This window comes from Carassius carassius, chromosome 5, assembly GCF_963082965.1.
Source record: "Carassius carassius chromosome 5, fCarCar2.1, whole genome shotgun sequence".
Lineage (NCBI taxonomy): Eukaryota > Metazoa > Chordata > Actinopteri > Cypriniformes > Cyprinidae > Carassius > Carassius carassius.
The window spans coordinates 9798843-9870931 of NC_081759.1; the positions used below are offsets into that span (position 1 = coordinate 9798843).

The 72089-nt window shown below is 36.2% G+C and overlaps 2 protein-coding genes across 3 annotated transcripts; one reads left to right on the forward strand and one right to left on the reverse strand.

Annotated features, from left to right (window-relative positions):
* The first annotated feature begins 9355 nt into the window (after positions 1 to 9355).
* Positions 9356 to 50137, forward strand: ephb4a (eph receptor B4a). Of its 2 annotated transcripts, none has more exons than XM_059549716.1 (17): positions 9356 to 10355; positions 31224 to 31294; positions 31416 to 31697; positions 32918 to 33308; positions 39143 to 39298; positions 40194 to 40529; positions 40615 to 40739; positions 41920 to 42088; positions 42289 to 42388; positions 44568 to 44632; positions 44732 to 44845; positions 45348 to 45595; positions 45698 to 45913; positions 46020 to 46169; positions 46907 to 47100; positions 47825 to 47983; positions 48908 to 50137. In XM_059549716.1, the coding sequence occupies exons 1-17, from the start codon at positions 10277 to 10279 to the stop codon at positions 49014 to 49016; spliced, it is 2964 nt and encodes a 987-aa protein (XP_059405699.1). In that variant the 5' UTR covers positions 9356 to 10276; the 3' UTR covers positions 49017 to 50137. The 2 variants fall into 2 exon arrangements, with proteins under 2 accessions (XP_059405699.1, XP_059405700.1); XM_059549717.1 differs by having other exon boundaries at positions 42292 to 42388.
* Positions 50138 to 58585: 8448 nt separating this feature from the next.
* On the reverse strand, positions 58586 to 60013 carry LOC132140265 (protein B4). The gene is made up of 5 exons (XM_059549071.1): positions 59859 to 60013; positions 59444 to 59734; positions 59245 to 59343; positions 59020 to 59063; positions 58586 to 58917 (listed from the first exon to the last, which is right to left on the reverse strand). The coding sequence occupies exons 1-5, from the start codon at positions 59938 to 59940 to the stop codon at positions 58666 to 58668; spliced, it is 768 nt and encodes a 255-aa protein (XP_059405054.1). The 5' UTR covers positions 59941 to 60013; the 3' UTR covers positions 58586 to 58665.
* Positions 60014 to 72089: the final 12076 nt, after the last annotated feature.

Below are 72089 nucleotides of genomic sequence, written 5' to 3' on the forward strand. Positions count from 1 at the left end.
CTAAAAACTTGATACTCATTTAAGTTACTCTTAACAAAGGCCTGAAAAAAGGACAAAAAAAAACAAAAACAAAGAGTCTATTCTGTGCTTGCTCAGCTATGTTCAACTTGAATGTGTATATAATCGGTCTGTCTCTCCATCAACTAAGGGGGTTGCACCCTCTTCCCGTGAGGAAGTCGAACAACAAAGATGCTTCCTTAATGCCCTGATATACAGTAACCTGTGTGAGAGTGTTTTTCATGGCTGCTGCTAACCTTCATGGCACGATGGATGAATTATCGGCCAAAATGAGGCTTTCAACCTATCGCTGCGGTCAAACCTAATTAGCTGCAAAACACACACACACAAACAGAAATTTTGTGGTTTATGCAAATCATCGCTACAATAATCAAGCAGATATCTCAAGGAGGGTGTGTGTGTGTGGGGGGGGGGGGTACAGTAGGTGAAATTAAATCAGATGGTGAGATTACAGTGTGAAGGACGGATTGGACGTGTGTGTGTGTGTGTGTGTGTGTGTGTGTGTGTGTGTTGAGTCTCACCTGAGGGAAGCATTCAGAATGTCAATTGCTTTATTTATCACCTATGGCTGTCAGAAAGCATGCAGTCATGCCTCTCAGTCAGACTGAATTTGCATGGAACAGAAAGAGAGAGAGAGAAAGAGATGACTGGAGTATAGACTGGAAAAGGGGTCAAGGAGAAACATAAAGAGTGAGGAACATGAAATGGTGTTTTCTAACAAACTTGTGCAGGAATATGAAAGAAAACAGATTGGGGACTGATCTTATACTAGTGATGTTAATATGTCTTTATCTTAAAAATTAATGAAATCTAATTATGCAAAGGGAGTAGTTTGCCTGGAAATGACAATTTTGTCATTCATTCACCCTCAAGTTATTCCAAACCTGCATTACTTCTCTTTCTTCAATAGAACATAAAACATGTTGGGCAGAACGTTATGTACTGACAGCCTCATTCTTCATTACCTTTCATAGCATCATTTTTTCCATACTAAGAGAGCGAGCAGTGAACGAGGCTGTCGTTCTTCCTAATATCTCCTTTTGTGTTCTACAGAAGAAAGACATATGGGTTTGGAAGAACATGACGGTGAGAATGATTCAACTAAATCAAATTTTCATCTTTGGGAGTAGGCCTACCGTTCCTTCGAGATACAAAGAACTGGAGAAATGAACATTTATAATGCACCTTATATGCCAAAGTATAAAAGTAGAACAGTAAAAAAAAATGAAAAATGGTAAGCAAAGGGTTTATCCTAAATATATATATATATATATATATATATATATATATATATATATATAAAGGTTTCTACAGTTTATCTTTCGTTTCATTATCGTTGTTGTTGTCAATGATTTAGACTATTGATTTATGGCCTATTAACACCACAGTACATATCTTTCTTGTTAAAAACTAAATGTTAAAGGAAGAGTGGAAAAATCCATCTTCCAAAACGTCTTCACTTAAATACACTTTGATAAAAGAATAATTATGATTTATACTTTAGAGCTGTAGGGACGGATATGGAGGGGATTTGCATACATACGTCACCCATCCATGCATATCCAAAAGTAGCACTGGTTGTGGGTAGCGTGAATCTGAAAGCATGTTGTTAAAACGAACAAGAAAAAATGGTCTCGGATCGGTCAAAACACCAGAACCCATTTGATTTATCAGTTGTATAACAAAGAAACCGTAGCTTTAACAAGGATTTTTAAAAGATCACTATCACATCCAAAAGACCTATTCAAGGTTAATGCAGTTTAATTGCAAATACAAGCTCCATTCATCTGGATGACATAGTTTTAACAGTTTTAATAAACTAGATAAAAGGGGTTTATAACACACATGGTTTAAACATTTTCACACATAAAAGCATAACAAAACTTATTTGTATTTATTTTGTATTTGTATTTGTATTTATTAGTTCACCCACACACATAATATCAGAACAAATGGCATAATTCAGATAGCACATATATTCATGTGTGAATCAGGTCTCCCAAAGAAGCTATCCAAGCTTATAATAGGGAGCCTGAGGACATATTGACATACCAGTTATACATTTAAAACAAATAAGTAAGCTGAACAAAAAGAAAAAACACAAAAAAATAAAAATAAAAAATAAAACAAATTTAACACCAATCACACAACAATGGAATCATAACAAAATACACAATACAACATAAGACACAAAAAAGGAAATCAGGACAATGCTTTTGCATAGAATCTACTATGATCTAGGTAGGCTACTGAATAGGGTGTAGATACAATCGTAAAAGTTCCTTTTTTAATAATTTCTTAAAGATGGATACAGAATTCAACACCTTAAGCTTGTCATCCAACTCATTCCAAATCTTTGGACCTCTACTTGTAATGCTCAAACTTGCACTTTTAAGTCTTCTATTTTTACCAGTGATCAGGTTTTTATTCCTAGTAGCATGAGCGTGAAGTGGACTACTAATTGGAATGAGCTGAGATAGCCTGCTATTTGTCACATTAACCACTTGGTGCATAATGCACGCATTGTGGTATATATTCAACTCAGTAAGCCGGAGTAGACCATAACAGTGAAAGAACGGTCTTGTGGGAGTATTGTACTTAGACCACGACATGGCTCGTATTATCTTCTTTTGTAGACTTATTAATTTATTTAAGTGACTCGGGTAAGTATTACACCAAATTACATTACAATAACTAATGTGAGGTTCAAACAGAGTTTTGTACAGGGTGAGAAGAGCAGGTAATGTAAGATAGTGCCGTATTCTAAAAAATAGACCAACATATTTTGAGAGCTTCTGCATCAAGTGATCAATGTGGCATTTAAAATTTAGACATTTATCAATGTAAACCCCCAAAAACTTTGTGGAGGTAACTGGTAGTATCTCCTCATCATTTACTTTGAGGCAAAGGTGTTTTGTGGCTGATGCCCTTATGTTTGATTGGAACACTATATAATTTGTTTTTTTAATATTAAGAGATAATTTGTTGCACTTGAACCAGACAGCAATTTTTTGTAGTTCTTCACTTAAAAGAATTTGTAAGTCACCTGAATTTTTATCATGAATTCGATCCAGTTTATGTTCAAGTTTTGCAAGCGTTTCTTTAAAATCCAAGGTTAGTACTTCTCGTTTTTTTTCGAGAAGTTTAGCGATGGACGCCAAAGTCAGATCTTCAACATGTGCTAGATCTGGGGATTCTGATTTGTTTTTGGAAGGTTTAGGCATGTTTAAGCATTTGGTATAATGATCTGGTAATTTAGATCGTAGATAATAATTATTCAGATCAAGTTATGTTCTTAGAAAAGGCTTAATTGCATAATTGTCGGTGGTATTGTCGGTGGTATTGAGACACCTATATCGTGCACCTACACGTCAGCCATGTTCAGCCATGTTATCTATTTGCAAGTTGCCATAACACTGCATAGAAAAAAGAAATTGTACACAAAAAAAAAAAAAAAACCTTTTGTTGATATTGCTGACCATTTATTTAACCATGTCAAAGGTACATTTCTAAGTCATTTTTTATCTCAGTTTTTAGTATTTATTTAAAATGAGACAAACATGCTATTATAATCATCTCTAATCTGTTTTAGGTAGCCTAGTTCTTCAGAGCTTTACTAACTAGCAGAAGGCACTAACCAGTTTTAAAGTCCAGCTGTGCAGATGGGAAGCATTGTGTAATATTCTATGACATTAGCGATGTAATTTACATTAATTACATTCATGAATTTCAATGAGTAGCCATGAGAAAGAGGTGAATAAAGACTGAGAATCAATGTTTATTGTTCAGAAATTATTTCAAGAAATGTAAAGCATTATGGCTCGTCTATTTGTCTGTGCGTGGAGGGAGGGGAGTGTTGTGTTCATCTCTGTGTTTTTCTGAATATATGAATGTGTTATTTCATCATTTTGCCCACATTGCTTTGAACTATGTTGTATAGCTGTGTGTTGCGATCAGGGCCGTCCCAAGCATGAGGCCCTGGTTACAATGTGTTCATTGTCAAACTCCAAAATTAGTTTATTTTCAGTTCTTAAAAAATGCCACTTTTTTATTTAAAAAAAAAAAAAAAATCTATTATAAAATATCTTAGCTTGTCAACACAACACATTTATGCACATGAATAAATACATATTAAAAATATTATTTAAATAAAAGCAAATAGATGCAAATATGTAACAATATATTGAACACAATGTCATAATTAATTTTTTTAGCGTATCTGGCAGACTTGGTATCGCCTCACCCTAACTTAAAAGTAATTCCTAATGAGTGTGTTTGAGGTGGAGGGGAACCTTTCCACACACACACATTCTCACAAACACAGTTTCCAGTGCCTTCTGATTGGGTCATCTGCCCATTGTTTGAAACAGGAAATAGATCATGCGGTGTGAACCGTAGGGGGTGGACGGTGGTAAACGCGTGTGTGGGAAGGAGCTGCTCTATTGCCCTTTCTCTAGATGGTGTCACCCTTCAGCTTGGAAAAATGGTCCTGCAGTGGTTCCTACCATTCCAGAACCATTATCTTTTATCAAGAACAAGTCTGAGTTGGCTTTTTGATTCTTTACAGACTGAAAGTTTTAAAATGTGTCATTTTTGAATACTTTAACTATTCTGTTCTCTGTTTCCTGCGGTGTTCAATTTTGGGGACTTAACCAGTTCAACTATTAATATTTCTCAGGTTTCAGGTTGTTCTTTCTGCTCTTGAGGTGTTTGTAGTCAGAATGGGGTCAGTCTAACAGAGCAGCAGTGTGTTCTGGGCAATCCTGCAGGGATAGTGAAACCTACACAGACTTTTCTTTCGGTATGCCATCAAACAGGTATGATATTGATACCTGTCACCAGATCAGGTTGAAACGAGGCTTTTAAGAACGGACATGTATGTGTGAGTGTGTGTATGTGTGTGTTTGTCCCACAGACACACAGAAAATTCCCCTCACTACACCTCTCCATCCTGGCTGGTCACCATGGCAACAGAGCATTTTCATGTGTCGTCTCCATTCTAACGTCCCTAATTAAAATGGGTCTGCTTGGGTGTAAGCCGGTGTGTACGTTTTGCACAGACATGTGTGCCTGTGTATGCAGATGTTTAATGGCCACTAAGGAAAAGTATATGTAGCAGGTTTGCTGCAGTAAAACTGGAGACAGAAACATTGACGTAACATTCTTGAGACACACTCCCTTTGGCACAGATCACCACCAACAACACCTAAGTGTGTGCAATCCATCAATTAAAAATAAAAAGATCGACTAATTGCCAAGATTTATTCAAGTAATCACATTTAATCATACCTAACATTAAAATTTGTAATCACAAATGTACTTTCACATTGACAGAACTACAAATTATCAGGTTGATTTTACTTATATTACTTAACATTTATTTTTAAATGAATATGAACATGAAGCTATGTGGGCTATAAAAAAACAATATCTATCGAAAAAAATAAAAGAATCTGTTTCAGCTTATGTATCCACAAGATTTTCAGATTAGTTTTTTTAGAAAAGATAAATTTGCGCCTTGCTTAAACCATTCCCAGCTAACAGGGAACATTCTTAGCACTACCATTCTGCCAAGGTTTGCTCACAGTTATGAACAAACTTTCTTCCAATATTGTTCATAGAACATGCATTCGGTGTCTTTTATAACATTTCCAGCATATTAGCACAAACACATTATCTATACGTTGTCTTTTGAAAATTTTTGTTGGATATGCATTACTACTTTACTAGTTACGTGTAAAAGTAATCTGATTACATTACCCGCGTTACTAGTAATGAGTTACCCCCAACACTGTTCAGAAATAATGTGAACTTTACACTTAATGGAAACTATTGGGAATACTTTTGTTAGTTAGGTTTATGTCATTTCCTATAAACTTTGTTGAAGGCGTTAACTTGAGCATATTCATCAAGGTGTAAGATTATGCAGAAAAAACACAATCAAGCTCATTTTGTAAGCAATTTCTAGCGTTCTCTATGGGTTGTAGTTTTGCTGATCCCAGTATTTACCCCCTAATATTTAATCAATCCTAAGAGAAAACTTAGTTACACTTTGGATAAAAGATAATATAAAAAAGTGAATAATAAGTCACTTAGTTCACTTATTATTGATAATTTTACCCAGAATAATCAAGGGCACACTGCTGATAGCTCATGGTTTGCGCAAAATGTTGTTGCTGCATATGTTGTCATTAATGTCAGTATGCTACATATGTTGTCACTGATGTCAAACCAGGCACAATGTGTCTTGACAGCACAATGTTGTGTCTAAAATGGTTTAAAATATTAGTGTTTAATATAAAAGATCCTTTTAAAATACAATTTTGCCATTTAGAAATGTTTTATCAAAAGTTTATTCAGTAGTTTCGTAGCTAGCTTTATTTTCACTGGTCTTTGTGTACTCTAAGTACTGATACCACAATGGTGTTAGATGCATGATTGTCTCATGACTGAGTTTTATGTAAATTACACTGAAACTAGCTTGTTTTAGAGAGAGGTCTACACAATAATTAACTTGCCTTCCAACAAAAAAGATGTAACTTGAGCATCACTTGGGCAAACTCCGGATTTTCCTGCTCATCAAATCTTGTCTTGTGTATCCTGTATTGATATTTATGCTTGTTTGTATCTTAGTAGCAAGTAAACATGACACCCATGACTGTAAATTCCAGAATTATCGGTTGTCACTCTATATCACAAAAGCCTGATGATCATATTTGATTTTTAAGGTGTGATCAGTGCAAACAGGTGTAACTGCTCATTTAATTTCATCCTATAGTATATGAGTAAGACAGTATATGTCACTCCTGGGCTTTGTGAAGAAAACTATAAAACAATGCAGCTTTCTATCTGTTTTGTCCCTTGCCTCTCACACACTGGCTGAACTCGTCCATTCACGCTTTCCTCTCGCACCTCTCTCCCTGTGACTCCCAGGTCTTCACACTGGGTTTCTCCTCAGACAGGTTTGTCATTATCCCACTCTTCACACTTACTGGAATACAGCACACACTCCAGACAGACAGAGAAACTTCCATTGAGAGTTCACCAGTAGCTGACCACAGACTGATACTACAATGATCATTATCATCAGTGGCGTTTGCATTGACAAAAGTAATTGTATGTTGCCAATAGAAAGAGATGTCAACCAAAATGGGATTTCAGTTTAGAGGCAGATTTGTTTGGGCAAATGTGTCACCAAATCATATGAATTTGTATGATCTCATTAGAATGTTTTCATACGATCTGTTCACGCCCCATTTACTGTTATGCTGAGGGTTGTGGTTAAGGTTATGCCCAATTTCTTCTAAAAATCTTACATTTTTCATATCACCAACTTTGAGATTGCATTGCTATTACTATTTAATGACTGACTGATTACAATTTTCCAAGGACAATAGTGTAGCAAAGAATGAAGCACTGCTCACACAGAAGTCACTTTTAAAACTAAGCAGCTTATGTTGGTCCACATAATTAATTCACATGACCATCTTGAACATGAGCAAAATCTTCATGGGGAAATTTTTCCTTGGATTCCTACTGAAAATAATGGAATTTGCTGCAAGATTTCCAGCACAATGGCAAATGTAACCACACCTTAAATTGTGACGTTAAAAATATAATAGGATCCATTTAGATTCTGCATTGACTGTAAAAGCAGAGCGCTATCAAACCCCATTTAATTTTGCCACAAATTTTCAGTCCTCATCCTCCTTGTATTCATTGCATGAACTACGCTAGTTTTATGTTGGTCACAGCACATAAAGTGGATGGAGGGAAGCGTTAACAAATGTTTGGCTATGTGCTCTATGTTGTCAGGATAATGTTAGCCAAAATGTTAAGTCACAGTAAGTTATTATATTTTCATTAAAGGTTATAAAGACAGGAATTTTCAATGGAATAACATACACTAATGAATAAATCATAAATATACACATTTTGTTTTCAAGCTGAAAACAGCGATTGGCAATGGCAAAAAAAGTTTGTTTAATATATGCATGTGTGTGTATGTGTGGAATTAGGTCCGGATTCACAGCACAATGGTGTCGACTCATTTACTCACCAAAATTGTGATTATAAATTGTTTTTGTCCCCCATAAGCAGCTTATACAGGAGATCTGTGACAGTAGCCACATTAAAGTGTGAAGACATGTCTGTGTGCATTCTGTGATTAAATGCAGTTACTGTGCTTTTACCAATTTATTTGAACCAGCAGAATGAAAAATGTCTTTTAAATTTACAGTAATGGTCATTTCTGTTTGTCATCACATATGAATAGCATTAGCTTAAAAGAAGGACCTCATACACATTACATGAGGTAGCCTCAGATTTCTCACACTTGATCGTATCGTCCTCATATGCATTTAACAACTTAAGCACAAAATAAAACATGTCACGGCATGATTTCCCTTCCTTTTCCAGTGGCTCTTCTCTCAAAGGCTTTTCAAGTCTCACACTTTTCCTTCATGGCCTTCCTGCATCAAGTAGTAGTTTACAGCGAGAAGACAAGTGCTCAAATTAGCATGACAAGAACCTGAGTGAATGTGCAATCCTTGAGCCAAATAACACGCCAATCCACATAGGTGTGATGAAGAGGGCTCCAGAGATGCATTAGCATCGGAATTAAAGGGGGAAAAAGCTCCCCATGTGTGGTTTCATCTTACTTTTTAAAGAAAAAAGGTTGTGACAGCTTATTTAAAGCAGTTTTGATCTAAAGTCAGTGGTTGCTGTGGTCTGGGTATTCAACAGAAAGAGCTGATCTAAGCGCTGATAAGACTTGTTTACAAAAAGTACTGTGGTGGTACCATAGATGGTATGACAGTCTGATATATATTCCCACCATGGAACTTAATGATTTACCATACAATAAATTTAAGGAACACAAGACATAAGACATTACTTTTCCATAATTTTGCCAGCCAATCATGAATAGAAGATAAGGACGTTTTAGAGATATTCAGTTGATTTCGTTGACTTTTCCAGGCCATGTGAATAGCTTACATGCCCAAAACAGCTGTTGCGATGAATTTCAATATGTGACTTTTTTTAAAGATATAAATAAGGGTTGCAGGTGTCAGGACTGACATTAGTCACAAGGAAAATGTTCAAAGGTTTGTGTAAAGACTAAAGAGTTCATTGGATGGCAAACAAGGATGGCATAACTTCAAGATGAACTGCAACTTTACACAACTTGCAAACGACGACGTAACTAACTGGATGGACAAAATATAATTGAAAACGCATCTATTTTTGGTTCAGATTGGCTTCTTTGACCGGCGTGGTGCCTTGGCCTATGGAGGGGGTGCTCGTGGAGGAGGTGCTTTGAGAGGAGGAGACTGCTCTCAGTCGCATTGACCACCTCACATCTACTGCGAGCGGCTGAAGGCTCAACACCTCGTATCAACTTCTAGGATTTGCCCAGATTTTTTTCCCATCTCGAACGCGCATGTTTTGTTAATATCTTGACGAACTACGCCGCGATTTGCCTGCATTCGCCGTTGGATAAACAGCACGATGTTCGCTCTTTGAGCTGGCGTATAATCGCATTCAAGCATCGCTTTTATTTCGCAGGATATTCATGTTTTTAAAGATACAAAGGACGCGGTGGATTCGCTGACGGAAATCAGAAATCTGGCGCTGGATGAGGACGTCGATGTGATCTAAACCCGAGCCAAATACGAACATTTCTTTTCACACTGTCAGTAAATGAAGTGGCCTGACGGATTTGTTTTATCGGGTGCATTTTAGAAAGCCGTCCCATTTCAGAGTGGAAAATTGGGACAAGTCGACCTACACCCCTCACAAAAGGGTTCCACGCACCCGAGCGTACGGCATGTTGTTGCTCTGTATGTTTTTGGCAAAACCGGCACATGTTTGCGTATAGATAGGTCGATTTTGTTTGGTTTTGCGCTCTTTAATGATATGGACAGTATTCTTCTCATTCGATGAGCGTAGAAAGTTATGAGTGATTTTTAAATCTCAAATTTTCTCTGTATCTGTAACCTGTATTTCTTTAACAAAAAATCTCAACTGAAACGGTAGGCTATTAGATTTTGTTTTTCCTCAATTTAATTAAACTGTTCTCGTCGGAAGTTTTTTTTCTCTCTCTCATGACTTGGTGGCTTTTCTATGTGCTGTGACGACTCCCACCGTGCGATTGTTCGTTCCTGATGGGTAAAAGACCCAGCTGACGATCCTTAAACCTTTGCACTGTTTGCCCATCTTTGTAAACATTCCCAAGTAGAACAGTCGTGATTCCAGGATGGAGCTCCTCTCCAGGAATGTGGCCGCGCTCTGGATTATCCTGCTGGAGTTCCTGCTCAGATCAGTGGCTGAAGAAGGTAACTATCATTTTATTAAACAGAACTACCTGTTGACTCCTTGTAGAGTAAGACGTGTTGTTACATATAAAGGTGCCATAACATTGGGTGTTAACCCATGATGTATACAAAACAGATGAAGTGTTATTTTATTTACAATGCAATGTTTTGACTGGGTATTATATCCGTTCTTTCTGCCCTTATTGAGAAGCATTCACAAATTCCATGTATTCGATGGCTAGTTAGCAGTAGGCTACTCTAGGTTAGTCTAGTAAAGACTAATTTTTTTCACTCTGGTCTATTAGGCTACAGAGGCACTGTGAGATTTAGGGTTTGTAAAACGCTTCTGTTTATTGTAGTTGGTGTAATTGTTTAGCTTTATTGATGCAAAGAACAGTTGAATAGTTGAATTGTTTTTTCCCTTATCAAAAAAAAAAAAAAAAACTTCAAACGGGAAGGGCGGGTGTGCTGCTTTGGAAGTAATAATTATCTCCCTGAAAGTGGGGATTTAAAGTAGAATTTTTTAAAAGTGCACTTATAACGGTTGCTACGCCCCTGCTTTCACATTAGTTGCTTTCAGAGTTTAAAGTGCCATTTAATAATCAATATAATTACTATGCTCTTGTAATCACCATAGTCTATGCACTTAATAACATTGATTTAACTCTTAAGCCATTCCTTTGTCTTCGTTCCTTTCTTAAAACCGCCGTTGGGTGGATCAAACAGAGGCACAATAAGTGCATCTCAAGTAACACGTAAATGTTAAATTACGAAGAGGATGAGCGATATATGGATGTCTTGGGTCGATAGAAATTTGAGTCCTGTATTGTCAGGGGACATTCCATCCAGTAACCTCAATAATTAGTCATTTTGATCAATGGAATGATGAATGGCTGTTCACTGAGGTTTCAGCCTGCAGTGGCAAATACAGAGAGGGGGTGTATGGTGCTAGATTTGGCTAAAAGTGACTACGTGTTGTAAATCTATCAGTTTACCGCAGGCTGCTTAATCGATGGCGGACGGACGGTTCGGATTAGTTCCGCGCATTACATGGCGCTGTGCACACACCTGCTCCCCGCTTGCCGAAATCCATTAACCGACCTGTGTGACAGACACGCAGGTGATGCTCCTCCAACAGCAACACTGGCTCCAATTAATGAGTTATTGACGCATTTCCTTCTCGGTAATTAGCCGATGAGTGTCAGAAATCCCGTAGTTTGTGCTCTCAAGTGAGAAGGCGATAAAGCGTTTAATCCGGAACGGTGAGACTGTCTCGAACTGTAGAAGAGATCTGTTTATGCTGTTTAATAAAAAAAAAAAAAACTTTAATGTATCTTACTGGCCACTAAAAGCAGTATGTTCAGCTATATACTAACTTAAATGTTCCTTCAATTTTGGTAAAAAAGTCGCACTTACATCAAGCCTGTTTCGAGGTCAAATAGATTTTAGTGCTTCAAATATTTGTCTCAATGTCTCTACAAGGAAAATATTGGTTTTCCAACGGAAAACGCAAATCAGAAAAACTTTTGTCCCTAGAACTAGAATTAGAATTAACTCATGCCTAGTTAACTCTATATTGGTGTGTTATAGTTCTCACCAATTTCCCGTTGGGTTTCTGTGCAATGGTGTGTTTTAAGACATTGAGCTTCTCTGGTGAATTCTCTCTTTTGATGAGTTCAAAAAATTGTAGTGTAATGGAAAGCTGCTGGATAAATTTAAAAAGTCTTAAAAATTTAAAGACAAGATAGTTTTGAAGTTACTCATGTTTTGATTGTTTAACATGGCATATCATATCATTTAGCATATCATTTTATTTCTAATTTTTACTCAATTGTTAATTTTGGCCCCTGTTTCATACCAGAATATTGCTAAAATCAATACGACCACATTGGGTAACTGTACCTGCTATTTGGCTGAGATGGGGGGCTGGGGGGAGTTGCTTCGGCAGTTGTAAAGACTAATATGGTGAAGTCAGTAACAGAAGCAGCAGGGGGGAGATTGGATTTGATTCTGTAGTAACTCAAACCCCTGCTTGAGATTAAACTAATGCCAGATCTGTGAGGATCACTGCACTGATCTCTAATTCCCTTTGTGAGGAAATATCAGCTAAAAAAGAGAGGAGTAAGAATGGCTTTCATGTGAGGTCAGAGCTCAGGAACTCTTCTGTCTTCCGTCTTCTGTTACCCTGGAGCAAAAAAGAGCTTATCTATTTCACCTTCTGTCACTTATTCACTTATGTCTCTGTCTCATTCTTCTCATCTTTGTCTCTTTTCTGTCTCTCCATCATATGCAAATGCAATCACTCATACAGTCATGGATTGGCTATGTTTGGAATGGAATTGGAAGCATACAATGCGGTGTATACTGTATGCTGGTTTGTTACACAGCATACAATGATATTTTCAACTGGTGTCACATGGCCACACTAAGCAATAGTTGTTTTTCTGTTTTAAACCAGTTTTGGCAATGCAGTCATGTTTCGCAATAGACAAAATCAGTAAATCATCCAAGAAATAAGTGCATTCAAGAAACTTGATTACTGTGCATAGTATTCATACCACAATAATAGTAAGAATAATGGGTCACACTTTAGTTCGGGGACCAATTCTCACTATAAATTGTGACATTTGCCTTAATAAAGTCCCAGTTTGCCGTTTATTAATAGTATTTGGTAGTTGTTAGTTGTTTAAGTATGGGCTGGATTAAGTTTAATAACTGGATTAATATTAAGGGATCTAAAATATGATCATTAATATGTGCTTTACAAGTACTTATAAACAGCAAATGTGCTAGTAAAATGTATGCTAGTAAGCAACTAGTAAATAGTGAGAATCGGTTCTTAAACAAAAGTGTTACTGAATTAGGCCTATGTTATATGATTGTGTGTCATTTTGAACATACATGTTTAGTGGCATAATAATGCAAAAATCAATATTGATGCAGAACACTTTTTATTCTTCTCTCTTCTTTTTTGGCTGTGGTGAAGTTTCCTCTACTTCTCTCCCGCTGCAGAAAAGCACATCCCTCCTCAGAAATCCTATTAAATGGAACTGATTTTTATAAGACAGGGATTTGCATTTAAAGCGGCGCTCTCCTCTCTCCCCCGCTCCTCACTCTCTCTTTGGTTGTTAATCCTGTGATTAGCCGCTTGAAGATTTAAACTGCAGCTCCGCTTCTCATCTCTAATCATCAATCCCGCACCTTTACTCTCTACAGAGTTACCACAGTATGTTTGTCTCAAACCCAGAGAGCTTCCAGTTGCATGTGCATGGTGGATCTCATGTGGAAGGAATCCTTTTTCAACTTTTATTCTTTCATGTGTGTTTTTTGTGTTTGAGTGTGTGGTCTGCAATTGCCCCGGTTGCTGATCCAAACACTGTGCAGATTGATAGGATGATAACAGCGCTCCAACAGCTCTTGTTGGGATTGGACTCCCTCTCTCTCTCTCTCTCTCTCTTTCATGTCTTTTCAGCCAGTGCATCAGTGTCAATACTGCCCTGATGGATGAGGGGCTGACAGCCCAAGAGTCTCTTGTTTTATCTTTTTTCTCTCTGTCTCCATCATTCCCCCCTACATGCCTCTGAAAGCGGTTGAGAATCACAGTTTAGCATGAGAGGAGACCCTTGACCTTACAGAGGCAGACACAATCTGTGATCTAGGAACTCCAATAATGCAGTGGGTCATTTCTGTAAGTGGACCACATTTGTGTTGTGACACGTTTCATAATAGAGTTGCAAAGAAAGTTTGGAAGGAGCATGTTCAAGTAATCCAACCAATTACAACTTAACAGTGGTCCAGGATTGATTGCAACCAACTCGTAGAATTGTTTAGAGACATTTTACAGCCCTGATGGGATTCTTGGCAACCCTCATGCACTGCAAAAAATATTTTCTCAGTCTTATTTCCAGTAAAAACTACTAAATAAATATATTTAAAATAAGATAACTTTAGACAAGCAGCAAAAATTAACATAAATTGTTTTTTTAGAGAATCTTGAATAAAGATTGTTCCAACCTCACTGGCAAATCATTTTATGTCGTTTTATGGATGATTATATATTTGTGGAATCTAGTTAGTGGTAGAAATGTGCGAGACTAATTGACCAAATGGAACTGCTGCTGCATTTAAATAAAATACATTATTGTCAAAAGTTGATATATGGAACAAAAAAAAATTAATCATTTCATTTCATCTCAGACCTTGCAAGCATGCATGCATTTAAAAAAAAAATCATGTTATCTCTGTATAATGTCTAATAAATAGTGTTTTAAAGCACAGTGCTGCTTTGGTTACAGAGATAAACATAGTAACTGCTCCATTGCTTGTCCCAAAGCGCCATCTACTGTCAGAGAGTGAATTTGCATTTTCATTCAGCTTTTGTTGCCATCAGAGTTGCAAATTTAACCATCTGATGGAAAATGAGAACAATTAGGATAATGAGGTATCTAGAATTATTTGTCTGTTTGATTCGTAGATAAAGTATTTCAAATAGATCGCACATATGCAGTTTTTGACTGTCTTCTGAGGGTTTAATACTTTTAGACTAATCGACTAGTCGGTTAAAAAATTCCAGTTTAAATGTCAGTGAAATTAGGCCCAGGTCTGCTTCAACTAGCTGTTTCAACCTCTGCAACTTGTGTCAGGCTTAAAAGATTAGTTCACTTAAAACATTTTCATCATGTGCTCATCCTCTTGTTGTTCCAAACCAATAAGACTGTTTTCATATACGAAACCCAAATGAAGAGATTTTTAATGATCTTTCAGAGATTTCTGTCCCACCGCTGAAAGTCCATTTAACCAAAACTCTCAGGTTTCATTGAAATTATCTTCATGTTTTGAAGTCTTGTGGGTTTGAAATAACACAATGGCTAGTAAATCATTTTTGTGTGAAACAATCCTTTAACACAGTTTACTCAAGTAGAACGAGTTCTAGCATCCTTGGTCCTAGAACAACATTCTTATTAATCCGGGATTTTGGGGTTAGGCTTTAGTTTGTGGTTAGAGACTTGGAGAACTGCCTATACGATTTGTAGCAGGACCAGGGTCATGATTAGAGTTCAGACTATGAGTGTTTGATAGTAATGTTGTTCCTAAACCAACAAAAGACTTGTGAAAATGCACACTTTGCCAGAGAGTCAGGCGCCACACTGTTTGTCATTTTCACTCTTAGGAGTTATATTTTGCCCAGCCTAAAAATAAGTCCATTTACTCTCTGGTTTTCAGGTCTATTGGAGATACTACATAGAAATGAGCTGCTGGTTCTGGTATAAGTTGATTGAGCAGCTCCTGAAATATACTTTCGCAAAATGCTTGGCTTGTGTGACACGTAATATTCCACAGTACACCAAAATGAGATTGTCTGTTTGTTGATTAGGTGTTCATATACAAAGACACCAGAACCTGAATTAATTAATTCTCTTAAAAAACAAAGCTTAATTGCACAACAGTTTTTGTAAATCAAACTATAAAAGCTGTTTTGATTATGAAAATCCTATTTTATATCCACTTCACATATGTTTACTTTGCTACACCAGTACGTTGTTTAGTGTCTGTAAACAATTCATTTTCTGTCCATGTCCTGTTGTGAGCTCTAAAGAGGTCTTGAAACTTTTGAGTCTGCTTTGATTCATTACAGCTCTGTTCATCTCTTAGGCGCCTATGGGATGAAAACATTCTTGACCAGTTTTCTCGAAGATTTGTGTCACGTACATCAACAAATCTGCAAAACAGTCATGCTTTGCGGGTGCAGGAAGTTTTGTGAAGAGATAAACAGAGCAATGTGTTTCCATGTAAGGTATATGAATCTTTCCACTAATCTTGTCATATATCACGTTATACTTTTCAAACAGAGCACAAGCATTCTCGTCTGAATCGCATGTTAGTTCCCCCATTAGGGCCCAGTGTGAGATCTCTCTTATCCCCCAAAAAATGAGCTTCATTCTGTGCCTCTCCCGAGCTTGCACTCCCCCACTTGCCCCCCGTTGGCGACTGCACATTCAAAGCCATTCGTCTTCTCTGCAGTTCACAGCACGTGCCTCCTGCTTCTACAGTTTCTCTCTCTCCATCCTGTATACCTGTGCAACCCCCTCCATTTCCTTCCCAAAGAATCCTTGCTGGTTGCGTTTTTGTTGTTTCTTAATTAAATCCATAACCGGCTCTAAATATGGTTGGTTGATAGGAATGATGACACATTCTTCTTTAATAAATCACATTAAATACCTATTAACATGCTTTCTTGTGAATTAATAACCCTGATTAATGCATTCACAGATAATTTACTCACGAAGACCCTTTGTTAAGACAGACAATTAAAACCAGAGAAGAGACATGTATTTCGGAAAGATCTGCACTTAGGTGTCTGGGTGCTCTTAAAATAGGTCAGGTGTGTGTGTGAAGCAGATTAAGTGTTGGCGTTGACATTAAGTGTTTGCATGAAAGCTGCTGTTTCGACACACATAAACTGTGGTGTCCACAAGCATTCTGGGTGGTGATTGGACATGTTTAGGTTTACATACACACAGTGTAAAAATGTAAAATTTCAACATAACTGCATTCAGATTTTAGGTTCTATTGACTATTGTTTTAGTTGTGCCACATAACACTCAATTTGCCAGTTTGAATTAGTTTGTTTACCAAATGTCGAATGCCGCATTTAACCAGTAAATTCCGAAAGGCAACTAAAGGTTTCTTGTTTAGCAAATTTTCAATTAGTAACAAATTTAATGTTAAGTGAAATATGGTGTCTATGTTTCTGAAAGTGCAATCACCTTACAAAACAGATATTTGGGATATTATTTTAGAAGTTTTAACACTTCAAGCCCTATCATACACCCGGCGCAATGTGATGCAAGGCGTAGCGCAAGTGTGTTTGCTAGTTTCAGTCCAGCGCTGTTCACATTTTCCCGTCCAGCGCCATGTCGTTTCATGAGCCAATGCATTTGCGCCCCTTTGTGCGCCCATGGGCATGCTGGTCTAAAAAAGAGGTGTGTTCAGGCGCATTGCTGGTGCATTGCTATTTTAAGGAGCTGAAAATAGACTGTGCCATAGACCAACTCAAACCTGGTCTAAAGTCTAAAGTCAATTGCGCAATATTTTTTTATTATTTAAAGAGTGCATTGGTAGAAAATGCGCCTCTGGGTGGGTCCACAGTCAGCATTGACTTTACTTTAAGCCCATTACTTATTAAGAGAATAGGGACAACCCATTTCAAAAATACGCCCCGGCGCACGGACCGTTTTTCTGTCGTTAAAATAGCAAAAGTAGATTTGGATATGCCCTGAGTGCACCTGCGCCGTGCGCTTTACACTTTGAGTTTAGATTGTTAAAATAGGGCCCTTAAACGTCAAGACTGGTAAGAAAAAAATAGCATAGTGTTAATGTTTAACATGTTTTTTTATGTAGTTTAACTCCTTTATTTTGTGTTATGGTCGTTTTTGCCTCTGATAGGATTTTCTTTGACCAAAAAATGCTAGTTATTGTTAGTGCATTGGACTAAAACCTACTAAATTTGTTCACACAGGACATAACTCCCCCACCCCATTTTTTAAAGGGATAAAATAATTCAGTTTCTTATGGTTTGTGACTCAAAAGTGTCCATAAACTGGAAAATGTGTGTTTTTCTTTTTTAGTCCAAACTACCACTTGGACTTATTAAACACATTTATTTATCTGAATGAGGACATGTCAAAATTATTTTTTAAAGGTAATCAACTTTCACGTTAAGTATATCTCATTTCCATTTAATTAAAACAGAAACCTTTAATATATGACACATTAGGACGTCCCCAAAGGGGAATGTTTGTCATATTAAGCTCACTTCATGGGGACAAATTCGTCCCCAAAGAGTAGCTAAATAAACACACACATGAATGAAGCATCATACGAATTCATAATGCTTCACTTTAATGTCTTTTTATGAATTTGTTCTGTGTAAGCACAAATGGTTTTCTCATGCTCATGCTCTCTGATCTTCACTGAAAGCTTGGTTAGAAATTGAGGGATCAGAAAAGAAAAGAGATAGAGGAAACAAAAGATTGAAAGTGGAGAGTCATGCAGAGAGTGTATTATGTATCAGATATCTGCTGGGGTTATGCTGGGCCTGTGTTTGTGTGTGTGTCTGTGTGTGTGTGTGTGTGTCTGTGTGTGTGTGTCTGTGTGTGTGCGCTTGCAACAGACACGAACAGTCTGCTTTCTCTGTTCACACACCGATCAAACCAGCATGCCTCCTGGCTCCCACTGACACTTACTCAATGAGTGTGTGTGTGTGTGTGTGTTGGAGTGGATATGATTAAGGGTCAGTTTGTGTGTGTGTGTGTGTGTGTGTTCATGATGTAGCCATATGGGGATGTAATGATAATAAAAGCTGTGATGGTAGCTGATGGCCTGCACATCAATACAGCTCAAGAGTTCAACAGATTGCAAAGGAAGTCCTTAGCTATGCTGGGAATGAAAAATTAGCTTACAGCATACTGTGCACTACAGTATATAATGCACATACACCTTTGTGAATAGTTGTAACTTTTTTTTATCATATTTCGTGTAAAATATTTTAACTTACACAGGCTTACCAATTAATAAATCAAAATTGGTGGATATTACTTCTGGTTTATTCAGTAAAGGAAATGTGAGGTCAAGTTGAGTGCATTGTATAGGAGTATATATAAACGATTTGGCGAATGTAGACTGTTATTCAGATGCAAACAGAAATTCAGATGTTGTGCTCAGTAAATACATAGTAAGTAATAAGTATTGTGAAAATCTCTTTTGGAAATGGGTGCTTCACATTTAAATGCATGCAAACTTTACATTTAAGGTCCCCAAAAAATATATGATTTTTTCCACCCAAGATTGACTTCAAGGATCTTCCAAATAAAATTATTTCTTAATGCAATGCAACGTTCTTAGGTTACCAGAAATGCAACGTTCTTAGGTTACCAGAAATTATCCTATAGCCTACTTTTAGCTTTAAACTTCTGCCAATTCTGCTTAGGATTTAAATTCCTAAAACATATGTTCTTTTGTGCAGATTACCATGACGAACAAAACATGTCAGAGACAAACTTTTGCTTGTCACAGTTTATATTCTGCAAGAATCAAAAAGCCAACAGAAAAATACAATACACTGAAGTTTGCTGCTGCCAGTGTAACGCAATAACGCAAGTTAAATATGTACCTCAGACCATACACTTTCAACGCACCTGGCAAACATTTGCATTTGCATACTTAGAGTAAGTTTCAGGCTTTACAGTGTTTCTGTGTCCAAAAGCAAACAATTTCTATCTTTTTCTCTCTCTTTCTTTGTAATTTTCTCCCAACAGCAATACAAGTGCAAACACTGTCTAGTGTGCATTTGCTGAAAGGCTGACTGCTAGGAAACGAATCCACACTCAAAGATACGTCAGCCTAAATGAAATATGTAAACAAGTTGAGACGAGAGAAGTATTGTTCATTCGTTTAGCATGGACTTAGGAGCAGTCCACTTTCCTTTCACATGTCCCAATCTGACGACGCCATAGTAACAGGAGCAAATCATTTCTCATGGTGGTCTCTTTCAAAGACAAAGCCTTGTTTTCATAAGACAGCTTGAGAAATTGGATTTTGTCCGTGCAAGTTGCAGATGTTTCATCGCTTCACCGAGTTAGGCAGGTTGGCTTATCTGCTTATGTTTGTCAAAGGTGTGTGTGTGTTTTGGTAAAACTCAGTAGCCAACTTATTTTTGGTTTCTTTTTCTTACTGGTGTAAGAATTGGATGGTCATCTTAAAGTGTACTTAAAGAGAGATGTTTCTTTATACATTTTCTTAAGTGCACTTTGTAGTAACGTCAAATTATAAGCTTTTCTTTAAAGCATATTTTAAGTCATGTTTTAATAATGTTGTCATGGTTTCAAGAAGTACAATTATTTTGATGTGTCGATTAACATACTAAAACACGTTAAGTACTTGATCATTATTTAACTGTTGTATGATTTTTTGATATTACATTTAAAAGTAATATATTTTAAGTGTACTAAACTGCAACATCATTACAAATGTGTACAAAAATGTTAAATATATGACATTCAAGTTTCAATAGAACGTTTAAAGTATATTTTAGCTTATAATAAAGGCGTGTCAGTAAATTCAGCAATACACTTTAAAAGACAATAGCAGTAATTATGAAATTAAGTATACTAATAAAAATAGTGTGAACATGTACTTCTTCATAATGGTACTTCTGTTATCTGACAGTGAAACAAAATATTCAACAAGAAAAACTGTAGGCCAGGACTTTATGCATCATAATTGAAACATGAAAAATATGTATTACATATGAATGTTTGGTGGTTAGAGGGAATGAAAAATAAGAGGGCTGGATGAAATTAGCCAGAACAGAAAGCCATTTGAGAGGCTGAATAAGTTATCACACTTGATGAAAGATTACAAAGTAGAACTTTTGTTTTCTTTGGAATAACTTGTTCACAATAACACCAGGAATGTTTACTGAATAATTAAATATGGCCTGTTTTCATCTCCAACTAATCGTTTAGACAGATTTAGACAGATTTTGCAAGTGTGTGGTTTTGTACATTCATAGTACAATCATCTGTAGTCCAGGTGTGCTTCAGTAATAAACCATTAGACACACAAACACACCGTCACGCAACAGTACTCAAATTAAATGCTCATCTCTCTTCACTATCTGTTCATCTCCATCCATCTCTTCCTAATCCCTGTTTTCCCTTTCATCTCCCCTCTGCCACTCTTTCTCCTTGGCCTCCTTTTTTCACCACCTTTACATTTTCCATCCCTCCCCCTCCTTTCACTTTCTCCTCTCTCTCTCTCTCTCTCCTTCTCTTTCAGTAATTGGCACTGTCTCTTTTCCTTAATTAAAGTGAAAGACTAATTGTAGCCTAGTGCTGGTCTTCTGTCATTTACCTTTGAGAGAAAGTGAGGATGTGTCTATAATTAAAGAGGTTTGGAGTGCACACAGGAAAGACTGAAGGCACGATATCAGCTCAAGGTCACGTACCACAGTGTGTGATTTACATTCAAGATTTCTGTAAGAAAAATAATTCCTCAACTATCTCAACTGTTATTCTAAGATAGCTATGAGATTAAGTAGAGAGTAAATGGAGACTTTTGCCTTGAAAATCAAAGTCATTACACAATATCGCTCAAATCTTGCAAAATACCAATGGCTGGCTACTTTGATTCAAATCTCTTAGGACTAATTGAGTTTGTTGTCTTATTTTATGGCGGCAGTTTACTCGATTAAATAAAAAAAATACTATTTTAATTAATCATTTTGAGAATTCTAAGTTTCCCCAGCACTGAAAAGCAAGCTCTGGGCAATAACATTTTCCATTCCATTCCATTTCCATCCTTTTCTAGACACACACTCATACAGAAGACAGACATAAATGAGACAGAAACGTGAAGCAGACAAACACTCATACTTTATCTGCAGAGGTGAGAAACAAACAAGACGCTCATGCACATGTCTTAACATGCTGACCATCTCAGACACAAATACAGAGTCATGTTTGCCATTATTCATATAATAAAAGTCAGGAGATATCAGACACACACACACACATACACACACACACACACACACACACTACTGTTCAAAAGTTTGGGGTCATTTAGAGTTTTTGTTTGTATGTTTTTAAAAGCAAATAATACTTTTATTAAGCAAGGATGATTTAAATTGTTCAAAAGTGACAGAAGGACTTTTATAATGGTCCAAAGGATTCTTTTTTAAATAAACGTGCTTCTTTTGAACCTTCTGTTCATTAAAGAATCCAGAATGCTCATGGCTTCCACAAAAACATGAAACCGCACAGCTGTTTTCAGCACTGATGATAATAAGAAATGTTTCCTGAGCACATGATTTCTTTCATGACACTGAGACTGGAGTAACGATGCTTAGAATTCAGCTTTGCATCTCAGGAAAAAATGACTTTTTATTCAGATAGAAAACAGTTCTTTCAAATTGTAATAATATTTCAAAATATTACTGTTTATCATATTTTTGAATGAATAAATGCAGCCTTAGCAGAAGAGACTTCTTTCAAAAAGATTTTGAATAGTGCTTTTGAATAGTAGTGAGCGCCAGGTGTGTTCACTACTATTCAAAAGCACTGTTGAAACCTACGATTGTAACAAAAGCGACAAGTTACCTTTTACTTCCTACCTAACCAACTGGAATATTATATTGCTCTTTCAAAGCTGAGGAGGGATAATAAATTGCACAATTTCTCAGATTCTCTGATATCTTAACATTTCTTAAATAAGTATTGTATTGGCAAGATTAAATAGTTCATAAATAAAGAATTTGATGACAAATGTTTATTAAAAATTTCTGATATTTTATTGCAGATATGACATTTTGGCAAAACGGAATGTGTAGTTTAAGACATTAAGATCTCTGAAACTCAAAACATGAGACTATTTGGCTCTTTCAGTCAAAAATCGACTTGAAGTCACCATTAGCTCTCCATTTTATGTCATTGCTTCCTAGGAGACACAGCCGAGATGTAAAAGTCTCACTTGTGAATTTGCTGCCGGTTTATCACTGAAGTGCGTTTAGGTTAGATTTCGTGTGAGAGCCGTGCAGTACAGTGTGTCTGAACAGGAGCACTGCATTAAACAGATCAAAAAAATTTCCCACCGGGAGCCTAATCCTGTAGAACAGCAGCCGCTACTGATGATATCAGGCCAGAGACGTACGGACAGATGTGTAGGTGTGTGTGTGTGTGTGTGAGTGTCAGGTGAGTGATAATCCTGGTGTCTAACCTATTTTTTGAGACAAGCCGTAAGGAGAAACACACTTTTTCCTGGCCCATTATAAGTAATGATAGAGTAGACAGCAGGATATAGACCACTGTAATTACATACAGGCACCCACACACACACACACACACACACACACACACACCTCGTAACAGGCCATAATCTATCACCTCACACACCGTAGTCTTCACTAACCTGGTGTTCATACATGCTTCATGGATGAATCTCCAGGTTATAATTCATACCAACAAGATAATAAATAAATACATAAAAAATAACTTAAAAACAACAATAACAACAACACAAAATAAATTTAAATGAAACTTATATAGAACTTATATAGATATTTTATTTTATTTTAGGACCATTAGGATTTATACTTTCAGAGTTTTTACTTTTGGGTTATTTCCATTTCTATTATACAGTTTGAGAATATATATGTTAATACAAGGTTTCTATCTATCTATCTATATATCTATCTATCTATCTATCTATCTATCTATCTATCTATCTATATATATATATATATATATATATATATATATATATATATATATATACAATACAATTTAGGGGTATAACGGTACGCAACAATCACGGTTCGGTACATACCTCGGTTTTAAAGTCACGGTTCGGTTCATTTTCGGTACAGTAAGGGAAAGAAATGGAAACATTAAACTGCAGGTTGTTTATTACTATAAACTTTTTTTTAAACAATTTGTTTACACTTTTTAAAAATACTTTTTAATAAAATACATATAAAATTAAAAAAGAATAAGAAATAAAATACTGCTGCAAAGTTCTCCACTAAATAAAATACTCTCAGTCTCAAACCAATATCATATAATAAAATATAATGAAAAATATAAATAAATAACTATGATTACAGTGCAGCATTACCAATCCCAGCTTGTAGGCCTGCTCATATTTAAAAAATGTATATAACTTTTCCAAAGTGTAAAGTTTTTAGACCTGCTCAAATTTCGTTATTGGGTTGGCCTGATTGGAATTAAGAGCAAAGGTCTGTTTAAATGCCGACGGGAGCTGCGTTTGAATTACAATCGTTTTTTTTCCTAGTTGTAGTGATGTTCACACTCGCGTGATGCCTTTTGAAAACCTTAGGCCGGTGACACACTGGCATATTGCACCTGTCAAACATAGTCTATTTTGCCGTCAATACTGTTGACGGTGTCCTTTATCAGTAGGCTTTATATTTATGCTCAACATGAAGTATAGATATTGTTGTCGTGAAGACAAGATCCTGGTCTGTCGGTGGTCTCCCTCTATGTCACCTACAATAGCAGCAGCGCACCATCGCTGCGTCAGGCACGATTCTGGTGTGTAAAGAAACAGAAAACGCGAAGCAGCCGTCACGCACCTGACACGCAGCCGAAACGCCACGCTCACGCCACGTAACCAGAGTGTGTCACCGGCCTTAGAATCAGCTGCAGGGCGGGATTTGCGCCGAACGCGGAGACTTCCGCCACTTAATATGTTCGTTTGGAAACACGAAAATGTGAGCCTGTCCTCCAACAAAAAACGACCATATAGGTCGTTTGTGCAAGCACCTTATTACGACCTATATTTACGTTTTAAAGTTAAGATAAAAATAATGACAGTATCGCGTCGCGTCTGTCGTCATGAAATGACGTATCACGTCATTACCAATCAAAACGCACGTTTATTTAAATGAAATGCGTGGGCTTTTTACACCGATCTCACATTATTTCCTACATATTTTACTAGGTGGCTTATTCGTTCAAATGACCACACCTAACCCCCCCCCCCCCTAAACCTAACCCTCACAGAAATCATGCTAAATTATGATTTATTGAGCATATACATTTTCGTGCACATCCGTTCCTTGGGATCGAACCCATGATAGCATGATTACATATCAAGGTATAACGCAATAAGCTACCAACTGAGCTACACGAAACACAAACCAGAGGGCAAATAAAAGAGTACAAAACATTAATATGAAAACGACCTTTTGCCGATAGGGGCGCAATTGTAGTATACGCTCTGATGGGTCGTATTTCAGGGATTTGGACAAACGACCTATACGAGCGTATTGGTTGGTGGACAGGTTGGAAAATGTACCCATGTTCCGTAGACAAATTATAGCATTCGGTCATTCGGTACACACGTGCACCGTACCGAAAGCCCTGTACTGAAACGGTCCGGTACGAATACATGTACCGTTACACCCCTACAAAATATATACACAAATAGTATGATTAACTACAACCCGAATTCCGGAAAAGTTGGGACGTTTTTTACATTTTAATAAAATGAAAACTAAAAGACTTTCAAATCACATGAGCCAATATTTTATTCACAATAGAACATAGATAGCATAGCAAATGTTTAAACTGAGGAAGTTTACAATTTTATGCACAAAATAAGCTAATTTCAATTTTTATTTCTGCTACAGGTCTCAAAATAGTTGGGACGGGGCATGTTTACCATGGTGTAGCATCTCCTTTTCTTTTCAAAACAGTTTGAAGACGTCTGGGCATTGAGGCTATGAGTTGCTGGAGTTTTGCTGTTGGAATTTGGTCCCATTCTTGCCTTATATAGATTTCCAGCTGCTGAAGAGTTCGTGGTCGTCTTTGACGTATTTTTCTTTTAATGATGCGCCAAATGTTCTCTATAGGTGAAAGATCTGGACTGCAGGCAGGCCAGGTTAGCAACCGGACTCTTCTACGACGAAGCCATGCTGTTGTTATAGCTGCAGTATGTGGTTTTGCATTGTCCTGCTGAAATAAACAAGGCCTTCCCTGAAATAGACGTTGTTAGGAGGGAAGCATATGTTGCTCTAAAACCTTTATATACCTTTCAGCATTCACAGAGCCTTCCAAAACATGCAAGCTGCCCATACCGTATGCACTTATGCCCCCCCATACCATCAGAGATGCTGGCTTTTGAACTGAACGCTGATAACATGCTGGAAGGTCTCCCTCCTCTTTAGCCCGGAGGACACGGCGTCCGTGATTTCCAACAAGAATGTCAAATTTGGACTCGTCTGACCATAAAACACTATTCCACTTTGAAATAGTCCATTTTAAATGAGCAATGGCCCACAGGACACGACGGCGCTTCTGGGCCATGTTCACATATGGCTTCCTTTTTGCATGATAGAGCTTTAGTTGGCATCTGCTGATGGCACGGCGGATTATGTTTACCGACAGTGGTTTCTGAAAGTATTCCTGGGCCCATTTAGTAATGTCATTGACACAATCATGCCGATGAGTGATGCAGTGTCGTCTGAGAGCCCGAAGACCACGGGCATCCAATAAAGGTCTCCGGCCTTCTCCCTTACGCACAGAGATTTCTCCAGTTTCTCTGAATCTTTTGATGATGTTATGCACTGTAGATGATGAGATTTGCAAAGCCTTTGCAATTTGACGTTGTGGAACATTGTTTTTAAAGTTTTCCACAATTTTTTTACTCAGTCTTTCACAGATTGGAGAGCCTCTGCCCATCTTTACTTCTGAGAGACTCTGCTTCTCTAAGACAAAGCTTTTATAGCTAATCATGTTACAGACCTGATATCAATTAACTTAATTAATCACTAGATGTTCTCCCAGCTGAATCTTTTCAAAACTGCTTGCTTTTTTAGCCATTTGTTGCCCCCGTGCCAACTTTTTTGAGACCTGTAGCAGGCATTAAATTTTAAATGAGCTAATTAAGTGGATAAAAGTGTAAAATTTCTCAGTTTAAACATTTGCTACGTTATCTATGTTCTATTGTGAATAAAATATTGGCTCATGTGATTTGAAATTCCTTTAGTTTTCATTTTATTAAAATTTAAAAAACGTCCCAACTTTTCCGGAATTCGGGTTGTATAAAACTAAATATTCATTATGAATTCTCAACTATATGAATAAAATATTTGTTATTTTAACATTATTTCTATATTATCACTTTTATTAATATTTTGAATTAAACCATATTTATATTTATTGTCATATTCTATATTTTATAGTTTTCATTTTATTTGTTTCATTTAAAAAAAAAATATTTTTGCTTTTAAAAAACATTGCTTTTTGTTTTTACTTTTGTTACTTTTTTTTCTTTTTCTTTTTTTTTCCAGTTAGAATTTGCTTGAACTAAAAAATCTAAAACTGAAATGAATTAAATAAATATTTATATTTAACTTAGTTTCATCTTCAATGAACAACAATGTTGTATCATATTTCAGTAGTGAGTTGTTAATATTTATATTTGTTTTTAATATAGAAATGATAATTAATTAATAATGAGAGTTTGACTTTTTATTCTCTTTTTCTTTTCTTTTTTCTTTTTTGTGGGGTGAAATATGACCTGGGCATGTTCTCGACAGGTTTCGTGAGATTCACCTGTATGTGCATTTTAATGTATTTGAGTCTGTAATTTGTTTCCCCTCTGAACTCGGAGCAAAACTCACAGTGGGAAATCACCGGCAGAAATCTGTCCTGTCTCATCCGTCTCTCGCTAGCTCTCTCTTTTTTGCTCACATCTCCAAAAGCTCCCGCCCTGTGTCCTCCCTCGCCCAGCACTCTTCCCCTCTCATCCCTCTTTCATCCTCCCCTTCGGCCTCCCAGGCGCCGCTCGCTTTGATTCTCCGAGCTGGACAGCGGTTATCAGGCGGCCCCAGCCTCTCTACATCAGAGGTGGGAGAGGGATGGAGGGAAGTGCGGAGAGATAAAGAGTGTGACGGGGACATATGGAGTTATTGAGAAGAGAAATGGAAACGGATGGATGGCAAGAAAGGAATGTGAAATTTGAAAAGCAGGAAAAGCAAAAGTGATGGGGAGAATAATGAAAGCGAGAGAGAGAAACGTCTGGAAGATGGATGGCGTTAGGGAGGAGTGTGTGGAGGTGTCACTGAGTGAGAAAGAGCACATGCCAGTGTTCTCCCTGAGGCCCTGCTGCACGCTCAAATACCGAGTTTTTATTTTTATTTTGAATATTGATTCGATTCTGAGGTGAAAACCAACAACAGGAAGCTTCCAGTCCCCAAGACAAGTTCTGACCCAGATACATACAGATAGAGGCTCACCGGGTGTGTCGCAGTGGTGTACTACTGTACTGCTCATACTAGTCTTGCAGTAGGTATACTTTATGCAGTATGCTAATTTTCTATACGGACAAAATATGGATGAAATACTGCATTTGCTGAATATACAGCTAGAGACTTCTGTTACTATCATTTTATTACATACTATTAAAGTATTTGTTAAAATTTCATTTTTTTAAATATATTTTTTGGTTTTATATTTTGTAATTTTATTAAGTTTGTCATTTTACTCGTTTTTTATGTTTATGTAGTATTTATTGAGTTTTTAGTTTGAGATATTTAGCATATTAGCACTTCTACTAGACGAAGATGAGAAATAAAATTATGAAATAAATTTAAATTTAAATAATATATATATATATATATATTTTTTTTTTTTGCATTTCTTTATTTATAGCTATTACAAGTACTTTGACTAAATTAAAATTAAAAGTGTTGTTTTGGCAACTAGAAGAAATAAAATATATATTTTTTTATATTTTATTTTAGATAATGTTTATTTTATTTAAAGCAATGAAAATGTTTTTTATGGTTTTAGTTTTAGTTAACAATAATACAAAGCGCACATTGTAAACCATCAAATTCGAATTTCATTGTGACAAACTGACAGGTTTTTATTTTATCATTATTATTATTATTATTATTATATTTTATTTGATTGGAATTGCCAAAACTTAAGACATTTTATATACATAAAACTGTATTTTAAGTTGGCATAAAATGGAAATTTGTTTTTTAAAAAAATACTTCTTATTGATATATTGAACTAGTCATCATATATTAGATTTTTTTTTTTACCTCATAATTTTTAATCAAATGTCAAAATGTCATAACTGGATCTTACAGAGAAATGAAAGACTTCTCTCTGGTGACATATGCAGGAGTTCTCCAATCACTTAGTCTGCTTAAACCCCGCCTCTTTCTTAAAACCAAATGCACGCCAATCAGATAGAACTAAAAGCCCTACTTTTTTGTATGAAAATACATTTCACTTGGATGTACATCACAATATCAAAAGAAACAAACAAAAAAGTGCTGTTTCTACTTCAGCTTCTTAGCGACTTCAGAAAAGGAACAATATTATTCACAAAATTAAACATTGTAATGTCATGTAACGACAATGTAGCATACTAAAGTTTGAAAGTGTTTACTGTTTTATATGTTAGACGTTATAAAGTATTTACTGCACAGTGTGTAATATCCATTCAGAACATAACCAGTGTTCTCCCTGAGGACATCTGTGCTTAAACAAAGTTTTTTTCTTCACGTCATTGAAGATTTTCTGAGGTATAAACCCGCAGAAAGCTTTCACTCCCCAAGACAAGTCTCGACCCAGATACATGAAGACAGAAACACATCGATTCCATCTCTGTATGCTAAACTCTAACACTCATGGGAAAAGCACATGCAAAAAAGAGCAATAAAGGTGTTCCTCCTTAGAGACGAGGATAAGAAATGAGATTGAACAAATAACGCCAGGAAAGAGAGAGAGAAATATATTCTGTGGTGGTATTTTTAGATCAAAGGATCTTTGTGATTGGAGCCGGTTTGAACGGTGTGGTGGCTTCGGGTGGTCACATGACCAGCGCAGCTCCCATAGCAAGAACCTCAGGGCCAGATATGTGCGCGGAAGTCTGGAGGAGGTGACTGAATGAATGCCTGATTAAAACCCATCACCGCCATCAATAAGTAATGACCAACAGCCAGTTCAAGCAAAAACGCAATCAAGAGCAGAGAGAAAGAGAGTGGAAATGGATGAAAGGAAGGATGTTCACTGGAAATTAAATGACCATCATTCACCGCTGGGTTGAAACTCTATATAGTGATTTTGTATTGTCCCTGCATATGTGTGTAAGTGTAAAATTAGGCTATGCCCTTGTTCTCATGTCCGTCGTTTCCCTGTGGGATACTGTAGCTATGCAAGTCGATATGAGAGGGAAAAACGCCCATAGTTTCTACATTTGTTTTTGCCAAAGCTTCTGCTGGCCATGATTTGATAACCAAACCATCTAACCTCAGGGAACTTCCCTTGCCCTCTGTGCGCTCGGAGGAAAAATGTCATTGCTCAGATGTTGCCGTGTCATACCATGCTGAAAAAACAGCAGATCTGCATGAATTTCCATGGGTTTTAATGGTCGCTGCTGCTTTTGCTAGTGGACCAGCAAAAACAAATGCTGTGGTGAAGCGGAGGACTGAGGAAATCTTGATCTTGAAGCCACGCTAGTTAAAAAAACATTATTGAATAACACACTACAGTCAAAACTATAATCCTTTATTTTCCATGTGCTTTGGTGTGATAGACAACATATCAAAATAAGTGTACTTCTTTAAAGCAAGATAATTTAAAATGCACTTGTAACATTATTGACATAATTACCAGGTGCACTTTTTAGCATATAGTGCACTCAAAAATGGAAATTCTGTCAAAAAGAAGATATATTAAAAAATAGGTTGGCAACCAAACAGTTGATGGTAGCCATTGACACTTCCATAGTATTTTTTTACACTATGGAAGTAAATGGGGACTAACAACTTTTTGGTTGGTTCAAAATATCTTCTTTTTTTTTGGATGAACTATCCCTTTAAGAGTGTTAAGGAAATGAAAGTGTCTTTCTTTAAGTAGACTTATGTGGCCTTTTACTGTATCAATATAATCTTATCTGTAAGGTGTTTTTTCTAAATATTCTTTTACTTATATACTACAAGTGCACATACAATACAATTGAATTTTTTTCAACATTTATATATTCTTACTTTAAAAAACAAAACAAAAAAAAAACTGTTTTGAAGAATGTTCATAACCAAACAGTTTTTTGGTCCACATTGACTTCCATGGTATGAAAAAAATAACATGGAATTCAGTGTTTACCTATTTTGTTACCAACATTATTTAGAATACCTTATTTTGTGCTCAAATGAAGTTTGAAGTACACTACAAGTACACGTAAAATACAATTTAGTGCATTTTTTCACAAAAGGCAAAATTAAAGATTGTGATCTCATTTTTTATTATTTTTTTAAAAACGTTTTCTCTAACTTGTGTTTGACAGAGGTCCTGATGAATACAAAGACAGAGACATCAGATCTGAAGTGGACGACATACTCTCGCTCTAAACCAGAGGTGAGACCTGCAGCTCCAGCATCTGACCCTACATATAGAGCAAAAGCTCAGTGCTGACTGTATATTGTCACAGCTGATCTCCACTAACCAGTTGGTGTTCATGTGTCTCCTCTATGTGTAGTGGGAGGAGATCAGCGGTCTAGATGAAGACAACAACAGCGTGAGGACCTATCAGATCTGCCAGGCTGACGGCGCGTCCAGTCACTGGCTGCGTAGTAAGCTCATCGAGCGGCGAGGGGCGTCACAGGTGTACGTGGAGCTGCTCTTCACCATGATCGAATGCTCATCGCGTATCACACACCACCGATCCTGCAAAGAGACCTTCAACCTTTACTACTACCAGAGCGACACGGATGATGCGACAGCAACCCACCCAGCGTGGATGGAGAACCCCTATATCAAGGTGCACACATGCAGACAATCAGACACACTCGAATGTGCATGGAAAACTGCAGAAATAAGAGATGTTATTAATGTTACTGATTGGAAAATTTGATAGATTTCGGTTATATCTAATTCACATATCGATTTAATCTCAGACATTTCTTCTTATTTTCATTGATGTATTTATCGGAGAAATCAAAAAGGCAAACATAATTGTAGACATACCATTGTGAGAAGTACACATTAGCATACTTGATAAAAAATTGTAATTGCATAAAAGTAATAGACTTAATTGCATGAAATTACATGAAAATGTTTTTAAAGAGTTATATCAAATGCAGTTCGCTAGACTTTAGTGTGCTTTTTTTAAACCACTTCTTAAGGACTTACGTACATCTCATATAATTTCATAATTACTTCTATTGTCTTAAATAAATAAAATACTTAATTGTAATTTTTACTGAAACTTGTATGTCAAGTATTTAAATTGATTTGTAATTACACATAATTAAGTCGAAATGTAGTACATTTAAAATATTATATTTAAATGCAATATCAATTAACAGTACAATTAACATTATCAAGTACCTTATATATTCTTTAGTATTTTATTCAACACGTCAAATAGTATTTAACACGTCAAAATAAGTGTACTTCTTTAAAGAATGACAAATATATATATTTGATGCATATATTTTTTAAAACAATTATTTAAAATATACTTTAAATAATTTCTTTTATATATATTTAGAAAGCTTGCTTGTAGTTATGAAAGTTTATTCCAAGTACACTTAAGTGGCCTTTTATTTCATTAATATAATATATCATTTTGAAGGAAAAAAAAAACCTTTGAAGTACATCACAAGTGCAAATTTAGTACAATTAAGTGCACTACTATTTCATTTTAGGATACAGTGAAACTAAATCTATAAAATGAAGATGTCGATAGCATACCACATTCTTTGGGCTTTGGAAGACTTTGATTGTTTTTCAGTGTTTGAGAGCACATTGAGATCTCTGATTTGAGTTAATCTGAGTACAGTTTGAGATATTATTGAAATCTCTAGAGGAGATATGAGATCAAGAAAATGTTAAATGTTCTCTCTATTTAATCTCTATACTGAAAAACACAGAATATATTTGAGGTCAGCTGAGGTGTTCTCATTTAGTCTCATTGCTGTTTCATGAAGAAAAATCTATATGTAAATGAATCTCACCAGTTTTTGCCATTTCTATTAGGTGGACACGGTGGCTGCGGACCACCTGCTGCGTAAAGGTGGAGAGAAGAAGTCTAATGTCAAAACGCTGCGTTTGGGCCCTTTGACCAAACGGGGAGTCTACTTGGCGTTCCAGGCCCAGGGCGCATGCATGGCCCTTCTATCCGTGCGCGTCTTCTTTAAGAAGTGTCCGTCTCTCACGCGCTCACTATCCGTCTTCCCGGAGACAGTTCCACGCTCGCTGGTCCAGGAGGCAGTGGGCCAGTGTGTGGCCAACGCAGCACAGCCTGGACCCAATCCCAGACCGCCCAAGATGTTCTGTGGAGAAGATGGACAGTGGGTGGACCAGCCCACCACCACCTGCACTTGCCTGCCGGGCTTCGAGGCCAGCCATGGAGAGCTGGAGTGTAGAGGTGAGTGAGAACAGAACAGGCTTCTCTGAAACTAATTGGAGCTCTCTGTGAAGGTGATGAGCCAAATTTCAGTTAAATTAAACAACTCTGAAAAATTCTTTGATGTATCTTACAGTGCTATTTAAACATCACAGAATAGAATACACTCATTACATCAGATTCTGATGTGCTTAATATATTGTGCTTCTATAAATACCTTGGAGAAGCATTTTAAACAAAAGTTGAAACAAAAAACCTCTTATGCTCACCAATGCTGCATTGATGTGATACAGTAAAAAACATAATATTGTGAAATATTATCACAATTTAAAATAACTGTTTTCTATGTGATTTTTTTTTTTTTAAAAGCGTCATTTTCAGCATCATTTCTCCAGTCTTTAGTGTAACATGATCCTTCAGAAATCATAAAATGCTGATTTGCTGCTTGAGAAACATCTAATATTATTATTAATGCAGAAAACTGTTTATATTAATGCTTAATATTTTTAAACACATTATGGATTTTTCAGGATATTTAATGAATAGAAAGTTTAAAAGAACTGCATTAGTGTATACTATACTTCTATATTAAAGCAATAAGCCCCAAGAAACCTTGGTTTACAGTGAATTTATAACAGCTAAGGGCCGTTGTTAGGCACGACGCAAAGTTTTTATTATTGCTTTTACAAAAGGGTTATTCCATATACATAGTAAGGTTTCACAGAATAAAACACAGCAAATAAAGTGTAATGATATAAATAAAAACAGTATTCTTCCACAAAACAATGTAGTTCCTCAGAACCAGTTGTGGTTCCAACAAAGAGTAGTAAACAAAGGTGTACGTTTGTAGAGTCATTTACAACAGCTTTGAATGTGGCTCAGCCAATCAGAATCAAGGACCAGAACTATTCATTTTATGAATACTATTTTAAACATCTAAAAAAAATTACTAATCCAAAACTTTTGAATGGTAGAGTATATGCTATTACCATCTGATGATTAAAAAAAGTGGAGCATTTTTAGTTTAATGTCACCTAACTAACAATAAATACTGTTGTTTGACATTTTTAATACAGTCTGCTTAAATAACGACACAAGATCTAAAATAAATTCACAGCTTACTTTAAGTTTGTCCCATAAAAATAGAAGGTCAGGTTGTTGTGGATAGAGTATTAAACACAGTGTGCTCTGGCTCAGTGATACACATTTTGACAAATGTAGCTGGTCAGTTGGGTTTTCCATGCATACAAAACAGTTTCTTACTGTGCCCAGTATGCAGGAGAAAGCAAACCATTCAGAACATAAACTTCCATCTTTATACGTACTATCACAAACGTATGAACCTGAGAGACTGTCGAGTACAGAATATTTTGCACACACATACAAATACCCTTATGAGTAAGTCTTGAGGATATTTATTCTGACAACGGCTGCAACTTCAAACTGATAAGAGCCCAGAGAAACAGTAAAGGACAGATGGGACTGAATTAGACAAAGACTGACACTTGAGAAGGAGAGAAAACATTGACTGAACGCAAGGCAGAGTGAAAGAGAGTTGAGAAGAAGGTCTCACGGAAAAGCTGTTCAGACTTAGAGGAAAGAGACAGGAAGTGGAGACGCTCGCAGTGGAGAGATCAGGAGAGTGGATTACGGTGTATTTCATCAGTGTCCTACGGCTGGACACATTTTCATTCTCTATTACATTACAGTCCTGTGCATCCGGGGTGCATTTACATTTCTGCATATATCAGACACTTTTATCCAAAGCGACTTAAGCTGGTGCACACAGTACACGTCTGGCCACGGTACTGCCATTTCAGACAAATTGCAAAAGCGTTATTTTTATCAAAGGACAAAATCACCCGTCTTTGATCGTTTAATGTGACACGCTCACACATGACAGATTAATTACATTTCTGGTAAATGTTAGTCTTCAATGTGTCTGATATTTTGGGTCACAAGACCTCCAGTGTGATTGCATTTATAACTGCCATCTTTTGAAGAATGAATAAGACCACAGTGATTGGACAAATGCTAGCTTTAGAAAGTCAAAAAATCTTATTTTTATTTTATTTATTTTTAACGTTGTTGGAAGAAGTCTCTCAAAGGCTGTATTTGAGTGCAGTGAAATAATATTGTAAAATATTATTAAAACCAGTTTTCTATGTGAATATATTTGTCATTTATTCCTTTGATCAAAGCTGAATTTTCAGCATCATTACACCAGTCTTCAGAAATCATTCTACTATGCTAATTTACTACTCGAAAAAAAAAAACGTTTATTGTTATTATGAAAGTTAAAAAAAGTTATGCTGCTATATCCAGATTATATATCTAGTAGGCACTTCTATAGCTCCAGAATAAATATATAGAAATTATTTAATTTTCATTGTTTAAAAAATTGGAACTAAAACAAAAACAGGAATAACTGTAATGCAGCTATATTCATCTGTTCATCCTCATCATACTGACAATACAACTTCATTTTAACTAATTTTAAAGCCGCCGGCTCGGATTCCAGTGTAAATTCATGACTACAAACATGTTTTCCTTCATTTTTACAATGCTCAGCGACTCAAAATGATTTTCTGTGGTAATCGGCAGCATATGTTGCATGTGTGTAGGTTCACCGGGAATAAGATTTAACCGGGAAAATTCATTTAAGGACACGACTGATCTACTTTAATTCATGTTATCGCCATCTCTCAGTGGAGTGGATCAGTCCAAATCCTCCTGGTTTCAAATATGTCTTCAGCTCCTCAATGAAGGTTTTTTTTTTTTGCAGTGGGTGGGTTGGGTGTGTGTCTGTGTGAGTGTTAAAGGCTGTACTCGTCTGTTAAACACTGCAGCTGTGCTTTCTGTGGGCGTGAACCCCTGGAGTTCACACACACACTCAATGACTTACTCAGCATTCATCCACTCAAACACACTACATCTGCTGTTCATCCCTTTCTTTCACACACCCACACACACAAAGGCAGCGCAAAGCCATAATAGTGGCGCCTGTGGGCAGGGATGTGTCCAGTACAAAGGCACTCTAATGACATGACCAATTAGGTATGGGCAGAGAGAAAAAGAGAAAGACAGAAAAAAGACAATCCTGCAGTTTATTGGGCAGGTGAAATGCCGAATGGAAAGTGTGTGGTCACGAGGTCACAGGTGAAGGACTGTGAGGCCAGACAAGAAGTGTGTGTGTGGGTGTGTGTGGTGAACAGAACTAATGACTCCAATTAATCACATGCGGATTCACACAAGTACAATCTCTTCTTTTTAATTGTGAAACTACTGCGGTATAACCAGTGTTGGTATGGCACAGTATAAAAGCTTTTGAAAGAAGCCTCTCCTGCTCACCAAGGCTGCACATATTGGATCAAAAAATACAGTGAAAATAGTAGATTGTGAAATATTTTTGCTATTTTTTTCTATTTTAATATATTTTCAAATCTAATTTATTTCTGATGCAAAGATGAAACTACTGAACAGTAATGTTGTAGTGTTTTTGTTTAATTGAAACCATTATGTTTAATGCATTAGAAAGTTATTCATAAGGCAGAACAAATAATAGATAAGTATTTTAATGTATTATAATTGTAGATCATGCAATGCATTATAAGATGATTGCAACAAATTAAAACTACTAACATAATGCCTTTATATATATATATATATATATATATATATATATATATATATATATATATATATATATATATATATATATATACATGAGTTTTCACTAATCACATTAATAGTATCATACACTTTCTAGAATACGTCTTCCTAGCTTTATTTTAGTTGGAATGAGTTTTCTAAACAATATTTAATAAAGCTGGATGCTTGTCATTTGATGCACAGATTTTGATGGGTTTGGACTCATTGTAGTTGTTACTTTGAAGGGAGTTTCTGTTGTCTAGATCTGGGCGTTATAGACAATCTTGTGTTCTCAATGTGAGTCTTACGAAACCCAATTAATTAATTATGCAATTATACAATTGTGTGTATAATTAAGGAAAGGAATGAAATAAGATAAGGATCATGTCTGACGCTGCTCTGAGCGGTTTCATGTCATTTTCTTTTAACATCAGCGGGATTGCCAGCAGGGCTCGCAGGGCCACCAACCCAGAAAGTTTTCAAAAAATGATTCTCCAGGCAGTTTAACAAGAAAATTAGCTTTAGTTATAGTATTCAACGAAGGTTTAAAATAAATGAGGAGAAGAGTTGTGAAAACAATAACATAGCGCAATCACAGACATTCCTATCTGGACAAGATTAGTTTTCTCTGAGGACCCTCTGGTAATAAAAAAACACAAGTAATTTGCTCAGTAATATTTTCCTGAGGTCGTGCAAGAAAAACAGATATGTTCAAATTGGATGGGATTAAAATCAGTATGTGTCTATGAAACAAACTTGCCTTGGGCAAAGGTACTCAGAAGTTATATGCACTACCGTTCAGAAAGAGGTCAGTACGTTTCTTTTTCTTCCTTTTTTTCAGCAAGGATGCAATACATTTTATAAGAAGTGACAGTAAAGTTATCAACAATGTAAATTTTTTCAAATAAATGCTGTTATTTTGAACTTTCTGTGCATCAAAGAATTTGGTAAAAAAAAAATATGAAGCAGCACAACAGTTATTAACGTTTCTTATATTGTCTTATTAGAAAAGATTTCTGAAGGATCATGTGACACTGAAGACTGGAGTAATGATACTGATAATTCGCTTTGAATCACAGAAATAAATTACATTTTAAAATATATTCACATAGAAAACTGTTATTTTAAATTGTAATAATGTTTCGCATTATTGCTGATTTTACTATATTTTTGATCAAATAAATAAAGCATTGGTGAGAAAAAGAGAGAGAAAAAAACGAACCCAAAATTCTGACCGGTGTTGTACCATTTTGTTGAAAAATGGTATAAAATCATTGGTACATTTCTTAATCTGTCCATCCGTAGTACAAATCTTCAACACAAGACACTGATATAGATGTCAACAGTAACATCTTTTTGTGTCTTTAAAACCACAAGAGGCCTGAAGATCTTTATCCTTCAACGAGTAAATTCACAGACATTCATTATGGAAACGATTCGAATAACACACACACACACACACACAAACCAGTGTAAAGCCTCTTTAACTAGGAGGATAATTCAGACCACATGTGTTTTGGTCTGAGTGAAACTGATGTTAATCAAATCCAGATGTGTTTCCATCAATAAAGGGCTTGTGGAGAACTGATTATGAAATGAAACTGGTCAGGGAAACTTGTCTGTATACCCGTCTTTTCCAGTCTCACGAGACTCTGCTTTGCTCGTTCATGTGTGTCTGTATGTGTGTAGTGTTCTGTTTACGTAGCGTCAGAGAAAAGACTACTAAAGTTTCATGGGTGACCTGCATGCGTGTGGGTTTTATCTGCTGAAAGTCTGTGTTTGTTCGAGGCTATAATCAAGTGATTGAATAGCTAAACATGCAGAAGAACATGATCATATTTCATATCATACACCAGACGTTGCCACACAGAGATTCAGAAGCGGTTTTTATCCCGCTTTTTATCTAAATGATTGTTTAAATGTTGATGCAAAAAGACAAATGAGGTTTGTGCTTAAGACAGCAAGTTCTTGAGAGAGAGGACAGAATGTGCGTGTGTTTATTTGATGGGAAAGTGTGTTTGTTTAATCATAATACAGCACTCATTCCCACAAAATCTGTTGTTTCTCTGTAGTACTGAAAAGACTATGGTGGTCAAGACTGGTTAATGTGACAATTAGCAGGTTAAGCTCACGATTAGCATCAAAAACACAACACACCCTACTGTTTTTTTTATGTATCTCTTTGTCACATTCACTCTGTCTAGCATGTCCCGTGGGTCATTTTAAGATGGGATCTGGTCCTGGCCCGTGTTCTGTGTGTCCTGACTCCAGTCACTCAGGAGAGATGGGATCTGCTTCCTGTGTGTGTCGCCCTGGTTTTTACCGTGCCCCTACTGACAGTCCAGATACACCCTGCACACGTGAGTACAGCTGCTCCCCCTCAGCCACATAAAGACTACTGGGTCAAATCTGATATGCACATTTGTAATGCCTCTCAATTATTAACATGATCAAAACTGAAAAACTTGTTTTACACAATCTACTATGACTTAAATCTAATACGTCCCCTTTCAGGTCATGATTCAAATTGTTTTTTTACTGTGAAATCTTTACCGAATTTTATGAAGCAAGTTTAAGAATAAATTTCATATTATTAAAATATTTCAAGGTTAACATTTTTCCCGAAGCAACCTTCATTTTTACATGTTAAAATGTGAGTATCAAATATGATCATGCCTTTGAGGAACTTTTCTTAGTTCATCTCTGTCAACACTGCATTATATGTTTTACCCCAAACTAAAAACTAAGCATTTAAACATCATCTTGGGAAATAAAAGGGTGACAACTGATATTCTGTGCATACTGAAGATCTCATTGATTTACATTACAAGCTATCAGAATTTAATCTGCTCAATTTAGTGCTCAATTTATTTAAAATAAATATCAGCATTTGCACCAGATTGCATGTTTTTGCTCAGTTTGGGCTTCTGAATAAAACTGGGGTGGTGTTTTATTTTCTCCATGAAATAAGCTCTAAAAGCCTGATGCATCATATATGATACTCAGCAAAAACACATGCTAATAAACCTTTCCATTTCAAAAAATTAGATTTTTCTGACTATGATTTCATTTGCCAGGTCTTAACTCCCCTTTCTTTGTCGTCTTCTAATTCCATACTAGTCTGCTTTCCACCTTCTTGTGCTCTACATTGACTGTTTTGGTCTTTTTGTTGCTTTCTGGGTATTACAGATATGTCATGCAGATGAATGAACTGTGACTGTAATTCAAACGTCCTGTGCTTGTTGTCCTTTTCAGGTCCGCCCTCTTCCCCGCGCAGCCCTGTTCCCCAGGTCAATGACACCTCTCTCACGCTGGAATGGAGCGAACCATTAGACAGCGGGGGCCGTTCGGACCTCACCTACAGTGTGGAGTGTCGAATGTGCTCGGCCCCTGGGGGCTCCTGCATGCCATGCGGGGATGGTGTGAATTACCGCCCATCCCAAACTGGGATCCAGAGCCGGCGTGTGAGCATCTGGGGTCTCCGACCTCACACCACCTACAGCTTTACCGTGATGGCCCTCAACGGGGTCTCTCCTTTGAGCCAGCAGGGGCCCGCGGGGGAGACAATCAACATCACCACCAGCCCCAACGGTGAGACAGAGAGACAGTGAAGGTGCATATGAATGAAAGCTGTTGTTTTAGTCGAGTGTCTTAATTGCTTGTGTGTGTTGTGTAGTTCCTGTACTGGTGTCGGGTTTAAGGAAGGGTACCGCCACAGAATCCAGCCTGACGCTGCACTGGAACACACCGACCCAATCACACTACAGGATCCTACAGTACCAGCTACGCTACTGTGAGAAGGTAAACTACTACACTATACTACACTGTACAACATTACACCATACTAACTTAATTGCACTGAATGTGCATTTACAAGTATATCTTTCAAAAACTGTATTTATAGATAATATAGTAATAATGAAATAAAAGGCTACTTAAGTGTACCTAAAGAGAGAAATTTTCTTAACACACAATAAGTACACTTTTAAAATGTGCATTACCATAAATGCGACTGGGAGATGAAAAAACCTACTACACTATACAAGTCTATGCAACACTACACCATACTAGAAATGTGCTTAACTGTATTGAATGTGCACTGTGTACTTCAGATTTTTAATAAAGTCTATATCTATCTTTATCTATTCTATTCTGTTTTGAAATCTAAAAGTTTGTATTTGAGAAAAAAAGTGTCAAATTAAAGTTCATGTTAAATCATTGTTTAATAATATGTTGTTTAACTGTAGCTTGTAATTGTATATTGCATTTAAAGTTAATATATTTTAAATGTACCAAAACGCATCATCTTTATTTTAAATGTGTACTTACAAATATATTTGAATACACAACATGCAAGTTTCAACAAAAATGACATTAAAGGATGTTAAAGTTGACCATAAATTCTTTGGCAGCAATTATGCAGTTATTATGACTTTTACATATAAAGATCTAAGTCTTTTGAAGTGTGTCAAAAAGCACTCTTAAGTTCAGCTAATTGTATTTCATAAAAAATTAAACCTAATGCATTTTTATTTAATTGCAATTAACATTTAATTTACTGTCCTAAAACATTAAATTCAGGTTTCACTTATGTATATTCTTCAAAGTAATAAAAATATGTGCTTTACTTACACTCTTTACCTGTTATTGGTCACAGTAAAAAAGAGTACACAGCATTAACTCAGAAAAATGTGATTTGTCATCTGTGAAATTCAGTATTTTTTACCTCCATTATCTCTGCTCTCTTCTCTATTTTTATGACCTCTCCCTATTTCCCTGTCTCCATCCTGCCCACTCGTTCCATCTTTTTCTCAGCGCTTGTGTTTTATTGATCGCTCTCTGTGGCCCAGCTGCTCACTGTTTACAGTACAGGCCTGCCAGACTAATTAACAATTAATTCATTCAAACAGCTCAGAAATAGTACGTGAAGAATCAATCAAATGATTTTAATGCAAGATACTGGTGTTTGTTCTTCTGACAGGAGCGCGGTTCTGAGGAAAACTCCTGTCATTTTATGGAGAGTAATAACAACGAGGTCGTATTGAGCGACTTGCGCAGGGCGACGCAGTACGAGGTTCAGGTCCGCGCTCGCACCTTGGGCGGCTATGGCAGTTTCAGTCAAGCTGTCGTCTTTCGGACCCTGCCTGACGGTAAGAAAAGTTGCATTTAAAGGCACCAGCTCAGTGTTGTGGTAATAGTGCCCAACTTTTTGTGCTCCAGAGTTTTGTTTGAGAAGGTGTTTTCCTCCTTGAGTAGATCAAAGCCATTTTTTTTGATTGTATCATACCTTTTTCCATTTTTAAACCATTTCTCTCTCACTCTGGCTGTCTGCCTCTCTCTGTTTCCCTAGAAGATGATTCCTCGTCTCCGCTGCTTGTTACCGGGATCCTTATAGCCATGGGCATGCTGCTCCTCATCATCGTCATTGCTGCTGCGATCTACTGTATAAGGTACAACAAGAGACCAACAAGAAAAAGTCTACGTGGAAACTAGAAAGCTCATGAGATTTCCACAGGCGTCATTCACACATCCTCTGTCAATCGCATGCTTGCTTATTAAATATTTTAGTTAGAAATTGCTGAAATAAAACAAAATATTAAATAACTTTTATTTCAGCTAGTTGCCAAAGTAACATATATACAATAATAATCAAAATGCAACAACTTAAAACATAATAAAAATTTAAAGTGAAAACAGAAAATATTCAAAGCTAATTAAAATATTAACAAAAAGTATAATAGTATATCAGTTATACTAAAATAACTGACTAAAACAATGCAAATATTTTCTGTAATTAAAGCTAAATAAAACTTAATAAAAACAAAGGTACAGCAAAATTTAGACATTTTGTGTAGACAATTAACTGAAATAAAATAATTTTATGTAGAAGTACATAAAATTACTCAAATCTGTTTTTATGAATACTGTAATAGAATATAAATAATATTGTAATAACACAGTATGTGACACAATGCACCTTTACATCAATTTTGCAGAATTTGCACTGATTTCTCCACAAAGTCATTCTGTGTGAAACTAATTAAATGAAGTGACAATGACTTAATTTTCCTCTAGCGTTTCGTATAACAGTTTGAGCTGAATGACCTAATGTACTCTTCCAAAGTGATCAGACTGCCCTAACAGTCATTTCAGATAAATTTGTGGGAACAGAGAGAGAGAGAGAGAGAGAAGAGAAGAGAGGAGTAAGGGGAAGTGGAGACAGGATGTAGTAGTCCCACCCCAGGCTCCACAGGCCAAATCAGCAGAACAATAGTCGTGACCCTGGGGTAGCACACACACACACACACACACACACACACACACACACACACACACCTCTTTAAGCGCAAGTGTACTTAAACAATGAACAAACTTTTTACATTCTTACACTCCAGTGGACACACAAACTTAGATATTGCTGATAAATGGGACGTATGTATGTCCACGTATGCACAGTTAAGATTACAGGAGCATGCCTGTTAAGGGGTTTACATATATTGTTCACAACTGCGCACATTACATATACAAACTTTCACACCCAGTTAAATGGAGAGTCCCTACAATCAATCTCTCTCTCCCTCTCACACACACACTGCGAGCCTCCGGTCCAGACCTGCCATCAGCACTGGGTGGGACAAACGCGGCTATTTTAGTCCTGGGAAATCAGGGAGAAAGATAGATGTGGGAAAAGTTTGTTGCTATTTCAAAGCCCTGAGGTTCTAAGTTATGTTTATTTATTTTTTATAATCAAAGTATTAACTTTTGTTTTAGATGTTTCTCCTAAAATGCCTTAAGTTAAAAAAAAATCTGAATCAACTTGGGTGCTTTTAGGATTACTAAATGTTGCACGGTTATACTTCTCAAGTCAATTTTGTTTTAAGAATGACTTTTAAGCAACGCCTCCCTTTTCCTTTTAACCTTAAGTCAAAACCAATAAGGTTCTCTGAATACAGTTCTGAGCCATTAGCAAGCATCCAAAACACAAAGAAGGAATGAGAAGGACATTCCGTGAAAAGAGAGAGAAGAAAATAACAAGAATAACAAGGAGAACGGGCGAGAACAACTTGAGTAATTTAAGATGGTGTTAGAGCATAATACACTATGAAATGGTCTGAATAAGGACCCAGAGCCTGAGGTGAGAAACAGACACACAAGAAAAGACACAGGAAGAGGAAGAATGGGGTGGAGAAAGGGATTATTGTATGCATTCAATTCATTCTTTGCTCGGAGTAATATGACAACACAGGACAAAAACAAACATGAAACACAACAGGCATAAAGCCTCACACTGTGCCCAAACCAGGCATGACACAACAAGTTTCCAGTGTCAAGTAATTTTCCACCCTTGCTAAAATATACAGAATGCACACAAAGTTTACAAAAAACCTGACTCCCAATTGATGCAATCTAACATTAGCATGTGGCTAAGCTAATAACCCAGTGCTCAAATGGAATGCACGATTATTGAGTAATACATTCTACCATTGAATGAAATACTTTTAGAATCAACATTTCTTAAGGAGTTTTGCTTTTGTCACCATTGTGTATATTATCAAAAGAAGTCCTTCATATTTGGTAACATTGTGTTTAGATCATAAAGCAGACACTGACTCAGTTTTCTGTTCACAGGAAGCAAAGTCATTTCAAAGATCCAGAAATGAGTGACAAAAATGGCCAATATCTCATGGGTCAAGGTGATCACAGCAACACACACACGACATTTCATAAGTATGCATTCTGGTTAAGTTCTGGAATTTTGGATTAATGGAGTAACTGACATTTTTCTCTCCAAGGAGTGAAAGTTTACATTGATCCATTCACTTATGAAGACCCTAATGAGGCCGTGAGAGAGTTTGCTAAAGAGATTGATGTCTCGTGTGTCAAAATTGAGGAGGTTATTGGGGCAGGTAAGACACAGTGTGTCTTCTTTTGGACATATTTCAATTTCAGACATAGTCACATATTTACTTTCAGCCATGTGAATGATAAAACAAAAGCATACTATGTTGAATTGTTAATCTGCTTCTTTGATATTTAACATACAGTCACATTATTATTGAGATTGTTTCAAAGCAGCTTCACAGTATCAAACATTGAAATAACACGGTTAATTTTGTGAAATTCATCAATTTTAGCTGTAAAGCAGTGCTACAGAAGACAGTAGTGTCATTGTACTAAATTGAATGAATGATTGAATTTATGAATTTGCGTTGTTTCATTTCCGTTCAACTATGTCAGTATCACCAATTATGAATAGTTGAATACGGTTATGAGAGTTCACAAAAATAGATCTAAAAAGTCTTGTTGCTCATGGCTTATTAAAGTCACAACTTGTTAGAATTAACAAATGATTTGCATAAAAAGATTGAAAAATTCCCAAAGCTGAGTCCCTTGTTTTGCTGTTCTCAGGTGAGTTTGGAGAAGTCTGTCGTGGACGGCTGAGGATTCCGGGTAAGAAGGAGAACTATGTTGCCATTAAGACTCTTAAGGGTGGATACACAGACAAGCAAAGGCGGGACTTCCTGTCTGAGGCCTCAATCATGGGCCAGTTCCAGCATCCCAACATTATCCACCTGGAAGGCATAATAACAGCCAGCTGCCCGGTCATGATCCTCACCGAGTTCATGGAGAATGGAGCTCTGGACTCCTTCCTGAGAGTAAGTATGCGCTGGATCTAGTGCTACACGTTTGTTGATGAAACCATCTCATTGGCTCTCGTACACAGAGTCTGACTGACATGGATCTTTCTTTCTCTCCAGCTCAATGATGGTCAGTTTACTCCAATACAGTTAGTCGGCATGCTGCGCGGCATCGCGTCAGGAATGAAATATCTCTCTGAAATGAGCTACGTACATCGTGATCTTGCTGCGCGGAACATTCTCGTCAACAGTAACCTGGTCTGCAAGGTGTCTGACTTCGGCCTGTCGAGATTCCTGCAAGAGAATTCATCTGATCCTACGTACACCAGCTCACTGGTAAGAGCACATGCTTACGCAACGTTAAGTACTTCACTTGAAAAATGCAAGCAGGCACATCTAGCAATACAAGCATCATGATTTATTTGAAAATGCTTTTTTTCAGGGTGGTAAAATTCCAATCCGTTGGACGGCACCCGAGGCCATTGCATTCCGTAAATTTACCTCTGCATCAGATGTATGGAGTTATGGAATTGTCATGTGGGAAGTGATGTCGTTCGGAGAGCGGCCATACTGGGACATGAGCAATCAAGATGTATGTGATTGTGATGTCTGACATTTTAATGCGATTGTGTTTTGTTTCACATGAAATTTGACTTTAGATTGATATAGAGATGCAGTAGAAATTTTGTTCACTATCTGTGGTTGATAGTTACTTTTGTTATGGGCAACAGGTGAAATTTTTTTTTCTTCGCTTTGTTGAAGAAATTAATACTTTTATTCAGCAAGGTCACTTTAAATTGATCAATAGTGAGAGCAAAGACATTTTTAATGTTACAAAATATTCTATTTTACATCTAAAATCCTGGAAACTTAAATATATCATGTTTCCCACAAAATATGAAGCAGCACAACTGTTTCCAGCATTGATAATAATCAGAAATGTTTCTTAAGCAGCAAATCAGCATAATTTAGAATTATTTCCGATAATGTGACACTGAAGACTGGAGTCACTATGATGAAAATTCAGCTTTGAATCACAGAAATAAATTACATTTTAACTTATATTCAAATAGACAATATCCATTTTAAATATTTCACAATATTATTGCTTTTATTGAATTAGTTATCAAATAAATGCAGCCTTGATGAACAAAAGAGACCCCAAACCAACCCCAAATGTTGAGTGGTGTACATAAAAAAAAAGATGTTTACAATATCAGCCTAATCAGAATGAAACAATAATATTTTAAAAGTGCTAATATTGTCATTATACATGTGTTTTCAGTCATTTTTCTTCCCTTCATTAACACAGTCTGTTTTCCCAATCAGGTGATTAATGCCATTGAGCAGGATTACCGGCTGCCTCCTCCTCCTGACTGTCCCACTTTCCTGCACCAGCTGATGTTGGACTGCTGGCAGAAGGAGCGGACGGCACGGCCACGCTTTTCCAACATCGTTTCAGCACTCGACAAGCTGATTCGCAATCCTGCCTCACTTAAAATCACCGCCCAAGAGGGGGCAGGGTACGCTTCATATCCATTACAGCCCTATATCACATATCATTTCAGCTGCTTCAAAATGCCACAGCAAAAGGTCCAAAAACCACAAAGACCTGCCAAATAAATCTACATATTTTTTACTACTTTTTTTTTCAATGGAATGTATGCATGAAATTGCCAGTTGATTCTTTGATTTAAAATCAAATAAATTCAGGGACACGTCACTTTTATAGTTCTGTTGCTATTGGTTTTATGTTACTGTGTCAACCCAAAATCAGTGTTGGACAGTAACAAGATTACTGAAGAATACACCGCTGTGCAAAAGTCTTAGGCCATTGGCATTTTAAAAAAAAATGTAAGCAATGTGATTGCAGTAATGCATTTACCCAACAATGCTTGTCAGTCAAGAGCATAGCAGTTCCTGTTTTAGGTTTAGCGGCATCTCACTCTGTCCGTCATTTCATTAGCTTGGCTCTTGTACACACAGTATGGCCTCTTGTATATTAGTCTTGCCCCTCCCCTATCAGCATGTCAGCCTGTCAGTCTGTCAATCAAGACTCAGTATGACCACATATCTGTCCATCACATTTAGGTCTTTGCCCTCCCCCTCTTTTCAAGGGAAAGCTGTCAGAGTCTTCCTCTCTTTGACAGTCTTTCTACAGCTGTGTTCCTGCAGGCCGACTCAAGACATCATCTTAATATGGACAATTACATGCATTTTAACACGTGGCGCTCTCTTGCTCCTCAGACCCTCTCACCCTCTGTTAGACCAGCGTTCCCCTCTGACGCCCTCATCCTGTGGGACAGTGGGAGACTGGCTAAGGGCCATTAAGATGGAGCGTTACGAGGAGAATTTTCTTCAGGCTGGGTACACGTCCATGCAGCTGCTCGCCCACATCACCACAGAGTGAGTGAAGATAACAGCACCTTCATTCAACAACATCATTCATTTGTCGTATATACTGGAATACAGTTATAATAGACAGCAACATAGTACTTAATTACAAGGGAGATTAAATTCCTCGGTGAAGAGTAAATAAATAAATTTGCAGTCTAATTTGTAAAAGTAACTTTATAAACAAAGATATAGAAACAAAGAAATTGAATTAAAAGTATTATATTATATTACTTATTTTTATGCATATAATTCCATCAAAAAGTTTGGAGTTGGGAAATAGTTTCTGAAGTTCACTAAAGCTGCATATGATTAAACATTATACATATATTTTCACTAATATCTAATTTGTCCCTAGAACATATTCATTTAATCATCTGCACAATTTGTTTTACTCAGTCAGGTATTAAAATAAATAAATGTTATTAAAATGCAGCAAAGAAATTAAATAAAAAGATTATATAACATAACATTATATTACTTTTTTAATGTTTTTGAAAGAAGTCTCTTCTTTTCAAGTCTGCATTTGATTACAAATCGATCCATTTAATTAATAAAATAATGGTTTTCTGTTTGAATATATTGTCAAATGTAATTTACTCCTGTGATGACAAAGCTTTCAGCATCGTTTCTTCAGTCTTCAGTGTCACATGATCAATCTAATATGCTGATTTGGTGCTTTGAATTGAACTGATTTAGATAACTTTTGTGACAATTTTAAAGTCTTGATGCTTACTTTTGATTAGTGTAATGCATCGTTGCTGAGTTAAATTGTTTAAAATAAATTTGAATCCAAACCGTAGTGTATACCTTTATTAATTTTCAATATGTAAACACCACAATCTAATATTTTCTAAGTTTATCTCTGCTGTTTCATTAAAAGCAAAGATCTTATTCTTTATTGAAATTTTATTTCTCTCTGCTTCCACCTCTCAGGGATCTGCTGCGTTTGGGAATAACTCTGGCTGGTCATCAGAAGAAGATTCTGTCCAGCATTGAGGCTCTTGGGATTCAAAACAAAACTCCAGGGAATGTGCTCTACTGAGTGAACCATCCACACACACAAACGCTTGTTAAGTTGCCCAAGAACCTTCATGTAACCTGCCCACTCACAATCAGGAACATTTGTACTTCCTTTTTTACTGGGTCACTTAAGGATCAAATGGCTTACTTACTTCCAAGACTACCTAAAGGGAACCAGTCCAGAAACCTGTCGGAACGATCACTGTAATACCACTAATATTACAAAGCTACATTTGTGATATCAAACGGGTCTCGTAAGGATGTTACCTTCACCATTTCAACATTTTTGGGAGCCACACGATGTAATCCATAAGCAAAGACTTGCTCTGACATCATAATGCAAAGACAGTGATGAAGTATTTCCATTTTTGCAGAGTATTTTTCTAAAGGAGACTTTCATACTGAAGAGACTGAAAGAAGATATACAGCAAAAGATGAGACATATGATCTTTATAATGCAAGAGTTTGGATACAAGTATTAGATTATTAACGACGACGACTTCATCCTTCGTATTAAGGATGTGCTGTGCGTGAAGGGATGCATACTCACACACACTAAGTGCCAAGTAATTGGTATTTTGTTTTTAAATGATGCACTCTGTGTGTGAGTGTGTATGTGAGCAGCAATAAGAAAAACAAGCACAAAAGTCTTAGCACTTTTTTTCTGAAGAGAAAGACATGTTTGACGCAGAGTTTCCATTGGTGGATAAAATATGCGAAATATACATGCTTATACAAATACACACACAAACAAAGAGATCTGCAACACTTGACTGGCACTAAAAAGAGACCAAATAAGACTGTCTGTAGTTTTATGAGTAGCCGAAAGACTCGAAACGACCTTTGAAAGTGTGCCATACTGTTTTGTTTATTACGGGAATGTTGTGCTGGTTTGACTCACCAACTTGAAGCTGGTGTCCATCATCAACTAACCACAAGATTCAAAAGCCACCCTTTCATACCACACATGGGTTTATGGGTTGGAGGATTTGGTCTTCACATTGGAGACCCACAAGAACAAACTAGGGACTTTTATTCTTTTGCCTCTTGTTTTTGTATAAATATATATTGATTTATGTAAAAAGACTCATTTGCTTTGTCAGTGTAATCTGGGTTTCTGTTACAATAAAAAGTATACATTTAGTCTCGTTCTGAATAGTATTCTTTGCTTCTTGCTTCTCTTTTAAAAACATAGAATCACATGGGTTTCACTAGTATTTATTTATGTGAAGAAATGGTTAGGTACAATGTACCTATTGTGTTCAAGTTGAATTGCAAATTACATTTTCTGCTATTTAGATTGGATATGCTTAATCTTAGGGGGCTTAGTGGGTATGTTGTAATTACAGGAAGGTATTTTTCAATGTAAATACAATGTAAAAGCATGCATGTATGCAATAAGTTCATTGTATTTTATTGGTAAACAAGGTGAATAAATGTAACCAGCTTGAACCCGTTGCAAAATCTGCATGGGGAAATCATTCGCCTCAGTTCCCAATTCCCAATCGCATGGATTCATATAAAAATATTTAATTTTGCATGTGAAAATTCACTGAACGGTAAATGTTCAAAAACCAGATCTGACAGCAACCTGTAAGCACAGAAAAAGGAAAGCTAAAAAGTACATTTACATATGCTTTTAAAGCACAGCAGAAAAGATAAACTGTTGAATTAAGAAGGCTGCTAAATTCTAAGGGTTAGAGAGAGTGTAAAAATCAATTATCCCTGTTTTTTGCACATAAAATCTTAATTTTATCTTCTTTAAATCTTAGCACATAAAAGTCGACCTCAGAGAAAAAAAAATGGATGTGACCCTTTTTAATTCTTGCTCTCTTCCCGTTTCATAAACTTTTCCCCAAATACCTCATTGATCCTTTTATCTGTGACGAAATATGCCGCTGTCTGCACACACACACACACACCTGATGGACGCATATTTCTGTAATTGTTTTGGGGTGATCCGATTTCTTGGACATTCTAGTTTCAAGCATTTCTCCCTGAAGATACAATGACCTTCTCTGCTCTGCAGTGGTGCGAGAGAGATTTGGGAATGGGGCTTAGAGTTCCCCTCCCCCAGTTTGTGTCTCTACACCAATCCCTTCAGAAGAAAGAACCAGTTCTTTCTCAAGACTGCTTGAAATGTGTCCTTGACTTAGACCTTCCATCTTCCTGTGGCTTCATCTTTTTTCTCCCATGTTGCAGCTTCCTTGGTTGTCTGTCTCGAAGGGTATCTATCCGATTCTTGCAGACACATCTGACATGCAGTGGTATTTAGTAAATCTAATGGAAACATTTCCAGGTAAACTTACATCTCAAAATCAAAATACATAAAAATAAATAATATATTGCATAAAGAAACATAGCAATTTAGAACAATTAAGTCTTTTAATGACAATTATTAGCATTTTCCCCTGAAATTCATTAATGCAGTGATGCACCTTGATGGTTTACTTTTTGGTTGCTTCTAATTCTCAAAGCTAATTATCTATAATATGTACTCAAAGATAATTATCCTTAGATTTTCATTGCTGAAATGGAGTAAATAGATGAAAATCACTGTCCCAAGAGATACACCGATTAGTTTAACTTATGTATTCTTCTTTTTCTAAAAAGATGTTCATACTTTTCAGATCAATCAGTTGTAGGTTTTTCTAAACTGACAAACAAGAAGCATTTCAAGATGTAGCCCAAAACAAATATAGAATAAATATAAATATGCTACCATTTAGATTGTAAAATTATGGTGGCCGGGAGGGGACGTCTTCAGCTGTGTTTACACTTAGCATTACCATGTGTTCACCGTGAACTGATCGGATCATCATTCAATCAGAAGACATCAACTCCCGGTCACTTTGCATCAAAGTAAGAGCAAAAACAACAATATTTATAAGTTTTATTTTATTTTATTATTTATTTGTGTTTAAAATATTTCAGTAATTATGTATTTAATATTATTCAAAAGTAATATGTAAAATACTGTAAAAAATACTAGTATTTAAATTAAAATAAACATTCTGCTTATCAGTTATTATTTGATTCTGAAATGTTGACAGCCTTTTTTGACATTAAAAAAAGCATTTTTGAAGCTGCATATAAAATATATGATAAAAGTTTTTCATCTGTGAGAAAATGAAACAAGAAACTGTCAAACAGAAAAAGTATTAATTATGGGTCCATATTATAAGGGCGGAAGAGTGAACAGGAGATTATGATTGTCCTTACTGTGGTAAGTTCTTCTGAATGCACCAGGAAATTATATGTTGCTGCGAGAAGTTTTCTGGGTCTATGATTGTCTGTCTTAGCTGCGTGTGTTTGCTCCAGGAGCCTTTATCTTTTGAGCAAGAACACAAAGCACATTCCTCAAGTGTCCCACCCAACCCCCATTCCAATCTTTCTCTTTAAAACAATGCCTGCCAGCCTCTCCTCTTACCATGCATCCTTTTGCAGGACAAAAGACAACAGTATGCACACTCCTCTCTTCCTATGGATTTATCAGTTTCCTCAGTCATTTCTCATGCCAAAAATCTGAAGATCCCAACTTTAACAGCTGTCCAGTTGAAGCATCTATGTGCAAGGTTGTGTTCTCAACTCTATACTAAAGCAATAAGCCACGGGAGGCCAGTGGCTTTAACACAGTTAAGGGTTGTTGTTGTTGTTAGGGTTTTCTTAAAGCAAACTGAAGATTATACACACACACACACACACACACACACACAAAGAATAGAAATAAGTATGTTTTAAATGTATGTGCCAAACTACATTTCAAAAGGGATAATATTCCATTGACACGTACAGTTCAGATATTGTATCAATAAATTATAGGCCAGGAAAAACATTTCTAAAAGCCAGCATAGCCTTCAATTTTGGAATGGAATTTTGTGGCTTTTAATCCATATTTGTTAGCTGGCTATTCAATGTGAACATTATTTCAATGCTAGCTAAATTTAGTACAAATCACTGATTAGTTAGGTTAGTGAAGTAATTAAGTAGATGTTTTTGATAGTATGATAAGATTTAAGTAAAAATGTATAAGGTCCATTTACATTGTTTACAGATGATACAAGCAGTGTTTATTGAGGTACTTTGCAGTCACACATGGTAGTTTTTGTTATTCATGTCCTTATTATGATCAAGGTATGAGAAATGACAGTTATAATTCTCTGAAATAATACATACAGGAAAGTAATATAACAACACAAATTATGGAGGATATTTTATACATTACAACATTGGGGAAAAAAAAAACACCACCACCAACAACAACATAACCTGTATATCTTTGGAACACCAAGTGCTGCTGCCTTCCAACTTCTCATATAGCTTAATGTAATGCTGTCAATGATACCTACAAAATTTTGTGCCAAAATGTCAAAGTGTTTAAAAGATATCAATATTTAAATCCAAGGCTCAAAATGGTACATGGGCAACTTGTCCACATCTGGCAATGTTGCTATAAATGCATTTAGCAGGACTCAAGGAACACATAGATAAACATTCAGTTAAAAGTTAAAAGTTATAGGTTAAAAATTAAAAGCTAAAAGTTAAAATTAAAAAATTTAAAGGAAAAAGATTTCATGACCTGTAGATGGCGCTTTCATTAATTTTAGCAGGTATCCTTAAATCATAGTGCGAATGAAGCATAACTGAAATTAAAACGTAAGTTATCCTTTCCAGGACAAAAAAGTTCAAACTTTTTACCCAGTGAAATGTGAATATTTGAATTGATGGTAGCACTACAGAGTTTGTTCGAGGGACCTCAAAGTTGGCCTGTGGTCTATATAGACATGGCAAGGGAAGAAGAATAAGAAGAAAACTAACAGTTGATATGGGACTACAAACTTTCAGTGCATGGCCCCTACATACATCAAAACAGGAAGGAAAATTATATTCCCCCATGTCTTTAGTTTCAGGTCTTTAAGATGAGTATTGTGGCTCAAGCCAGAAAGCTAACAAAACAGAAATAATAATAAAATAAATCCTTCCTCAAACACGATGGTGATTGGGAACCAACAACATACGTCTTTGTCAAGCCGTTGAGTTGGTTACTTTTTGTATAGAATCCCTAAATTTAGAGGTTCTTTTAACCAATAAAAATGGCAAACACCACGTTCTTTACGTAATTACAGAAATCGCTCTCAGTTTTTAAACCTTTTATATTGTTACTCCAAACTTAGACAATCCATTTTATTTTCCAATCAAAATGCGGGTAATGACACGTAATTCTGTGACTGAAAAAGCATTGGTGTTGTCAAACACTGTGAAGTGCCGTAATTTTGTTTTTGAAGTCTCTTTGTTTTATTGCTTTGTTTTATAGGAGGTCATTCTCTTGTGTTTTAGTGTGTATTTAGTGTATAATTCTGTGTGTGACACTTGTCAGAGGGACATCTCTGGTGCCTGAGTGTTGACAGAGTGTATATGTGACCTTTGTGTGAAGCACCATCCATTATAGAACGACGGGGAAGATAAGGACAGAGGTCTGTCCTATTAGAGAATTGCGAGTGTGAGTGAGTGAGTGTGTGTGTGTGTGTGTGTATGTGTGAGAGAGTGAGAGAGAGAGAGAGAACACTCAGCTCTTTATGTCTAGCCTTCATTCTTGTGTGCACTGAAGCATATGGGTAGACCTGACTGGAGAGGGGACGTAGATAAGAGTGATATAAATCCAGAATCTTCATAAGGTGTGTGTGTGTGTGTTTGAATGGTCTGGGCATTATTAACATTCCATGCTTTAGGGGCATTCATTGGTCATTATGAGGGTTAAAAAAGAATGTTCTGGGTTAAAGCCTTGTGGACAGCATCTGTGACACTGCGGATTGACACAGAAAAGTTTTGGGACTTGATTTGTGTAAAATAAGGAGGAAAATCCACCATGTTACTAATGCATAGTCACAAATTAATCCACTGGGAAAAGTTGTCCTACTTCCAAAAAAAAAAAAAAAAAAAAAAAAGACAGAGCAGAGCAGAGCTGGGACAGACCTTCAAAGTCTCAAGCCACTCTGTCGATTCTGCCAAAGATAGCTGAACAAAAAGGCCCTCAGCTATAACAGTGTGAGCTGAGTACTTGGGCCCCGGGATCCCCTAGAGCATGTAAACTTTAGCATACTAGTTGATGATTTTGTGATGAGGATGGCAAGAAAGAAATACCATATAAGAAAGCTTGGCCTGAAAAGCAAGATATTGTATTCTCACTTCCTAACTGGCCTCCAAAAACATATGCTCAAGTGCTGGACCTTCAATCTAGACAACTTTACAGCACAAACAGCTCACGTTATTACTTGGTACGCATTATTAAAGTACAAGCTGCACATTTCTGCTTTTAAACTCTCCTGTACACTTGGCTGATAGTGTACTGAAAGCACATTATTATGGCATGACTTTTCACAAACTGAGAGTTGAGTCAGTTATTATTTTTTCATTGGTAACGGACAGCATATCTCAGGCGCTGCTATATCAAGTCATATCTACAATTCAAGGTCATAACCATGTCTTGAACATGACCAAACCAAGTATTTAAGAGATTTAAAGGTATCATCAGAAATGAAAATAAAACCTAGAATTTACTGTTATCCATTCAAACCAACTTTGCAAATATTTAAATTTGAATATTTAATATTATATGTTATACATTTATATATTTTAAAATATGTACACACTCTTTCTCATATGCCTATGTTGAAAACAGATCAATTGATATTTCTCATCACAATCAATTATGAATTACATGATGTAGCCTGTATTATCCATGGACACTTTTCCTAATTCTGGGATTCTTCCCAGAAGTGGAAGTCTCCATAGTTGTGTAAACTTATAACTGTATTGGTGAACTATAACAAATATCAGTTTTGCATTTCTAATTGATCCAATAGCAAAATTAAAAACCCATTATAGTATTTCAATGACTTTCCAAAAGAAGACTAAATATATTGAGAGATTATTCAGAAAAGAGAAAGATGTCAAAGACTTGTTGCCCTCACTGTTTATGATGGTTACGGTCATGTCACAACTCACAGTAGCTAATCACAACCAGGAAGAGTCCAAACCCCGTCAGACAGAGCAGGCCATTCTCAGCTGTTTCGCTTCATTCTCTGCCTAAGGTTATCTTTCCCTCTCTCCATCAATCTGTTCATGCCTTCCTCAGTCTGTGTACGGTTTAGTGTTTGCCGACCTCTATCATTCTTTCAATCAGTCTGTCTTTGCTTTAAAGCCCAGTCTATTTGTCCTCTTTCATATCACTCCATTTGTTTTCACTTCCTCAATCTGTCTTCCTTGTCCACACATCCACCTCATCAATCTGTTTTCCTGTCCTCCCTCTGTCCACCTGTGGTAATTCAGTCTGTTTTCCCTCTACTTCCCCACCGTCCCACTCTTCAATAATTTCACCTGGCTGGGAGCTGTACGCTAATGAGAGGGTAATCAGAGGGATTAAGGGCCCCAGGCTTCTGCAGGCCCTCAGGGACCTAAGCTCGGTGGAAACTGCACAGTTAAGACTGTCTTATTAAGCTTCACACACGTTCTCAGTCCCACAGTGAAGAATGCCATTGTCAGCTGACCTCTGATCCGGGCGTCTTTCCTGCAGATCAGCAAGTCTTAATGTGATTGTCTTGACTGCTCAGACTCGGCCCAGAACCCTGCCCTGCTTAACCTGGGTGGGGGGTTGGTTTTAAACTCTGATACGGGATCAGCTTTAGCCAGTCTAAATACTTTTTATCCTTGTAAAGATAGCATAAAGATATCAACATACATCCCCGTTAAGGGAAAAACCACAGTTTGCAGGGTAGTTAAGTACCCTCAAACAAACACGTTTTGTTCATCATGATAATCTTCATTAATGAACAACTTTTATGACCTTTGAAGCCTAAATACAATCAACAAAAGAAGAGCTAAATGCAGGCTATAAACAAACTACACCATGGTCACATGACTTTATTAATCACCACCAATAAGCTTCAACAGCTCTTTAAAAACATTTCCCCTGAAAGTTTAAGTTAGAATAGTTAGCAATGAGGCTGTTAGTGTGATGAGTTTACCTGATTTTTACCTGTTAATGTCCCCGAGAACCTCTTTAGTCCCATTTAACAACTTAGTGATCACCTTTTGATTGAAAAATTTGTAATAAAAATAGTAATAATTCAATCGCAAGCGGGTACAACAGATGTGAAAATATTTTAAGTTTGTTTACCACAGACCTTGTTTCAAAGCCCATTGACGGCAATGGAACCAGAATTGCTAAAATGTTGTAAAAGTAAAACTAGTTGCTAACTATTCTACAAATATGTTACCTGCAGCATTTTTTATAACATACTGGCAGAAGAGATTTGGCCAGGTGTCTGTGTTACCCATTTATGGACAGCTGCTTTCAGACTAGGCACTGTGCACAATCAGAGACTATAGCTATGTCCTAATTCATAAGCTACAGCTGACTCGTAAGCTGTCAGTACAAAGGTCCTTCGAAGGATGCGGCTGACATGGCCTTCGAAGGACGCACCAAGTCTAGCCTTCGCAGGATTTCCAAATTGCGCCACCAGGTTCTCTCGACTGCTGCTGTCACGCAGCAATGGTACAAAAAAAGAGCTGTCATTCTGAGATTTTATTTGTTAATGAAATTGAAAATAACTATGGAGCCTGAATTGTTAATTTTTTACAGAATTACACTTTAAATGCAAGTACTGGGTTTCGACTTAGGACATTGCTATATATATATATATATATATATATATATATATATATATATATATATATATAACACACACAGTAGTCAACATTTGAAGTGGATCAAAACCTTTCTTCAAAGCGGTCCTAAAACCTAATTGTTTACTCGTCTTAGGACAACTTTGAACTTTTTTGATCCACTTAAAATGTTGACTTGTATACAAGTGTTAAAATGTTGACACCGCTTACCAAAACATGTATTCATTATGTTCATAAATGGACCATGATGAACAAACAGGTTTTCAACCATGTTAAGTTTTATGCAGTTGAATATAAAAAGTTCACTCACAAAAGTTACTGCCACTTGTCACAGTCAGGGCCTGGGCTAATGCAGCTGCAGAATTACAACAAAGTGCAGTAAACGGCAAAGTGGTTTGCACTACAAGTATGTTCAGAATTAAAATATGGCAAGACATTTTGTAAAAAAAAAAAAAAAAAAAAAAAAATTGGGCACAGCCGCTCTTACAGGAAAAAAATAAAGTGGAAAAACTTTGCCTTCATAGGACACAGCCTTTGAAATGGGACATTCAATCAGCCTCCAAATATATGCAAAGGATGTAAGCTACAAATTGGGACACAGCTTGTTGCATTATTTTAGTGTTATGAAGCTAAATGTAACACTGCACATATTTTAGTACTTAAATCAGTCGGTGAAAAAAAAAAAAAAAAAAGATATTGAAACCACGTGGTATATTTAAGTTGCACTTTAAAAACCGACCGTTCTGAAAACTTAATTCATAGGGGTCACATTTTTAGCATAACACAATGACATGTATCCAACGACTCACTAGTTGACGGTTAACAATTAATCTAGTCCCAACCACCTCAGCTTTAAATCATTGCCCCACTCCCACCAGATTAAGGAAAAACACTTCCTCAGTAGTCTTAAAAAGGTAAAAATCTTTATTTGGTAAACAAGTGCACAGATAAAACATCTTGAATAAAAACCCATTCAAGTCCCTGAATCACTTTTTTCCTCGTCTCCCCGGGGCTTTCGTTTCAGCACCCTTGTCTCCCGATTCACCCTCTTCTGCCTTTGCAGTTTTCTTTCCGGTTTTCTTAGCTGCTGGTTCCTCAACTCCTTTTGATGCTTTTTTAGCTTTGCTCAGTTTGGGCTCAGTTCCACCCTCCCCTGCAGCATTCTTTGCCTTTGGCTTCTTAGCAGGGGCCACCTTTGAGGCAGTGCCATCTCTCTCCGGCATCTTAAGCTTAGCATCCTAAGAGAATGGGAGGAATGATAGAAAGGGGGTGGGTGAGTGTTCAGACTTCACAGCTGAGATGGTCTACTCATGTAGAAGGAGAAAAATAAGAGAACTCACATCAGCAGCCTCCTTTTTCTTTGTGGACTTTTCTTTGCTTGCTCCTTGGATAGAGAAATGGAGAATACCCAACATGGTAAAATTTCAAAAGGCATTGTAAAACCCAATTTTATATTTAATTCAATGCACCACTTACAAGTTCCTCTGTAATTAGTGTATTAACAAAATCCAAGGGAGTCATGTTAAGTAAACCCTATAATTAAGAAAACTGTGTATAAACTTTACCTTCACCCTTGGTTTTAGTTGCCTTAACTTTCTTAGGTTTAGGTGCCTTCTGTACATTGGGATCAGCATTTTCCTTTGACTGTGCCTTAGCCTCCTTTGCTTTGGTCTTAGCAATCTGAAATCAGAGATACAGTGACGGTCATATCAGAAACTGTATTCTATCAGAAACCCTAGCAGTGATAAAACCCATGTCAGAAACTGGAAGGTACCCGGAAGCGTCCTTGGGCACCGGTTGTTGTTGACCCAGAATTTGCAGGCCTCACAAACACACCAGTCTCGATGCCTTTGTTCAGACTTCGACGCACCATGAACTTCAGCCTCGTCTCATCCACAGTTGTGTATCTCTCTTTTATATAGCCCCGGATGGCTTGAGACGAAACACCCTTTCTGGAATCCAGCTCTTTCAGAGCTTCTTTCACCATCTCCATTGTGGATGGGTGTGGAGAAACTTTCCGTCCAGCAGCCTTATTGCTTGAGCTTTCAGAAGAATCTTAAACACGATTTAAATGAGTCATAAAGGAAAACAGAAATCATAACCTACTAAAACAAATCCTAATAGGAACATATAAGAATTAATTTAGGACTTGGCAAACCTCATGAAACTGCTTACAAACCTGTTTTTGTTTCACTGGCTTCATTCTCTGAATCCTTTGGGACTGTAGCAGTTGGCTCTGCAGAAGCTTTTTTAGGAGGCATTTCAAAAACAAATGTGAGGTCAACAAACTTAAAACAAATTTAAGCCACTGCAGCATAAGTCTTACTCGCTTGTGCGTCTGTTTTATTAACATAAGGTACCCTCTGTTGTTGTCTGTCACCTGTTCTTCATTAAGTCGTTCGTCCCCAATTAGTTAGCCACATTAACATGATTGGTTGAGTTGTCAGAGAAACAATTATCTCAAAGCTTAAGTGAATATGTCTGTTGTTTCCTTCCCAAGTGTTCTGTTTGTGTACCTTGTCAAAAATGTTCTAGAAGAGTTTTAACAAGACAGATCCTTTGATTCTAATAGGTAATATTTTAGGTTTTGTTAACATTATGTTGCAAGTTGGTAAATGAGCTAGAAAAGAACAATACGGCAATTATTAATCTTAATAAATGGTCCTTTTAATATTTTGTAAGGTTTTCTTTTAATCAAAAGTTGGATCTCGACACTAGTTTATACACAATAAGGAGGCTAACTATTTAAAATAGGCTAACTCATTAACAAATAGCTTTAAAACTAGCTCATTGTTTGTCCAGGTCAGCAATGCCTTAAATAATGTTAACAAATAAGACCTTATTGTAAAGTATTACTCAAGGAATTCTAACATATTGCATAATGTATATTAATCTTCCTGGATTATTTGATGATGATGCAAAAACTTTTATGATACATTTGGAAAATAAAGAAATTCCCAGAAAAGTATGCCGTTTTTCAATATGTCAATCGTTACTTATTTATTTATTTTTTCACAAAGTTAAAAGATACGCTATGTAACTTTTGGCCTTCTAGTGTTTAAAAAAATAAAACTGCATGTGTCTTGCGGAAGAACACTATTTTGGTTGTGCTTCGGCTCTCCTTCATGTCTGAGCAATAAATAAGAAAGAAATTTTTCATGTTTTTACAATCTGTAATTCTCCTGGGGGCTGTTTCATGAAACAAGTTTACCAAATAAGCCAGGTTTGTCTGACTTCTTTTCATTTGATTGGGTTCAAAATAAGTCAGACTAACTGAAATAAGCCTGGCTTATTTGGTAAACTTGTTTTAAGAAACAGGCCCCTGAAATTTGACGTTTTGATGATCCATGGCCAATTTTCGTTGTGACAACAAACTTTCATCTTCATGCTACTCACAACTGGAGCTACTTTAATCCATGTGATATGCAAGAACAAGTGATGTATGTTTGCAATTTCCCACAAAATCCATCCTCACAGCTCTGAAATATAAAACATTATCAGTTATCAAAGTATATTTGGAAGATAGGTTTCTGCAATCTGTCATAGCATTTTGTTTATGTACATAATAATAGGCTAATGATAAAAAATTACCTAGTCCAATGTTACTTTGTATTTCTCTGTATTTTATTTCCGAAAACATTTTCCCTTCCAGTAATGTTATGAATCATCCTGGAGCTGGCTGGTTTGGTTCAAAACTCTTTTATTGAAAATTTTTAAGAAATCCCTATGGAGAAAAAGAATTCGGAAAAGAAAATCTGGAAACAAGGCTGTTGGAAAAGTCACTGCTTTCCCCTCAGTTCTCTCTCTTTCTTTTTCTGTAGCACCTCATCCTTTCTATTCTTCGTTTTCAATTATTCTTGTCAGAAACTTGTTTACCATAAATTCTTAAACTCCCCAACACTGACCTCAAATTGACCACTGCTGACCAAGAACCTAAACTCCTCTTTGAGAAGCTAACCCTAACGCAAATAACCGCCGTGCAGCCAGAACGTCTTATTAAAGTTGATTTACTACCTTGTTTCGGTCCTTTAAATTACTTCAGAAAAGACAAATTGACTTTGCCGAGGGTCATGTGAAGAATGAAAGGTAGAAAGAAACATAAAATCGTTTCATTTGGAATTAATCTGGGAAATAAAACATAATTTATCATATGCAATTACAAACAGTGGATTGGATTTATTGATAGATGTGTAATCAGGGAAACGCTGATTTATATTATAATGAGCTGAAGTATACTGCCTTTGTCTCATGAGTTAATTTGATCATGATGTGATTGGTCTGTCTGTCTATTATTCATTAGGCAGTAACACATGCTAACTCATAACTGATCACATGTAGATCTGTGTCTTGTACATGTGTGAGTTTCCATACGTGTGCGTGCACACACACACACGTTCCAGGACGGATCATTTGGTTTGGATTTTTCCCAACATCTGGTTACAATGTGACTGTTTGTCTTTCAGTATGAGTGTGTGTGCAGTGAGTGTGATTTGAGTTCAGACTGGACTTGTGTTTACACATGTGTTGTGTAGATCACAGGGACTGTGAGATTGCATGCGTGCGTTGCTGTTTTTTAAACCCATTTATACGAGAGCCATGTCACACCCCCATGAGATGAGATTACTGTTATCCATAGCAAGGCTTTAACCACACTCCATTTCACTCGGTCTCTCAATCCACACATGCTTTCCAAGAGAACGGCTGAAATTCAAATATATACAAAACTCACTTAAGGCTGGAATACACTACACAAATTCTGCCAAGATCTTTGCCCCAATTTAAATTCTGGACAAGTCAACACTAATTGCTGAAAGTCATAGCAAGTGCATGTTTGAGTTTTTACAGATTTGATAGAAAATCACGTGGCGTATATATGATTCTGTCCAGTAGGTGTACATCAAACATGTTTGACAATTTTGAGCCGATTTTAGAAAACGAATTGTTTTCATTTGTCATGCATCTGCTAACAAGATGTCACATGTTTCTGTGTGAGTTTGTTGTGTTCGGAATGACTTCAAAGTGTGGTATTGTGCGATCATCGGTCAATTAGGGGGTGTTAACAGAAGTTACAGCATTTTTAAATAAAATGGTAAACTTTTTTTGAGTTTTGGCAATTCATTTAAATGACAATGGCAAACTTTTGAAAACGGATTTTAAAGTGCAAGGTTTTGAAAATAATACCGTTGTCATTATTGTGTAAACTACAATGCTGCAAATTTGTGAAAAGGGTGACATCTTGCATATATCTTGTTCAGTTTATTATAGGCACATAATGTTTCTTTACAAAGTTTCTTTACAAATCGCCAACTGACCTGGAAAGCACAATGCTGCAATTTATTTATTTATTTATTGCCATTTTCGCATATCTGTGTGACAAAGTTGTCATCTGTGCACCAAACTTTTCAGAAATGCAAAGGAAACACTTTTCAGTTTGTAGTACAATCTCTGTTGTTTGTTGTTTTTCTTATAGTGCATGTTTAGGACCTAAAAGAAAACCTTCAACATTTTTATAATAATAATAATAAAAAAAAACACCAACAACAACAACATTGTTTCATTTATGCATTGTTTCAATGAAAGTGGAAATTCCCAATTGGAGGTTTTAGCTATTTAAACTTCTGGGGAAAAATTTGTCTTCAAAGCTCTAGACATTTTCTGTTTTTCTTTAAACACATTTCTGTAGGGAGTGTGTTGTATGGGGGAAGACATTTCTTCCAGCTTAGACATTTGGCTAGGTGTTGTCTGGACGAGTGTACAGTAGAAATGGCCGGTGCTGATCAGCGATGCCTGGGGAAGTCACAATCTCACTATTTTCACAAAGATGTGTTTTGTGCAAAGTGAATTATGGATATTTTGACCTTTGCAGGCTTATTGGGGCCCCCAAGACACCATTTGTGTGTGTGTAATTGTGTCCTTTCCTTTACACCGCTCTCTTTTTCCACAGTAATAGAAACCAGGTTTATCTTAACTCACGAAACCAGCTCACTGCCCAGAAACTAAAGTAACTTTTTTTTTTAGCATGGCTTATAAACCCCATGGAATAAATCCTACAAAGTATGTCTATGCTGCATCTGTCTAAATGATGCTGTTTTAATATAAAAAATGGTAATGTCTCAATGCACAAAAGGCTATTTATAATTTTTTTGTTGTACCTGCAGTTGTAAAGTGCTTATTTTCTGTGATTAACATGCTTCTTATGGGCGTTGTGTTTATTCAGCTGCTAGTCTTTGTATTGGCCAGTACAATGATTTGTGCACTTTATTATAAGATGCTTTGGAAAGACCACATCTGCTAAAGATATAAATTTAAATCTAACTTTACAATAAGGTACAGTTTGGCGTCTCATTACAAGGTCCACCATTCAACCCTGTTACCAAAGTTATAGTAAGAAAAATTATTGAAAACATTTTTTTCCAATTAAATTCAGCAAAGTATTCAACCCCATTAATGATTATGAATTATGATCATGAGTTGTTTTAGAAACATTTTTCATTATAATTTAGAGTTTTAAACTGTTCTCAGATATAAATACGGCAGATATAAAGGCGTCAAAAGGGCAAACTTATTATCAAAAATGTCAAATAAGACATAGAGCCACATATTTAATTTGACCTCCAGATGTTTTTTTTATGAAGATTAAGCACCTCTTTTAATTTTTTTGAAAGATAAAAAAACACTGACTTAAGATCGTATTATAAACATTAAGTGTGAAAAATTTAAAAATTTATTTATCTGAGAAAATTATAAATGAATAAAAGAAACGTATTTAACATCAAAATGTCACTGTTATTTTTTTATTACTGTGCTGGTCCAGTCTAGTTTAAGCAAGCAAGCAAACAAACAAACATAGTTAAACCATTTGACTACATCTTAAAAATGTTTTTTACCAAAAGTATGCTTTTCAGTGATTCCATAGAAGAACCATTTTTCGTTCAGCAAATAACTTTTTAGTGTACAGTTTTTAAAAGATTTATGTGAAGAATATTTCAATAATCTAAACAAAAAAAATCCACTGTAAATGATCTTTAATTGTTTTGATATGAATTTTTTAATTCAATAGGCCATATCTTACTCAAATAAAAAACGGAATTACAGTTTTTAGAAACTTAGCAATTTCAGTTGGACAGAATCAGTTAAGTTTTACAGCAAATCTAGCTTGTGTCAGTTAGCTCACCTCTCTTTTTTCCTACCTCTCTGATGTCCTACAGTATCAATTAAAAGCAAATATCTAATAAAAATAACAAGAAAACCTGTTGGGGCCAACATAATCCCACACTGGGGAGCAGCATCCACAACATGTCCTGCTGACCAGCTGTAGTGACCTTTAAGCACAGAGGTCCAGGGACTAAAATATTTGGTTGACATATTCACACGTTGGGGCAGAAAGAGCAGCAAATGCTTAAGCTGCCATTGCTTTTGAACACCTGCATTCCTAATGCCTCTGTATCAGTTGTTCTGTATGTGTGTGAGAATCCCAGAGGACACTGGCCCACAGTGGGGACGGCAGCTCACTGCAGTAATTGCATTCTTCTCCTGTTGAGATGGAGCTGCTGGAAGAATGAGGAAGAATTTTGCTTTTTCTCCACTGCACCATTATCATGCTGCCACTTCCTTTGAGGGCCTTTCCCTCTTTCATCTCCAAATGTTAATATGTCACTGGATTCAGTCTATCACACACATTCCCTTAACAATCTAATTCACCCGCATATCTTTATTGGGGCACATAGTTGACCTTTCTGTCTCTCACTAGGGGGTTCAAATCCTTACTTGGCCTGAAACTTTGTTTTCTTTGACTGTTTGTCCTCTCTAAATTTCACATTAAGTAAATAGTTCACCCAAAAATGAAAATTCTGTCATCATTTACTCACCAACATGTCATTCCAGAGCCATGAGACTCTGGTTAATCTTTAAAACACAAATTAAGATGTTTTAATGAAAACTGAGAGTTTTCTGTACCTTCTATTGAAAGTTTGGTTAACCAAAATTTAGAAGATCTAAAAAGCTCATTAAAGTCATTATTAAGCAAACTTATATAAATTAAGTGGTTTAATCCAAGTCTTTTGAAGAGATATTATCACTTTATATGATGAACAGGGTTGATTCATATGGATTTATTTTATGATGCCTCTATGACCTTTTTAGATCTTCTAAATTTTGGTTACCTAACCTAACAGAGACAGAAAAACCTTTCTGGTTTCATTAAACAATATCATAATTGATATGTGATAATGATAGTGAGTAAAAGTAAATATTCCTATACGTTTGCATTCTTGTTGCGAATGGCTGCATGAGAAATTGGGAAAAATAAGTAAAATACAGCTAAACTGAACACATATCTTCATGTCACTTTGGCTAATTTATTGATAAAATGTTTCTTTTTTGATGAATAAATACATACATGTAAATCTCAGTGTGGTGGAAGAATGTGGAGATCTGATCCACAGAGATCCACAGAGAGCATGTGTATGGCCATATGTCACACATGCAGATTTTGTTTAGTTTGTGTGTGTGTGTTTGTTTGTGTTTAAGAGAGAGAATGTGAGAGTGTGTTAATGGTTTCACTTCAATCACTTCTTTCTCATGAATAATAAGCCAAGATAAATATTGTGCAGTTATTTATGTATGAGGCTTTGCTTCACTCCCAGAGATTTTATAAGCCCTTCCCTTCCATAAGCAGCTGTGTGTGTGTGTGTGTGTGTGTGTTTACTTGAGCATTCTGATGATCTTCATTTTGCATTCAACTCACATTTGGAATCATTTCCTTTACGGATACTTACATTCACATATTCTGGCAACATCATCATCATGTTAGCATTAGTGCCAGGATGACTTTCTCAGCTGTCTACTATGCTTTTACTTTGGATTTGAATTGTCAGCATGTTTTGAGCAGATCAGTTTAAGTTGGTATTCTTTTTTTTTCTCCCAGCAAGGTTTTTGAAAGAGGTCTCTGCAGAAGATTCCATCTATTTGGTCAAAAACAGTAATATTGTGAAATATTATTGCAATTTAAAATAATGGTTTTCTGTTTCAGTATATTGTAAAATGTTTTATATTCCTGTGATGCACAGCTGAATTTACAGGATTACTACAGTCTTCAGTGTTACACAATCCTTCAGAAATCATTCTGTTTTGCTGCTCAAGAAACATTTCTTGTATTATAAATGTTGTAACCAGTTGTGCTGCCTCATATTTATGTGGAATCATTTTTGTAGGATTCTATGATGAACAGAAAGTTGAAAAGAGCAGCATTTCTCTGAAATAGAAACTTTCAATGCACCCTCACTGAATAAAAGTATTGATTTATTTTAAAAAGTCTCATCTCTATGAATGGCATTGTGAATGGTCAATGCATCAAATTTGCTCTGTAAAAACATGACTCGTATTAGACGTATTATTCTTGTAGGTTTCCCTCTGCTCGCTTTCTTCCTCATTTCCTCTGACTCTGTCGTTTCCTCCTCCCTCTCCAGCCTCATGTGTTCCCATGGAACGCTCCAGTAGATGATTACAGTAATTGACTGCAATGACTTCATCTTTGTTTATCTAATTGAAGCCCCTCATAGCAATAAACCCAAATCCCTGTTGGGATTTGTGTGTGCGTGTGTGGGGGCGAATACTGTGCTTATTTAGTGTAGAGGATTCATTTTTCACATACACAGTTCTCATGCTTCACTGAAGTATAAACTTATCTCAGACATCTCTCATTTGATTTCTTAGGAGAATGAAAAATACGGTAAGTGAGACAATTGTTGCCATACAGTAAGAAAATGTCAGTGGTGCTTTCCTGTGGAAAACCTGCAGCAAAAATACAATACATTAAAAAAGTATAAACTGATATAAAGTGGGACGGAATGAATTTTTCTTTACAATTCTATTTAAAACTATCCCAAAACTTAATAACTCAACTTATATACTTATATATGGACTTATATAAGAAATATATATCTAGATTAATAGGAAAATCTGAGATGGGGAGTAACTGAAGGCATGTAATTACATAATTAGAATCCAAAAATTAGGTACATTAGATGCTCATAATCAGATTACAGTTACTTTTTATGGATTACATGACAATATTCTCACCAGGGTGGTAAATGATTACAATTCTCTGATATCGGTTAATATCGGTTAGATTTTCTTTCTTTTTCTCTTTCTCTAAATGTAGTCAGAATACATTACCTAAAATGAATAGCCTAGTTTACATGATTAACTATAGTTTTCATCATGTAATCTGTAACCAGACTACAGTTTTTAAGTAATCTACCCAGGTCTGCGAAAATATGATAGATGGCAACAATTGCTAAAGGAAGATTGGTTATTAAACAGAAATGCATGCCAAATGCAGCTGAGATCATTTGGTCTTGGAAGAATTTGATGAGAAATGCTCAATTTGAAACCTTGGAACATCTCGATAAATCTGAGCACAGCTTGAGACGTTCTTGAGAGCTATTCTGAAATTCTAGAGGAGATGCATGTGAGATTTCTTGGGTCTTTGGGAAAAGTAAACAGAAGTCTCTGTTTGCTCTGTTCAATTCCTTTTTTTCTTTGTGTCTTTCCCCTGCCTGTTCTGTGCCTCCTAATTAATTTTTGCTCTCTTCCTCTTTTTCCAACAATACCACAGCACTGATTCAACAGCAGTTTCAAATTGCGAGGGTTATGAAACAAAACAACTTGTGTTTCTCTAATAGCAGATAAATGAATGAAGCCATTTAATGCTCCTCAATCTCACCTCATTCATTTCACGGCCAACCTCACACATATCGCAGAGAAATGACCTTCAAACCAACGCCGTTGCGCTCCATTCAAAATAGCTTCTGACTTTAATGCAGACATCTTTTCTATTAGTCTAAGGAGGTATTTTTTTTTCGCTGGTGAAAAGATTTTCTTAGCCATTCACTGGCAGAGTGAAACCCTATAGTCCAATTATAAATCTTTCACTCACGCTATCAGTCCATTACTTGTATATTTATGTCAAACGCTCATATACTTATCCTAATATACCATAACTAACATGTACTTAATACTGGCTTTCAGAAATATTGGACCACAGTGCGAGCTACATGGTAAAAGTAGCTTGCTGCATTCAAGCCACCTCATTTTTATGTGTGAAATATTACAATCTAATTCTAATATTCGTTTATAAAAAGAGGTACATTACTGCCAGCTAAAAGTGGGTGGGTGGGCTGGAGCTGTAGATAATAAATAATAAACAAATATTAAATAATTACAGGGCAATTTTGATAATTTGCATGTAGTTTGCCAGTCTGGGTTCAGTCTGGAGACTGTGAGTAGGTGTACCTGTCTCAAAAACCCTGTTAATGCTCTTCTAAATCAACAAATATATTCTATAAAATATCTTTACAAAATTGATGTCATTGGGAACATTCAAATTAGGACAGACTTTTTCCACATAAAAGCAGTTTTCTTTCCAGACATCTTCTTCTTGGTCTTCCACTCAATTAGGTGTTCTGTTATAGCTATTTATTTTATAGTGAGGTATGTTTGGAGCCTGCAAACAAAAACAGCTTTTTATAAGAGTAGTCACAGATTTGAAACACCTGTGGTTTGGTTAATGATGTTTCTGTCAACCTGAGGCTCACTGGAAAAAAAGTGCCTGTGGTGACATTTCTGCAAAATGATAAAATGTGATTTATTCATTTATTTATTTTTACATTTTGTGACCCTTTTAAAGTTTATTGTTCAGTGAGTGGTGCTGAAAGGTTAATCACATTTGAAAATAAATGACCACCTATGCTAAACCTAACCGATAGTGTTAACAAATGCAAATATGAGATAAAAATGCATTTGCTGAAGCAACCGTTCCGTTTTAGCTTTTTACATGTGTTTTACATGTGGAGGATAAAGCTAAGAAAGCTAAAAGTAGCCTTGCACAGCCTCATAGACTCTCCGCCTAATGAATGTCTGTAATCATAATTGTGAAAAGCAATAAATGTCGTTGGTGTTTTACCTCCTCTAGTGTTTATTTCAGATACAAATGGCAGTGAACTGCATGTATTGGTACATTTTTTGAGTTTTGCAAGATTTTAGGTGTGTCACGTTCTTCCAGGTAGCCGGTGTTGATTTCTATATAAGCTGTAAATGACATCTGACTGTCAGAAAATTCACAAAAGCATTTTAATAATAGGGATCAGAGCCATTAATAACCATAGTGAGTCTGTTATATTAGAATACCATTAAACTAATAGCAAATTAATTATATAAAGTATACTTTGGCATAAAACATTTTTTCAAAAGAATACTTATGACAGAAATAATATATTTCTGTCATAAGAGTATACTAAAAGAGACACTTATGACTTATGTGTATGTTCATGTGTATTTAATATTGACTTTTATTGTCTGCTACTGCTATATGACCTAACAAGCATTTAATGTAAACTAAAATATACTTGTTATAATGTTGTTTCTACTGAAACTTGTACCGTGTCTTTACTGAATGAACTGAATAACACACTAGTTAAAATTATATTCAAATGCTGTTCATGTGCTTTAGTATATGTTAGTCAGGATATTAAAATAATTGCTTTTCTTTAAAGCATTACAATAGATTAATAAAAAAAATACATAATTTAAAATGTTTTTTTATGTAAAACGTTTGATTCAACATTATAACAAAGTGAACTTTTAAAAGTGAATTTGTGTTAAATAGTCATCTACAAGTTTTTTTTTTTTAAATATAAGATTTGAGCTACAAGTGTGGGTGATTTGCATTAATCAGAATGACATTAAAAGGATTATCAATGTGAATAACCATTTATATGAATAAGTTATTCTATGAATAAAGTAACATATTTAAATGTATGATCTCAAATATGATGAGCTGCCATTAATAGAAAACATGGGATCATCTTGTGCTGACGTGATGAACTGAGTCCTCTTTGTTTTAATATTATAATGTCATCACCTGAGGACATATAGATTTGGTTAAAAGTTGATAAACAACAGTGGCCTGTGTGATATGTACCTATTGTTCCCATCTGGGGTAGAGCATATGCAAAACTATATAAAACAGTGCGCAAAGACAGATTCTCAGCAGAATCTCTTGGCTTCATTATCTCTGATAATAAAGTTTTCCTTCTAGCATCAAAAGCCTAAGACTTCGAGAGCGATCTTTAACAGAAGCATCAGAAGCCACCAAACAAGTATACATCTGATACAATTAAGCACAATTTATTTATTTTTCACAAGGGTCAATCTACAACAAACACATTAACACATATTGGATGCATTTGTGACATAATTGTCCAAGAGTAATGAAATACTGTAGTATTTGACAGCACCACACTCAACTTGATAAAGCACCATCACAGCCAGCTTTAATAAGAACAATAGGTACATATCACACAGCAGGCCACTGTTGTTTATCAACTTTTAACCAAATCTATATTTCCTCATGTGATTTCAACTTGACAAAGTCTCCACTCCACCATTGCTGATACATGGAGATAAACAAGTACACTACTTTGCATTTACCACTGGATGAAGTAAATGAGGAACCTACAACTGTAAAGAACCCAGAATGCACCCCTGCAACACACTTAAGTGGGTTAATAGCACAGAGAGCCATTTCAGCAAGAGAAAAAGCGAAAAAAAAAAGAGATAAAATGTGAAGCTTCTGTGAGAATGACTCATCACAGGTAGTCTGGGTTCCATTACCCTCCTGCTGCTACCTGCAGCTAATGTTTACCACTCTTCAGCACTTTGTGGCCTAGTCATCTGTGAAGATACCGTAGTATCTTACTTCTATCTACACGTCTAGCTTTCTCACTTTCTTTAAAAAAAAAAAATCCTCTTCCTTTTATGTATGCAACACATGCATCGCTATGGTCCAATCAAAGAGCCGCCGGCTTAAAATAGAAATGTTTAGAAATGTCTCTGAGTGGCATGAAAAAGCACACTTTTCACTTTTAAGTGGCAATCTGGTTTTGAGGACAGGTTCAGTCAAACTGTCCTTCCAGACACTCTTTTTGAAAGCTTGAGCTGAAGATACAATCACACAGATGCTGTTAAGTGATTTCATTGATTATTGGTGCCTAGCAGCGGTTCAGAAATCTGAAGAGTGTCACATGTCACTGAGTTCATGGCTCCTAGTCATAAGGTTGAAAATGTTCATTTAAAATGTTAGTGCTGAGAAATATGCTACGATTTTCAAAGAGGATGTTAGATGATTGATAACTCAAAAGATATAGACTTGATGATATCCTGTTTTATCCATGCACTCATTATTTAACCATTTTTTGTCTGGGTCAATTGGTTTCTGATACTATCAACACTCAACACTATGAAAAAACCCTATAAAGGTTCATGTAAAAACTAGAAAATTTAAAATATGTGGAAAATCTGATAATTTCCATCTATTTCTGTTTTGTTTTCTCTATTGTTGGGTGTTAGT

Bases quoted from the DNA above. Each gene is read 5' to 3' on its own strand.
- ephb4a (XM_059549716.1), top strand. From the start codon at position 10,277: ATGGAGCTCCTCTCCAGGAATGTGGCCGCGCTCTGGATTATCCTGCTG. The intron at 39,299-40,193 runs GTGAGTACAGCT...TGTCCTTTTCAG, and splicing joins TCCAGATACACCCTGCACAC to GTCCGCCCTCTTCCCCGCGC. The intron at 45,914-46,019 runs GTAAGAGCACAT...GCTTTTTTTCAG, and splicing joins CTACGTACACCAGCTCACTG to GGTGGTAAAATTCCAATCCG.
- LOC132140265 (XM_059549071.1), bottom strand. From the start codon at position 59,940: ATGCCTCCTAAAAAAGCTTCTGCAGAGCCAACTGCTACAGTCCCAAAG. The intron at 59,344-59,443 runs GTTTCTGACATG...CTAAGACCAAAG, and splicing joins ACGCTTCCGGGTACCTTCCA to CAAAGGAGGCTAAGGCACAG. The intron at 59,064-59,244 runs GTAAAGTTTATA...TCTCTATCCAAG, and splicing joins AACTAAAACCAAGGGTGAAG to GAGCAAGCAAAGAAAAGTCC.